Consider the following 67,058-nt stretch of genomic DNA (forward strand, 5'->3'; position numbering starts at 1 on the left):
CGGGGTCTGCCCTGACCCCTACTCTCCACCCCTCCCCTGGGGGCAGAGGCAGCCTCTGCTCCGACCTGGGCCCACAGTGGGACTCGGTCTCCTCACAGTGAGAGGGAAGCTGGGGACAGAATCTGAGCACATCCTGCACCCCTGCCCCAGGGCTGCGTGGAGGCTGCCCTCAGGACGGCTTGGGCCCCAAGGACCCTGGGAAACAGGAAATTCAGCATCAAGGTCAGTGCCTCACGGCTACCCAAACCCACTTCACAGACAAGGAAACTGAGACCTGGGGTAGGTAGCCCCAGTTACAGAGCAGAGACTGGGACCAGGCCCCTCCCAGCCCCCTCCTGGCTCCTGGGATTGGTTGGGGTGCATCCTGGAACAGCCCGGCCCGAGGTCATCAGTCCCTTCCCGGCTGATGCAAGGAGTCGTGGGTGGGGTGGTGACAGGCAGAGGCGGGAAGGGCGGGTGGTGGGCAGACTCGCCCACCCCACTGTGTCGCCCATGGGTCAGGGCCAAGGCCACTGGGTGCTCGCGTGGGTGGACAGCCAACGCCTGCCCTGGGAAGGCCATTCGCCAGGAGCAGAAGGAGAGTGGGCCCGTGGAGGAGCCTTAATGAGCAATTGAGTTTGGAGGAGCTGCGATCCCGCTAATGGCCTCAGAGCCGCTGAACTCAGAAGGGAACCATGACGGGCCTAATGAGGGGACACTGAGGGACACTCAGAGCAGTGACCCCAGGCCAGAGGTCAAGAGGATCTGAATATGAGGGCCTGGGCTGGGCGCAGGGCCTTTGGGACCTTGGGCAGCCCTGAACCTCTTGGGGCCTCAGTTTACCCATCCAGGGGTGCCCTTGGAACAGGGCTGATGAGGGAGGGGAGCGCTCCACAGCGGGGGAAGCGGAAGCCAACACCAGGACCGCATCTGTCCGCTTGTCGTGTGTGGTGACTGTCTGTCTGTGCTGAGAGACAGGGGTCCCCACCCAGCCCTCCCTGTGGGGCTGCCATCTTCTCTTCGTTCCTCCAGCTGCCACCTTTTCCTAACTTGTGTTTTGAAAAACTTTAAACCCTCACAAAAGCTGCAAGAGAAGTTTAAGTGGCCATCTGCCTGCCCAGAGCAGGAGCTGGGGGACCTCTCTGTCCCACCATCGTCTTCTGGCAGGCTGTGCAGAGACAGTACTGGCCCTGGCTAGGGCACAACATGGCTTTGAGAGCTCTGGGAGCTGTGATGACTTGGAGGAGGGGCATAATTAAGGTGGGCCTGCTTTGAGGCCAAGGTGAGGGGGCTGCAGAGTGCTGTCAGCTGGTAGTCTCACCAGGTGGGACCAGAAACCAAGACCAGAAAAAATGACTGACATGAAGGGCAGCACATTCCCAGGTCCTGCCCCTACCAGGGCTCTGGTCTTCCTGACATGCTGTCCAGGGCTGGGAGAATCCAGAAACTCAGGGCAGCCAGTACCAGGCCTCCTTTGCCTGGAATTGCCCTATTCCTCTCCCTCAGGTGAAGGTTTCATGAGACTGCAGGCCTAGAGGATTAGGGCAGCACTGAGCAACCACTCACACTTTAGTGAGAATTGGTGGGCTGATCCAGGAGATGGCAGGGTAAGTCTGATAGCAGAGGGGTACTCCCAGGGCCCAGAGGGTCTACAGGCCATGGGAGGACCAGGGATCGGCCAATGGGGGCAGAGGATGTCCCTGCCTGCCAGCCCTGAGGCCCAGGACACCTATAGGCACAGGGCAGAGACTCATGGGCTCACTGAGGCAACACTGTAACCACTCCACTAGCACCCAAGGGAGGGAGACAGGCTCCACCCACCAGGCCCAGTGATTGGGCAAGACATCCCTCTCTGCAGGCGAGTGTGGGGTCCTCACCATCTGTGTGTGGGTAACATCCACCCCTGGGGTGCAGGCCCGGGAATTGGGCCGCTCAGGGGTCCAGAGAAACCATACGTGGCCCAGATGACTTGTCCACCCCTCCCCCACACCCCAGCACCAAGATTCCTGCAGTGTGCAGAGCATCAGAGATTTGATGGGTTTTCATTTAACTTTTTCTTTATCACAATTACTTTGAAATCTATTAATTGTAATTATTAATCATTAAGTAATTATTATCTGCTCTTATATTAATTTTCTGGTCATCGGGAGTGTCGCAAAGATTTAAGATCTTTGATTGTTAATAATATTTCCCAAACACAAGGAGGTTTAATGCACCTCGATATATTCCCCCCTGCCTGGAAGAGGCAGGGAGGGGTCCCCCCCCGGGCCGCCCTGGCAGGGTTGCTCCCCCACGCGTGTGTCCTGGGCCCCAGGCGTGACCCAGCCCGCCCAAGCTCCCCTTAGGGCCCCCGAACACCTGGACAGGAGAGTGGCCCACTCCTGGTGTCCATGCCCACCCCACACCCGCCAGCCTCTCTGAGGCCCTGGCACCAAGGTCAACCAGGAGGGTGCCCATCACAGGTCAGGTGCCACTGAGGGCCTTGCTGTCCCAGGTCAGCTCCAGTCCTGTGTGTCCCCGCAGGCCTCACTGACCACTCAGCCCCACCACCATCCAGTGTCCCTAGGAACTCTGGCTGCAGCCCTGTGACCAGCAGACCAGGGAGGAGCCACCAGCAGCCCCTCTCTCGCTGTGTGTCGGCTCTGAGGGCAGGACAGTGGTGCCGGCAGCTGACTGGTGCTGGGGATCCCAGCGGGGACAAAGCTGGCACTGTGTGGCAACATTATGTGACACCAGTGACCTAGAACCACAGTGAGTGCGAGCTCCCCGCTTACTTCCCGCTGTTCTCAGCAAGTTGACACAGTGAGGCCGCTGGCTAATGCTGGTCCACGGCCCCTCCTGCTGCCCTTCGTGGGCATCTTCCCACCCTGCCCTCATGGCCTGCTGCATAGAGGGCACTGTGTCACACCATCTCATATAAGCAAACCGAGCTCAGAGGCAGGAGACTGGTCCAGCTCTGGCTCTCTCGCCCAGGGCCACCTCTGCCCAGAGCCCGGCCCCTTGGCTCCCCAAGCACTGGCTGGGGTCTGAAGGGGAGGACAGCTGGGCATCTGGTCCAGGCCTCCTTTGCCCTGGGGAGGCCAGCCTGTGTGACATGGGTGTGGACGGACAGAAGGACTAGCAGTTCCTCTGCCCCCATGTGGCCAAAGAGAGAATGTGGGTCAGTGTTGAGACAGGAGAGGGCACTGGGAGTGTCCTTGGGCTGGGGTCCCCCAAAGCACGAGTCCTTCAAGATCTGCCAAGCCTGCCTCCCTCCCGCTCCACATGTCCCCCACAGACAGCCACATCCAACCTCCCCTCAGGTGTGATCAGAACCGCATAAAGGTGCCTGTGCTGGAGTGATTAGTGCCGACTGATGGAGGTTTGAACCCACGATCGGCTTGTCAACACGGTGCTGTGACAGTGGTGCTGATGGCACAGGCACAGTGATCGCAGTCATGGTGGAAGTGACGGTGGTGGTGGAGGTGGTGTTGGTGGAGGTGGTGTTGGTGGTGGTGGGGATGGAGGTTGTATTGGTGATGGTGGTGGTGGTGGTGGTGGTGGTGATGGTTGTGGTGGTGGTGGAGGTGTTGGTGGTGGTGGAGGTGTTGGTGGTGGTGGTTGTGGTGTTGGTATTGGTGGTGTTGGTGGTTGTGGTGGTTGTGTTGTTGTTGGTGGTGGTGGAGGTGATGGTGGTTGTAGTGGTGGCGGTTGTGGTATTGTTGGTAGTGGTGGTGGTGGAGGTGATGGTAGTGATGGTGGTGGTGGTGGTGGTGGTGGAGGTGATGGTGATTGTAGTGGTGGTGGTTGTGGTATTGTTGTTGGTAGTGGTGATGGTGGAGGTGGTGGTGGTGGTGGTGTGGTGGTGGTGGTGGAGGTGATGGTGGTTGTAGTGGTGGAGGTGAGGGTGGAGGTGATGGTGGAGGAGGTAATGGCGGCAGCTGTGGAGGTAGAGGTGATGATAATGATGGTCATGTTCATGGCGACAGCAGTGGTAATGAAAACTGGTTCTCCAGGACCCAGAGTTTCCCAGACAAACAATGTCTTGGCCACTGTCCCCACCCCAGCCACTGGCCCCATCCTTGCCTGTGGGCTGTCCCTAGAGGCAGCGGGTAAGAGAGCCTAGACCAGACCTGACAGCACAGTGGTATATCTTGAGCTGACAGACAACATTTAATCTTAGTTAAAAATAAATAAGTTCAATTATTGGAAAGGAAAAAAATAACCTAGTATTTACTGCAAGTGAATCAAAGGTAATTACTCTGGGAAAAGTCCCCTTTTTGGATTCTGGGCACCGCCCCCCCTGCTGTCAGGGTCACCACTGGCAGGTAGGGCCACCTTGTGGGCCTGGTGGGAGGGAGCCCAGACTACCCACCCCACAGGCTGGGGCCTCCTTCCAGCCCCCTCCCTGGTGTGACTGGCTGGGCCAGCCTTGCCTCCCCTCCCTGGCCCCTGGTTGGGTGAGGTCACCTCCCCAGAACTGGCACCAGGATCTGCTGAGATTAGGGGACCTGGCAGTGACCCCAGCCCCGACCACAGGCAGCGTGGGTGATGAGCCGCTGTAATTAGCGTGAAACTTGCCGCCTTTGCCAGGGAGGACAATCTCACCTCAGAAACACACGTAGGAAGCAAGTTCAATTTCACCCGAGGGGCCATAAAACCCTTTTCCAATCACCTGGAGCTGTTGGCTGCCAGCACCATTAATCCTGGGGCTGTTATTTAAAGTCAAGACATCACTGGGGGAAAATCAAGCCCAAACCCCACAAGGAGCCACTTCTGTTCCCACAGAGGCCCTGGGAGACAGACGAGGCCCGCCCAGGGGCTGGGCGGGGAGTGGGCGTCCTCGGCAGCCCTAGGATCACTTCATCTTGCTGTGGGCTGGCAGGGTCCCAGATGGGCCCATCTTGGGTGGAAGACTGAGGCCAGCAGCCCAGCCCCACTCTGCCCACCTGCCCGCAGCAGACACCATCCTTCTCCCAGTCCTCAAACCAGCGAACGCCCGGCCCGATCTTCCCCTCCAGATTCCTATCATCCCACAGACTTCCTTTAAAAATCGTTTCCTTGATTACTGAGGGTAACAGTGAAAACACGTAATTGAATCTCCAAGAAATTACCATTTTTATAACTTGCGCCCAGTTCCTGAGATAAATGAACGTCTCCCTGTATGGCGGGCGGTTCATGGCACATCAGCAAGGGGTGATCCTGCCCTTTATCACTGACGTGGGGACTTCTTAGGAAGAATGCCTCACATTGCCTCCTGGGAGGCACCTGGGCTCCACCGCACAGTCCGGAGTGGGCCAGGGTCGGCTGGGGAGGTGTGTGGGCGGTGGGTTCCTCTGCTTGGAAGCTGTGGGTGGTTGGTAGGGGACCGGAGTCGGAGAGGGTTGAGGGAAGGGCAGCAGAGAGCAGGCTTGACAACAAGGGAGGGGGATTACCCACCTGCCCCTTCCTGTTGACCAAAGCTGACCCCAGCAGCTAACTGCCTACTGGGCTGCGCTGGGCATCCAAGGGTCCTGGGGCATCTCAGGGTCAGTGCCAGAAGGGAGGGCAGAGTAGGTGACAAGTGTTCGAATGGTCAGTAAGTTTGTGAGCTGGTTAGCTGGTGGGTTTGGTGGTCACAGTTGGCTGGTGGGTGCAGAAACGTGCGTCTTGCTGGTTGGGTGGGTGGGTGGCCTTTTGGGTAGTGGGGAAGCTGAGATGCCCAGACAAGAGACTGAGTTTGCTACAAGTGTTGGCCGCTGTGCTCAGCTGAACCACCTTCAGACAAAGGACCCAACAGTGAGACTATTCACAAGAGAAAGCTGGGGGGTGGGTGTTGGTCTCTGCTCTGTAGGGAGGGGAGGGGGAAGGCCCCAAATCAGTTTCCACTGTGGATGTCTGGGCAGACTCTGGCCAAGGGCTACAAGCTGGGGTTGCCAGGGGCCTGGAATACTGGCTCTGGAGGTCCGACCTTCCCCTGAAGCTGAGCCCTCTGGAGGAGCCCTGGAGGGGACCGGATGGGCAGCCAGGGAGGATGATGGAAGCCCCGTGCAGGTGGGTGGATGGGATGACTGCACCCCACAACTATGCGCCTGCCTCCTTTCCATCCCCCACCGGCTCCCCCCATCCCCACCGCTGTGGCCCTGCAGCCCAGGCTCAACTGGAGGCTCTGGTCGTATGGTCGGTGTTGAAGCCCCAAGGTCAGGTGCACAGTGTGACCTCGGTCCACTTCCCAGCTGTGTGTCCTGGGCCAGGCCAAGGGAGGCTCTGATACCCCCTCATCACATCTCCCCATTCATGCAGGAATTGTAGTTAAAGGGACAGCCTGCCTGGGAAGGAAGCCAGGCTCAGGCCCCAAAAGCCCAGGGTTGAGAGAGCCTGTGTCCCCTCCAGCCTGCATCCCCCAAACCAGGAACCCCCAACTCATGCCCCAGTACTGACCCACTTCCCTCCGACTTCTGAGGCCCACCCCCAGAGCCCAGACAGCCAACTTCACCACCCCAGCAATTGGTCCCGCACCCCAAAACCCCATCTCACCAGGACAGAGCCCAGACCCCTGACCTGGTTCCAAGAGTAGGGTGGCTGCCCAGGGGCCTGAAGGCCTTAGAAAGGGCTGGGCCCCTCAGGGCTGAGGCACAGAAGCCTTGGGGGTCCAGTCCCAAGTCCGGAGAACCTGCACTGAGAACCCATCCAAGGCCCTGTCCCCAGCATGCAAGCAAACGTCCAGTGTGTCCACCTTGATGATCTTGTGGGAGGCAGAGATGGTTCCAGGCCTGTTCTCTGTGCCAGCACCACGTGGTCACCCCAAAACAGTGGCTGTACCCTGCTGCCCGGCCAGCCCGTCACCCCAGGACAAGGCTTGGGGCGGCATCTCTGGGCACAGAGCATCAGCGTCCCCCATCCCCACGCCACCGCCACTGCTGCCTTGGGGGCTGAGGCAACAATTGGTAGTGGGGGCTCTTTCTCTCCAACCCCTCCGCCTCCTTCCTTGTCCCCCTGCACAGCTTCCCAGACACCCTGGAGACCATGCAGGTGACCACAACCTGCCCCTGCCGCACTGGCCCCCTAAGGGTGCCAGACGCCCCAGCCTGCCCCCTGCAGATGGGCTCTCACCTCCCAGCGCCTGAGCCACGTTCTAGCCAAGGCCTCACAGTCTTGAACCCGGGACCCCCCTCACCAACTCTGGCTGCCCACTGACAACCAGGCATCATGTGGCCAGCCCAGGGCTGCTAGCAAGGGTTGGGGGTGGTGTTCCCACACTGGGGAAGGCTCCCCCCATTCTGGGAGCCCAGACCCTGGGCAGGGAGCAGGCGAGGGGCCGGAAGGAGTCGGGGGTGAGTCCCAGGGTCATTTATTTCAGTGTGAACAGTGAGATGGAACCAGCAGGAGGCATTCAGACCCCCACAGAACTGCAGATCCAAGTGGGGAGGGGGTTTCTCCCCCAGCACTGCCAGAAGCTTAAGCCTCAGTGGAACCACCCCTGGCTCCTCCTCAGCCCAGGGCTGCCCCTGCCCTGGGTTTGGGGTTCCCCAAAGCCTGCAGCCCGTCTGCAGGGTTCTGGCGCCATCTGGTGGTGGATCCTGGGACCTACACAGAGCCAGCCGGGAGAGGATGGAGCGTCCTTCAGAGGGAGGGAGCACCTGCCACCGAGGTCTCCGTCCCTCACCTTACCCCCAGTCTCACTCCACCCCTTTGGGCCCATTGCCTGGACTCAGGGATGGACCCAGTAGCTCACGGCCCAGCAAGAGCTGGCTAGGGGCAGAGGGTGGAGAGCGGGGTGGGCAGATGTCCTGGATTCTGGCCGCGGTATGGACTTAGTGAGGTGAGTCCAGCATTGACCATCAGGTGCTCTGGCCATGCTGGCTTCCCGGGCACCACTGTCGGGCTAGCAGGGGCAGATGGGCATGGCGGTATCGAAAAGGGGGTGAACCTAGCTGGGTGAGACCCTCTTGGGGGGCATCTCTGGGCTTAGGCAGGCTAAGCACACCCAGTTCACCCACCCTGAGGTGCAGGAGGCCCTGCAGCCACAGCACAGCCACCTCCCCAGGCTTCAGCCCTCAGCACCCTGGCTGATGGTAATTTATAGAGAGTATTTTCCTTGACATTATCTCATCTGATTTTTTTTTTTCCTGCACCAATGATCCATGGGTCTGATCACTGATTGAACCAAAACAGTCTTTCCTAATTTACAGATAAAAGTTAGGCTCATGGAGAGCATTGCCTTAGTTTGAAATAATTTTCTCATAAATTTTGCTTAAATCTGTAGTATCAATTATTGATTTTCTGCTTGACAAAATAAGTGAACAAGTAACAAGCATTATTGCTGGAAAAAAATTTAAAGCTCCAATCATACTTAGATTTAGGCATAGTTTTCCAAAGTAACAGTTTCCATGGTTGTGATTTTACATTACACATATACGGTATCATAGATTTGTCAGAAAATTATTAGTAGATCTTATGATAAAAAACATTTTGACACTATCTCGTGGTGAATCTCAAATGTACAGTCTCCTCTGATTCTTAAATAGAAAATGTGAGCCGCAGCTGTCCAAAGAGTCACCGAGGGAGGGGAGACAAATGGCCTGCCAAGCCCATGCCCCGGGAGCTGCTCAGCCACAGCCTCTGAAATAGAACCACTGTGGGAGGACCCCATGGGCCCACCCCCAGCACCTCCTCTCACCTTCACCTTCACCCATTCCCAGGGCCCACCCCCAGCCTGTTTTCCATCCCGAAGGGCTTCCCCACAGGCTGGGGAGGGGAGGGAGCTGCCCAGATGCCTGTGACCACTCACCTGCAGTGTGCCTGCGCTCTGGCCCTGGGCTGGGGCTGTCACTCCCCAGGCCACCCACCCTCATGCAGTCACACCCAGTGGACCTGTCCTCCTGGTTATGGGCCTAACCACCCCTTTGTGCCCCAAGAGGGCACAAGACCACCCTCAGAGCCCCATGGGTCCCAGCCTCAGGCCATCTGTGTCTGCTACAAACTCAGAGCACAGGAGAACTGGGAGGCCCTGGGAGAACCGCCAGGCCCTGGGAGGAGGTGAGATCCCAAGAGTGACCTGAAGCCCCAGAGAAGGGGGTGATCCCCAGCCTGGGGCTGCTCCAGGAAGCCTGCAGGGCCTGAGGGTCTGAGGGCTGGAGGGGGGTTCTGGACCAGGGCCCTGGTTAGGGGATACAGAGATGGGGCTCATCCTGAGGGGCTGTGGCTGGTCCAGGGACCCCAAGTTCCAGGTCTGTTTCCCAGCTTTGGAAATAAGCGTGGGGCCTTGAATGTCGAGGCCACGGTAAGTCCTGGCAGGAGCAGGAAGGGCGCGGGCCTCCACACCTCCTCTCCCTCCGAAGCCCAACCCCTGCTCACAGGCTCAGGCTCCCTGAGGCTATTGGGCGTCATGGCAACTTGGGCAGGAAGCGGCTGCCATGGCAACTGGTGTCCAGGGAGGTGCACACTGCATGACAAGGAGGGCCTTGGCCTGGCTCTTTCCACGACGCACTTGAGCCTCGCTTCCTGCCATGGCAAGGAAATCTGACGACGCAGACTCTCCCCGACCCCATCCTGGAGCCCTGACTCAATTCAGACCCTCACCCCAATCAACAAGGATTTGCAGGGTGCCCCGCATACATTACCTTACCTGTCCCCATTTGTGGAAATGCCACCAAAGCTGAGGTTCCCTCTGAGAGCCCCCCACCCTCTGGGCCATTCTCAAGCTCAGGGGCACTTCACAAGGACCACAGGGAGGGTGTGAGGAAGGTTTCAGGGTGTTGGGTTCTTCAGGGCTGGGCTGTGAGCCACCAGCAAACTTCCCAGATGGGGCGCAGCCAGGGTAAAGGTTGCATCCAGGAACATGGGGTTCCAGGCCGGGACACGGTGGGTGGGGCCGAGGCTCCTGTGTCATGGGGTGTCCCAAGCACCCCCTCCTGCAGCCCCACCTGGGTGCCCTGCCTGGCTCCTGAGACTTGAGGCCTCTGCTAGCAGTTCCCGGGTTGCAGCCACTGCCCTTGCTGTTATTACAGGGGATCCCCAGTCTCCATGAGGAGATCCCCTCTCCCCATTTAACGTTCCCAGGCACCTGCTGGCACCTGACAGGGCGCCGCTCCCCGCCCCACCCCAGAGGCCCCCTGTTCCCCTGGTGGCTAAGCAGAGTCTGCTCGGGGGAGAGTTCAGGGGACCGCTGATGCCTGAGTGGGGCTCCAGGCCCATCTTTCCCAGCCCATCCCCAGCCAGAGCCTGTTGCTAATGCTTCACAGATGCAACCCTAGAAACAGAGTGACCTCCTGGGGCTGGGCCACCTGTGTCCAGGTAGACACAGCCTGTGAGCTGTGCATGCCCCCTCCTCTGTGGGTGGCCCCCGTCCAGCAGCCCCTGTAGTGTATCTGTCCTACAAAGAGGACAGGAGTGAGACCATCAGCAGATAAGGGATTTTGACAGACTTTTTCAGACAGGAAGCGGGAAGCGGGGGCTGACATAGCAGGACAGGGGCTGACATCACCTGCGTGTGGACGAGGCAGGGCATAAAAACTGGGCTGGCTAGGAGACGGCTTGGGGTGGCCTCCAGCACGTGTGAGGGACGGCAGGTGACACGGGGACTGCCAGGCAAACTCCCCAAGCTGTCCCCTTCTCCAGACGTCTGCCCAGAGGCAGGAGGCCTTCCTTCCAGGGGACTGACTTTGGGACACCCCGGCTGCTAACGGGGAGAGAAACTCCTCAGCTCCATCCTGCCTCCCTATGCACAGGAGTAGAAAAGCCAGACATTTGAGGACAGGGACTAATAGGAAGTCCTACCAAACAGAAAAAAAGAACCACAAAGAGAAAAAGCAGGAAGCAAAAGTTCCCCTCCCTGCAAAATCCACGTTATCCCTAAAACAGAACAGGAAGCTCTGAAAAAAGAATAAGGGCACACAACGAACAATGGAGATGTCTTGAAATTTTAAAGCACGATTGCAGCACGGCCTGTGGGCAGCAGCTCCAGGGACTGTGGAGCCCCTGAATTCCTGTGGGAAAATGCCCTCCGAGCTGACTCTGCCCAAACTCAGCCAACAAGCGTGAGGTCAGAGTAAGATGCTTTCAGACTTGTGAGGTGTCTCATGATCTAGTCACAAGGGGCAGATGGCTCCCAATCTCAGAGGCTAAAACAAGCACAAGTCAGTCGGGCCTCGGCGACTTGGCTGGCCCCACGTGGTGGGTCTCTGTGGTCTCACTGGGCTCTTCAACCTAGCTCCTGGCAGCTGGGGACCCGCTGGGATGACCAGAGCCTCCCTCCCCACAACCTGGTATCTGAGAGCAAGGTCGTGCCCCCCTCCCACCACAGAGGGTCCCCAGAGCAGCAAGACAGTCACAGCCCAACACACAAGCACTGTTCAGGTCTCTGCTGGTAAGACTCCACTGGCCCTAGCGAACCCCCAGGCTAGCCCAGAGCCCAGGGTCACATCGCAGAGGGCCAAGGACCCGGGGACAGGAGGGATTTGCGGCTGTTTCCACCACACAGGCACTCGGGTTTCCACCAACCCACCTTTCTGAGGACGCTGCTTGAGGATGTGCTTCCACAGAACAAGGGAGGGAACTGAGAAAGAGGAGGATGTGAGGCAGGGGCTCCAGGAGCAGCAGGGGTGCAGTGGGACAGATAGCACCACACAATGTTGTAGGAAGGGAGGAGAAACCATTGTGGGGCGGGGGCTGGATCTGTTTCCGCATGGGAGGCACACTCTGCTGTCACTGAAAAGACCCCTAAAGTGGTGAAGAGCAGGCTGGACTCTGGTCCCATCACTGAATAGGCCATGGCCTCAGGCAAGTGTCTTCACGCCTCAGTCCCCCGCCTACAGGGAGAGGATAATAATAGTCCTTGCAGGACCATCGAATGTTCAATAAATGATTTTTTTAAAAAAACTTGGAGATACGTTAGGTGAAAAGGCCAGGCTGTAGGATGATCTCTTCTGTGTGAAGAGAGACCATGAGACATGCGGCCACCTCCAGAAAGGTCTCAGCCACGGGGATCACAGGCTGGGAGCAGGGTCACACTGGACACTTCCTGTTGTTTGACTTTGTTCTAACCATGTGTCTGCATGATCTGCTGTACATTTTAAGAAAATAGCTGAGGTGGGTGTGGTGGGGACGATGCAGAGGGGGTGACCCCCTGAGGTTACTTGAGGAACAGGGACATGGTGGGAGGGGCCCTGCCAGCCCTGCTCTGACCACCACCCCAGCCCATTATGACCTCCCTGGCCATGCCCAGGCCTTTGTGACAGGTGCCCCTGAGGCACCTGTGAGCCATGACACCCAGAGGGCCCTCAGACTTGTGAGGCGTCTCATGATCTAGTCCCAAGGGGCAGATGGCTCACAGGGCCATCTGTAAGAGGGTGGCAGCTCAGGCCAGGCCAAAGCCTAGGCCTGGAGTCAGGAAGGGGTCACAGGGAGGTATGGAGGGGCCGAAAACCCTGGGACCCCGTGGCCACTCCCACCCCCAGTGCCCCCAACCCCCAGCTTCGAGCAGCCATGGAGGATGCCTGGACCCACCCTGCCAGGGGTTTGTAAGGTGGCCCTGCATGGTGCCTCTCAGCTCCACCCACTCAGTGGAGTCTGCCAGGCCTTTCCCAGCCCCGGGGGCAGGGGGTGGGGGGCCCAGGGTCGGTGACGAGGTACCTGGGAACTTTATCACAGCTGAAGAGGGAGAGATGCAGCGACAGAGGCCAGGAGACCACCCGGCAGAGGTGAGACAAGGAAAAGTAGAGACGGGGCTGGGGTGGGGCTGGCCCCTGCACTCAGGCCGAGAGCAGGGGACACCCACGCAGGGGGCGGGGCTCAGCTCAGGGCCCAGACCCTGCCCTTGCCCGCCCCTGACCCCGGGGGCAGGGACCCCGGCCTCGCCCAGGGCAGCCCCCTCCCAGCTCCAGAACATGCTCCTGGGGCCTGCAGAGCAGTCCTTTCTCCAGCTGGAGCAGGAGAACCAGAATCTGGTGAGTGCGCTCCCAGCCCTCCCAGGCCCCAAGCCCTCCACCACCGCCCACTTCGACCTCCTGCCTATGAAGTGGCTGTTCCCATCTCTCTGCCCCCACCCCCAGAAAAGGCAGAACCAGGACCTGCGGGAGCAGCTGGGGGCCCTCCTGGGGCCGGGGCAGCAGTTCCTGCCCTTGTGCCCGGAGCACTTGAGCTGCACGGCCCTGACCTGGGTGAGTGCGTGGCGGGGTGCAGCCCCAGTAGGACAATGGGAGGCTCTGGGGAGCTCCCTGCCACTCCATGCGCTACCCCCACCCCACTCCTAAGCAGTCCTTGACCACGGATGCTGCTGATGGCCTTGGGGCTGAGCCGGTGGCTCCTCTGCAGCCCCTTGAGCAGGCCAGCGCCCGGCCCCTGAAGGACAGGGCCCCTCTGCAGCTGCTGCAGCAGGAGCTGTGCCGGGGGAAAGAGTCCTTCGTGCAGCAGTCCCAGGTGGGCCCTGGAGGCCGGGGGCGTGCGGGAAGGAAGGAGCTGACCACCCGCCAGCCCTCTCTCTGCCCACACTGTGCCTTCCCCCAGAACGAGCTGCAGCAGATCCGACTGTCCTTTGAGAGGAAGAAGATGGCCATCACCGAGGTGCCCACCTGCAAGGGTGGGAGGGGGCGCTGGGGCAGCCACCTGTGACGTGCATCCTGCATGGGTCCTGCTCCTTGGGGTGTGACCCAGCCTCCACCCTCCACCAGGTGTGGGACGGCGTGGCCGAAGTACACATGGCCCTGAACAACCAGGCCACCGGGCTCCTAGTAGGTTCCTAAAGGCAACACCCAGAGGATGAGGGGGCTGGGTGGGGGCAGTGGGGTTGGGGGACCAGCTTTACCCTCTCTGCCCCCCAGAACCTCAAGAAGGACATCCGGGGGGTGCTGAACCAGATGGAGGACATCCAGCTGGAGATTCTGGGGTGATGTGCAGGGTTGGGAGCCAGCGGGGCCTGGCTGAGCTGGGATGGGGGTAGGTGTCCAGGTCAGGATGGGGTGGACCAACCCGACCCCTCCCCAATTCCCCTGCACCAGACCAGGTGGTGCCAGGCTGAGGTGGGGGGTACATGTGGCGCTGACTGTGCGCTGTCCCCCCCCACCCCCGCTAGGGAACGGGCCCAGTGCCGCACCCAGGTCAGGAAGGAGCAGCAGATGGCGTGCATAGGGGTAAGTCCCCCACCCCACTCTCTCCCTGGAGGCCCCGCTTAGGGAGCTGGAGAGGACCCCTGTGACCAGAATCACCCTTGTCCTGGGGGAGAGCAGGAACTCGCTCTGACTCAGCCCCTCTCCCGCAGAAGGCACGGCCGCAGCTGGGATGTTCCGAGGGCCTCAAAGGCCAGCTCTGGTAGGTGGCCGTCCGAGCTCAGGGGCAGAGCCCCATCCCCAGGGACTGTCCCCTGGGTGCCCCCGCCCCCTGACCACAGCCGTCCACAGGCTGCTGGCCCTGAGGTTGCTGCTGGGCGCCCTGCTAGCCTGCACCGCCGCCTACGTGTACATGGTGGACCCCGCGCCCTTCGAGGGGCTGGTGCCGCCCCTGCTAAGCCGCGCCACCGTCTGGAAGCTCCGGACCCTGCTGGGCCCGTTCTTGCGCCTTGAGGTGGACGACTTCCTGCCCTTCTAGGCCAGAGGCCCAGCAGCCCCAGTGAGGAGAAAGCAAGGCGGCTGGTGTGGCCCAGGGTGCCCAGCGGCCGTGCCAGCCCCCACCCATGGCACTGCCACGCACCGTCCCAGCCCAGAGCCTTGGAGGAGGGTGGAGGTGGGGTCTGTCCTGAGGGCTGGGCCTGCAACTGGACATATAGTAGTGACACAAGGCCTGTGCACTTGTTTCCATGGAAATGGGGGCGGGGCACAGGAGGCTTTGCCGCCTTCTGAGGCGGATCTTGCAGTGAGGGTCCCTGCCTCATCCCTAGGGTCCCACTTGCAGCGGCGCCCCTGCCTCGTCCCCCAAGCCCCATCCGCTGCCAGGGCAGCCTCTCCACAGGACGCCCCCAGACCGCCCTGGCCACCAGAAGGGCTCTGAGCAGAGGGTGTGCAGAAGGGGCTCCACTGAAAGTGAGGCCCTCAGGCCTCATCCCTGGGACTGGCGGACCTCGGAGATCAGGGACCCTTCACATAAGCCTGCGGCTCTGCTGTCCCTTCACATAAGCCACATCCCTGTCTGGCTGACCAACCCCCTTCCCAAACCAGCCCAGCCACCACCCATCCCCCGGCTCCTGTTCCCTCCCCACCCCAGGGTCCCTGTCCGGTCCAGCCTCCTGGCACTTCCCAGAGGCTTGGAGGACAGGGGGACCACGCTGGTGGACAGAGCCATGGAGGTAAACACCAAAAATTTTATTTAGTGCATTAAACTGGGGCGGGGCAATACCTTTTAGAACAATAGAGAATAGCTTTGTGGCTGCTCACCCCCAAGTGGGAGAAACAGAGCCGCTGCCCAGGCAGAGGGGACGGCCAGGGCCCAGCCCTGCCCCTGGGAGCGTCCAGGCCCAGCCGGCTGGGAGCTGCAAGGCTGGGGGTGGCAGGGCCCTCTGAGCTCGCCAGGTGCAACATCTCAGAGTGAAGGAGTGAAGACCACCGGGCAGGGCCGGTAGGCTGGGGTCTCCTCCAGCTGGCAGCTCCAGGAGCTTAAGGCATCTGTTCATGTGCTGGGTGCAGGGAGGGGGGAGTGTAGCGACCTGCAGGGGCGACCTGAGACCCCCACCCAGCCCAACCCACAGAGGCCGGGGCTCCCTGGGAGGAAGTGGCGTGTAAAGTGCTTGGTCAGGCAGGGGGATCAGGTGATGGTGACACCCGGGAAGGCTGTGCTGGTCCCAGCAGCTCCAGGGCCCCCACCTAGGGTTTCGAACCCTCTGCAGCAGGTGGGGACTTCCTGAGCTGGGAGGGCACAGGGTCACGGGCCCTGGTGGGCTCGGGGTCAGTCAAGGTGCAGCTGGTGGAGAGGGGACGCCCAGCCCACACCCTAGGGTCCGCGGCAGCCTGGCCTCTTGGGCCCCGGAGTCTCCTACTTGGTGTCCCGCTCGGGCCCTGAGAGGCTGGGGAAGAGGCTGGAGGCGGCCAAGTGTAGACGGCACACGGCCCCACGGGGGGGCACCCCAGTGGCCGGGCTCCAGGGGACCCGCAGTGACGGGCGGTCCACTGGGAGGCCGAGGTGGCACAGGTGCAGGCCGGGGGGCACCCTGGGCTGGCCACGCCGCCCCCATCCACGGCTGCAGGTACCGATCCGCCCCCTGCGGGTTGCAGCGTCCCGTGAGAGAGAAGCAGAAAGGCGGAGGTCAGCAAGGGGCAGAGCTGCCCGGTTCAGGGTCTGAGGACCCACTGGCCTCCCACGCATGGCCAGCCCCTGCCCCGGTCCCCCAGCCCCTGAAAAGCTGTGGATTCCCGACGCCCCCACCCCGGACACTTGCAGGGGGGACGGGAGATGAGTTCCAGGCCGCGCAGCTGCAGGACAGGCGGGCACTCCCTGCTCCTGGGATCCCGGGGCCCCTGGGGCAGCTGCAGTCCCAGCTTCTCTCCAAACGTCCTGTTACTGCCAGGGATGACGCAGACCCAGGGAAACCTCACGCTGGTCAGCCAAAGAACCACCGGCCAGCCCCCACCCCCCAGGCCTCCAACTTGGCTTAAGTCCACGGAAACGCCCACGCAGAACGTCCACGCCCAGACTATCTGCCACCACCTCTCCCGGAGCCTGACCCCCTCTGCCCCCACCCAGAGCCCCTGGCCTTGCTCAAGGAAAGGATCGAAATGACTCTTTTTCTTTTTTTAATAAAATTATAGATATATAGATGTAGATATAAAAACATAAAACAGACACAACGCAAGCGGACGCTGCCGTGTGCTTACTCTCGGGTCCCTGGCGCCAGACAAAACTCCGACCCCTCCCCGATGTGCTTTCCACGTGGGCGCCCAGGCTCCAGCAGGGCCTGGACTTTGCATGCCTCGGGTGGGGGTCTCCAGTTTGCAGGGAGGGGACTCGGGGTCGCGTGGGCCCCCTGTGGTGGCATCCGGCCTCCTGTGCCCACTCCCCCTGCCCCCGTCACCTCCCACAAGAGCATAAAGCAAAGATTAAGGCTTCAATTAAAGCGAGTTTCCGGGCAGTGGGGGCAGCGGGGGCCCGAGCGTGAACACATGGGACGTGGCATGGCAGCTCAGCGCACAGACACGGGGACGCGCCCACCAGCTGGGCGAGACGAGACACACGGAGCCAGGACCCCACCCACAGCTGGCTGTCCGTCCGTCTGTCCATTTGTGCACCTGTCCGTCAGAACCCAGAGCAGTCCCGAAGCTGGGTGCCTGTGGGCCGGGCCTGGACTCCCTGCAGAAGAGTGGGCCTTGCCAAGCTACAAGCTTCCAGCGGGTCCCTGAAAGGCAATGGTTAGGAGCAGCTGGGCGGTGGGGCCCTCGGTCTGGGAGGACGGCCAGGGGCCCAGGCCTCTCTGTCCATCTCTGGGCCACAGTGACCCATGTATAAGGGAAGTGGGTAGGGACTGGCCTGGTGACAACCTGTGCAGTCCACGCCCCCTTGCTGCCCCAGCTCGCGGGAGCAGGGCCACCAACACGCAGATCCTGCAGCCTCATGGCCCTTGGCCCAGCCGTGCCCTGGTGAGCAGATGAGTGGATGCACGGGCTGAGGACGAGGGATAGGCCCGTGGAGGCGTAGTTCTCCTCCCGCTGATGCGTCCACACCAAGCCTGGGCCTCCTCTCCCGGGGTAGAGAAGTTGGGAGGGGGGGCAGCCGCTGTGTGGGGGGGGGGTCCTGGCTCCCATGGCACCACGGCGACAGGTGGCAGTCAGTCCTCACACCGAGATCTCGTATGTGGTCCCACCCACGCCGGACACCTTCTTAACGAGCGTGTGCCGGGCGGGGCTGGCGGAGGGCCCTGGGGGGCCGGTGGTAGGCCCCAAGCGGGCCAGGCCCGGGGACTGCCCATTAAGCTTACTTGGGGGGGTCTTCAGCTGAGGGTGGTCCCTGCATCAAAACAAGCACACACACGCACACACACGGTGAACACGGGACCATGGCAGGACAGGGGCCAGCGGAGGCAAGAGGACAGAGGACACAGACACAGACGGAGCACTGGGCAGCCCCTGCCTCTGACCCTGGACGGTCCCACACGGAAATGGGTGGGGGAGCAGAACCTGCCAGGGGAGGGCCGTGCTGTCACAGGACAGACAGATTTCAGAATGGCTGCCATCCCCTCCCAGGCCTCTCAGCACAGACCACAGAACACAGGGAGGCCAGGTGGATGCTGGCCAGGCGAGTCCCTAGACCCTGCCCTGTCCTGGTGCCCTGAGCTGGGAAGCCCAGCAGTGACGATGTGGCCTCTTCCCTGCTCCCTCCAAGGGAAACGAGGGGCTGCCCTTCTGCCCTCCAGCCTGCCCAGCACTGACCAGTAGCATGGACCTCGCTGCCCAGCATTCATGCGGGCAGGAGCCCCTCCCTCCCTGGGCTGCCTCACAGCTGCCCCCTCTGGGCCTGTCACACGCACAACAGGAACCTCCTCATCAACTGAGCCTGTGCTCACGGCAGCCAGGTGAAGCCCTGGTGAGCAAACGTGCCCAGCAGGTGCTCAGCTCTTGTACTTGGGCCTGGGACCAGCCTGCCCTTCTGAGACTCAGTTTGCCCATCTCTGAGCACGGAAGCTCTTGCTTCCTGGGGCTGTGTGCCCCCCGAGGGCCAGGACCGTGGTGCCCAGAGTGGCATGTTTTGCTGTGGGAGGAGGGTCACCCAGACTTGGCCTTCTGGACATGGACAGTGGCACCGTCTCTAGAGGAAGAACCCTAGGGTCCCCCACATGCTGGGTCTGTGCCAGCCAGGGGAGAGTGTGGGTGTTGGGCTCAAGATGCAAATTCTCCTGCCCCTGGTCCCAGGACATGCCAAGGCGCCCTTGGAGCCGGGCTACCCTCACACTGGCCGCCAGGATCCTCCAAGGTGGGTGAGGCCCACCCCCCTAGGTAGCCTCAGGCCTCCTGGGCAGCCCCCACGTGCTTGACCAAGAGGCCTTGCAGGCAGCCAGACACCTGCCCTGTGCCCAGCAGCTGACCGCACCCTGAGCACCCACCTCTGCACAGACAGCGAGGGCGGCGGTTCTGGGAGCTCCGCTTGGATGAAGGCGACGGCTTTGGGGCCCACGTAGGAGGGCGAGCGGGGAGTGCTAGGTGGGGACGGAGGGACCTGGCGCACGGGCGACCTGTGTGAGCCGCTGGCAGGCCGGGCCCCCGGGGCGCCACTGTTGGCCAGGTCTGCCTGCAGGGAGGAAGAGGAGGTCCGCGGCGCTCGGCTCACGGTGCTGGACAGCGAGGACAGCGACGCCTGCAGCGCAGGGTTGCGGGCGCCCCCGAAGCCGGGCCCGGCCACCAGGTCGTCCCTGGAGCTGCAGCGCAGCGCGGGGCCACGGGGGCCCTCGGACAGCACGCTGGCCTGCTGCAGGCTATAGGAGCTGGGTGCGTCGTAGACGCCCGAGTCGCCAAAGAGCGAGTCAGCCTGAGAGCGCAGCAGCCGCTCACGCTCCTCCCTGTCCTTGCGCTCCTGGATGGAGGCCATGATGGTCCTGGACAGGTTGTCGTAGCGCACAGGCGAGGGCTCCCGAGGCCGCAGGCCCAGCACGGGGCTGAAGCTGCGGGGCGGGGGCCGTGGTGGGTCGCCCGCTGCCCCCGCGTGCAGGTAGGGCGAGCGGTAGCTAGCTGTGCCAGCTGAGGGGTGGGCCGGGCACGTGTGGCCCCCAGGAGAGCCAGGGTTCAGCAGGCTGTCGTAGGACAGGCTGCCGTTGCGGTTGGGCAGTGCGTGGGGGGCAAAGAGGCCACGGTGGGGTGTGGGGGGCCCACCCTCAGAACGCAGGGGCTGCAGGGCCACGTGGTCCCCGCCCCGCCGGCTGGCGGCTTTGAGGCTCAGGGAGCGCAAGGCGCCTGAGAAGGTGTCAGCAGCACTGAGTGGTGGGGATGGCGGGTAGGCCGCATGCAGGCCACTGGGCGGGTAGTCAGGGACGTCCAGGCTGGGCTCGGATGCAAAGTCCAGGCTGTGGATGCTGTCCTCCCCCAGTGTCAGGGAGTCAGTGCCCGTGACCTGCAGGGGGAGATGGCGCACATCCATCTTGGCCCACCCACCGTGCCCTGCCCGCTCACCAGGTGCTCTGTGCCCACTAGGAAGTTGCAATCCCGGTGGCATCAGGGATGGCGGCAGGTGCAACCGACAAGCTGTTCCCAGAAGCTCTCTATCCCCTGCGCCCCACGGAGGGAAGCGGGGACAGGGTGGAGCAGAGTGGGGGGCCCCAATATCTCTCCAGGGAAGGCTGTGCATCTGCTCCAGCCCAACTCCCCAGGGAGAGGAAGGGGCCTTGGGGCAGCCTTGGGATCAGGACCTCAAAGAGTCTTAATAACCACACAGTGACCCAGGGCCTCTCCCAGGCAGCCCACAGCTGAGGGTCTGGGCGGGTAGTGCAAAGCAGACAGCAGGGCAGTGCCCTCAGAGCCCAGCAGCCCAGGGGGTAGCCACAGTGACAGAGAGGAGCCTTTTTGATTCTCTGTGATTCCAGGCACACAGACTTGGACTGGGACAAGAGCCTGCAGAACCTCAAAACCCAGAAGGCGCATGGATGGGGACAAATGTGGCCTCAGGGCACTTGGCCAACCAGCCGGACCCTTCATGGGATCCAGGACAATCCCAGGAAGGAGGCAACCCACCTAAGCCCCCTCATTCCAAGAAGGGCCACCGGACACTGGCCAGGGAGGCCCAGACTCACTGCCCTGACCAGCAGGCCCCAGAGGCAGGGTCAGGAAGGATATCAGTCCTGGAGGGAGTTCCCTGGGAGAGAGGGGCTGGTCCAAGTGTGCTGGCTCAGCCATGGGCCTGCCCTCTGGTGGCACGAAGGAGGCAGGCAGCCTGGGAACCTCAGGGGTCTGGGTGTCTGCTCAGGCCTTCCGCTGCTCCACGTGAACGCAGAGAATAAATGTGCTTCCTCAAACAATCTCAAATTCCTCTGAAGCCTTCCCGAGGGCCCTGAGGACCTTACAGAGTGACTAATTGTGGAATTCCAGGCATCCTGGCACACAGTGCCCCCGGGGGCAGCGCCTAGAGCCAGCAGGCAACACTGGCCAAGGGCCGGGTGGCTAGGACTGCCTGCGCCAGCCCCTCCCAGGACACCTGGCCCTGCTCCCCTCTACCAGCCCCAGCTGGGATGCCCACACCCTCTGCGACCCAGGCGGGTCTTTCAGGGGTGAGACCTGGGGAGTGGCCTCTGATAGGATTCCTTGGGAAGTGGCCTCCAGGGTGTGGCGAAGTCTGGGGGCGGGGCTCTGGAGCTTCCCAGGCGGGGCCTCTTGGGTGGAGCCTGCGGGGCGGGACCTCGGGACCCTCTGGGTAGGGCCAGGCCTCCTCACCTGCTCGCCCGGCCCACAGAAGGGCGCCTTGGTACCCGTGGGAAAGGCGGGCCGGAACTTGTACATGGCGGGTGTCGGGGGGCTGGTCCTCTGCGCCGACAGGGCGCTCTCTGGGGAAGATGGACCACTGTCAGACTGGGATCAGACTGTGCCCCTCCCTCCGTTTGGCCGCCCCCGCCTCACCAGCACTGCCGGGGCGTGGGGTCTGCAGGTCGCTGCCAAATGTGCCAGCCTCCGCCTTGGGGGGCAGCGGCGGCCCCAGGTCCAGCGGCTTCTCATCCAGCCGGTCCAGGCTGCCCTTGGACTGGGAGGGGGCGCGGTCAGTGGTGTGTAGGGTACAGGCCACGGGCAGGGCTTAACTGGGAACTCCATCCTGAGGCCTGGGACCTAGACCCCTCCCCCATTCCACCCAGTCCTTCCCCCTTCTACTCTTAGGCCCCTCCAACCTGACCACTTCCCACCTCACCCCATCCCTTACCCCACCCCTGGGCCCCCACCTTGCTGTGGCCCAGGCCAGCCTTCAGCCCGTTGTCACTAAGCTTGACCTTGAGTGGTGCGGCTCGCTCCAGGAGCTCCGGCCGAAGGAAGGGCGGCTTCAGGCGAGCAGCGAGCGGCAGCCGGGGCGGCTCCACCACATACCTGCACCAGGGCCAGAGGGGTCAGTGGCCAGGGCAACCTGGCCTGAATGCATGCCAAGGGCAGGACCCCACTTGCCAAAAGCAGAAGTGGATCAGGCTGAGGGCCCATGGCTGCCCACCCCAAACCCGGAGGAGGCCCACTGGACACCCGCCGGGCCTCACCGGGGCGCCAGGGGGCTGCACAGCACGTGCTCCACGTTCCCATAGCAGCCGCGGGTGAAGGGGTTCACACCCCCACGGAACTTCCCCGTCACCTGTGGACATGGGACCCCTCAGCCAGCCTGGCCAGCCAGGGTCTGGCCAAGGAGGGCAGGGGGACAGGCAGGGACAGCAGGGGTTCCACAGAGGTGAGTTAGGCAGGGTTAGCCCAGGGGTGCCCCCAACCCAGGTCACCAGGGTCTGCCCCTGCTGTGGAATTTCTGGTCTCTGATTCACTGGTGGCTGCAGTGCCCACAGATGGGGGCAAGGAGGGGGACAGGGCAGGTGAGACCCCACATGCCAAACCCCACCTGGGGTCTCCAGAGCCAGAGCTTCCCCTACCCATCAGCTGAGGGCCCCGGCCCTGCCCTGCCCCACCCCACCCCAGTCCCTGTGCAGCCCTGGCTCCTCGCTCAGCCCATCGGGGACCCTCCCATGCCCAACCCCATCACTGCATGGCCCCACCCAGGGTCTGCACCTGCTCATTGGTGGTGCGGCCCCGAGTGACCAGCACCACGTGGAAGCCAGTGAGGCCGATGACAGGGATGAAGAAGAGGCCGGCCACACACATGACGGCCATGCTGGCCCGTTAAGGCCAACGGCCGTGGGTGAGGATGGAGCAGGCACCTGTGGACAGACTACCCGCCCCTCCCCACCGCCCACTCAGGGAAGGAGACCCACTCCCTGGGGACTTCTGGGCTGCCGACCCACCCCTCCAAGCCTCGACTTCCCCTGTGAGAAGCGTCCCCGGTCCACACCGCCTTTGTGGTCAGGCCAAGGATACGTGATGGTGGTGTGCGCGGCGCCCAGCCCCTCGGCGTGGTTCAGCACGTAGACCAGGCCGAAGGCTACGACGCCCACCATGTGCGCACTGAGCGACAGCAGGAACAGGAAGAAGTAGCGGTAGTTGCGGCGCCCAATGCAATTGTTGACCCAGGGGCAGTGGTGGTCGAAGTCCTGGGCAGGAACAGCACGTCAGGGCACACGGCGGGCAGGGGAGGAGGGCGTGGGCTGGGGGCAGGGCAGGCGGTCACCTCCACGCAGTTGTCGCAGACGCTGCAGTGGGAGCAGCGCGGCGGGCGGTAGAAGTGGCAGGTGGCGCACCATTTCATACGGACCTGGATGCCCCGCACATCCACGTTCTTGTACAGCGGGGCCCGGAAGTCATCCTCCTTATCCTCGTCCTCATCCGCTGTGGGCCGGGGGCAGCACGAAAGTGACTTCCCTGACAGGAGAACCCCTCTCCAGCCAGCCCTTCCCACCCACCCCCGACACCGCCCCCAGCCAGGCTCTCTTTTGTCAGTCACTCACACTCTAGCAAAAGTCAGCCAGATGAGCTGCCCCAGCACAGGGCCCTACCTCGGGGGAAGACGCCAGGGTCCATGAAGGTGGCCATGCTGAAGTTGGCCAGCACAAAGAGGAAGAGGATGCCATTGTAGACAGGAACGGCTGGGGACACAGCTCGTGTCAACCATGGGCACCTGTGTTGGACAGCAGTGCAGAGCTGGGTCTGGGGGTGTGGCAGGTGTGTGGGGAGGGGACGCGGGGCAGAGGAATTAGGCTTGGCCACACGCGTGCAGCGCTCAGCATGGCAGTCAGGGAGACCACTGTTGCCACGGGCCCACTGCTTCTCTGCTCAACCCTCAGGGGCTGTGCACAGGCTCCGTGTGTGCCAGCCCTGACCCAGACACCCCTGAGTGCCTGTTAGGAGCTCAACCCCCAGTTGAGCAGACTGAGACTCAGAGAGGCCCATAGGCCAGAGCCAAGCCGCGTCCTCCTGCCCCAGCTGGGAATCGTTCCGGGTCCCCTGCCCTCGATGGGGAGATACAGACAGGAGGTGGGAGCCCAGGATGGGAAAGGAGCTGGCTCTGCCCATGTGCTCTGATGGGTAGAGGCCAGTGACCTGCCGGGCAGCTCAGGCCAGTCCTGGGCCTCACCCAGACCTGTCCCCAGCTTGGCAGGGTCCTGTTGCCAGGGAGATTCTGGGGTGTGGTGTGGGGAGCCCCAATCCTCGGTCGGTAAATGCATGGGGGGTTCTTCCCTGCTCTTCCCTGAGGGGTGCAGTCTCAGGGCCTGGGCCCCGGGTGCATCCCCACCCAGGCTGCCTCTTCTTTTTAGTTTGTCACCTTACTCTCTATAGGGCAGTGCAGAATACTTGGAGACTCTAAAAGCATGGCGACTCCCACCCCTCCGCCATCTCTCATCACCCCTCGCCACTTGGCTCCAAGGCTGCCCCCTCTTCCATGAAGCCTTCTCAGACTGATGGCTCCCTGCAAAGGTCTCACACGCCTCCCTGGTGGACACTCTGGCACAGACAGCATCTTCCTCAGGCCTCACAGGACCTGACCAGAGTGCCCCCTCACTGGAGACTCGCCAGTCCTCAGGCACATGGCCTGTGACCCCCTGCCCCAACTCTGTGGTGGGTCTCTGCCCACTAGGCCACTACGAAGCCCCTCTGGCTTCAGGCTCACCATCTCTCCCATGGCTGCTGTGATAAGCAGGGGCACCCAGTGGGTCTGCTTCCCTCCCCGCACTCAGGCCCTCTGTGTAGCTGGGGGGCCGGTGGGGATCCCCTACACCAGACTTGACCATGTGGACAGGGCATTGTGGCCACCTGCAGAGTGAGTCGTGCCCGTGGCCCTGCCCGCCCCCATGGCATACGCCGGCCACACTGGTGCCCACGCCTGCCTTGGCCAGGAGCCAGCCCTGCCACCCCAGCAACCACCTCCATGGTAGCGGAACTTCTCTATTTTTAGTGGAAAGCAAGAGGCTATTTAAAGATTCCGCTCCCACGGCAGGCAGCACACTCGGCAGGCTTGGAGCCGTGAGTTGCCCCTACCTCTTCTCCAGAACCCACCGTGGAAGTGATGCATAGTCTGAGGACACGGGGTCCTCTGCTGCCAGGAGGCCTTCCTCCACCACCCCTGCCCAGGCGGCCCAGAACAGATACCTTCCATACTCCCCACCCCTGCACGCTGGAGCCTGGCGTGCAGACAGCGCTCAATGTATGTTTGTGACCTCCGATCCAATGTCATTTGGCAGGATGACGGTGGGTCGCTGAGGCATGGTCTGCCCAAATGGGTGGGAGGGGGCTAGGAGCCCAGATGCTGGTTAAGACAGGTGAGAGAGAGCCAGGCACAGCCAGAACCTGGGAGAGGTGGGCACCGCGGACCCACCCTGGTGCTGCAAGCCAGCTCCCCACGCGCCTGCTGGGAGGGCTGACCATGTAGTCTATGCAAAAGGAAAACGTGGCTCTCAGGCACCTGCACTGTCGCACACTGGGGAGCCAGCCTGCTCTCGAGAGGAAGGAACCGGCCGAGAACGGACAGACATGCAGACACGAAGTGCAGCAGGCAGGCGGGCGCTGAAGGCGGGAGGACGTGGGACGGGGGCCGAGTGCGGCCCTTCATCATTGCCCTCCAAGTTTTACCGGCAGATGTTGAGAGCCCACTGCCCACCGGCCTGCTCAGTGAACCATGCATCCCACCCTTCAGGCTGGGGGGCGGCGCTTCTGTCATCCCCATTTTACAATCAGGGGTATCTGAGGGCTTGTCACCCAAGGCAGGGACTGAACCCCCGCCCCGGAGGCCCACATTGTTTTGTCCTCCCTGGGCCTTGATGACCCTGAGTGACACGGTTGGGGCTGGAGAGAGCAGCAGCTGCAAGGTGATGGAGTAACGCTTGCAATGAGGCTCTAGACGGCCTCTACCCAGGGTGGACACCACGCACCCACTGCATGCGTGGGCAGCACATACCGGGGAGGGCAGGGTGGGGCTTTAGCCGGTGCTGGGCAAGTCTGGGAGGGCATGGGTTCTCTGACTGGGACCTGAGCCACTGCACCCTCCACTCACCACCTCCAGCCCCCCAGGCTTCACTCAGACCCAGGATCAGGCACTGGCACGCATTCTGTCCCCCCATCCTCGCCCCAGGGGCCTCTACCCCCAGGCTGTGCCATAAGAGGGGCTGAGGCCTGGGTCATGCCCAACAAGGACTGGCTCACTAGCCAATGCTGCCAGGGCCCAGGAACGGCTAAGTAGGGGAGAAGACAAAAGAACACACGCACATCCACATGAACATGCAGGGACCCATGCATGCACACGTGTGTAGCACACATGCAGACACACACAAGGCTCCAGGAGTACATGTGTGGATACTGCACAAGCATGCATACACACACGCACATGTGATCAACACAAAAGGCACGTGTGTGCTGACGTGTGTATGGATATGCACACTCGTGCACACAATGGCACATTTGTACCCTCATTCATACACAAACACAGATGCAGACTTGCCCCTCCTCCACTGACCCACACACCCCAGCCCTCTCTGGACATCTCTCAGCTCCCTGTGGGCTGGGTAAGTGTGAGGATGTGTGAGGACACACGAGCTCCGTGGGCGAGGCCTGGCAGGCAGCACTGCTCCGGCCACCTGAGTCTGTGCCAGGCTCCAGGAGCACCTCTCTGCCCTCAGGGATGACACCCCACTCCCCTCCCAGGGAATGGTGTGCTCCAGGCTCGCCCTGCCAGGCAGGGGTTGTACACTGCCCACTGGTGGCAGACACACTGCAGGCCCCTCCCCCGGGCCGGCCCCCCTCCTGAGCCCCCACCACGGCCCCACCTGGGCCGGTGGGAGACACCGCCCAGCAGGATGGGGTTCTGCAGCGTACCATGCCGCCTCGGCTAAATGCAGAATGGAAAATTTTAACTCAGACGTTTTCACTTAAATCAGGTTCTTCATTAACATTGACTAATGAAGCTCACACACGGGACACCCGGAACCAGAGGGTCTGCGGCTACTCTGCCTGGTCCAGCCAGGCAGGGCCTCTGGCCACATGCACCCACCCTACAGACACTCAAGCGGATGGGGAAACTGAAGCTCAGGGGACCAGGGGTACACACAGCAAGTCCTGGCAGGGGGCTAACACCAAGTGTCCCCCTCCCCATATGGTCCCTGCCAGCGGCTCCATCCACCTAGGCCCGCCGCAGGCTGGCTTGGTCTTGGACTGGAACTCTCACTGTCCTAGGCTGGGCCTTCTGGCTGACTGGGCCTCTAAGCATAGGGAGGGCTCAGGCCCATCCTGGGGACCTGCCATGACATCCCAGAAGTCAGCCCACTGGCCCCAGACAGAGACAAGACAGCCCAGTGTGGGCACCAGGCATGGGTATCCCACCAAGCAGCCCTGGCCCTCTGATGTTCACAGGGTCCCTGTCGTTCTGTAAGGTGGCTCCAGGAGGAGGAAGGGGAAGGGGCAGAGACCTGGCCTCGGCACTCTCAGACACCTCCCAGCACCTGACCCGGCCTGACGCTGAGCCTTCTGGGGTCCAGGGGGACAGAACTGTACCAAGAACCCAGGAAGGCTTCCTGGAGGAGGAGGGCCACCAGGAACCTACCCTGAGGCATGCTACCCATCCTCGTGGGGGGACACCCCCAGCTCTGGGCCTCCTCCCCACACCCCAGCCTTTCCTGGTGACATGTCTGAATGTCCTGCTGGCCAAGCCCCTCAGAGAGCTGGCCCAAGGGAGGGGTCTTTGGTCCTCTAGGCCTGGGCTCCCCACCCTGAGTGACACCCGGAGCTGCTGCCTACGTGGACCTGTCTCAAAGGGGCAACATATTTACTGAGTATAGAGCGGGGGCCGGGGACCACTCAGCTTCCAGTGAAGTCCAAGGAGCAGAGCAGACAGAATCCTGTGGGGCCCCGAGGGCAGGGTAGGAAGGGCCCAGGAGCAGGTGTCTGAGTCTGCAGTGGGCCTGGGATCAGAAACAGGGCAGAGGTGTGGGTACCGGGGTGACGAGAGGCCTGTCCCAAGAAGGGGACTGCTTGGCCCCTGCTTACCCGGAATCAGCCCACTGAGGGTGGTGTCATTGGGCCTGGGCTACCCAGCAGACCCCCTCAGGAACTACAACGCCAGCAGAACTGGGCTGGGCGCCAGCCAGGGTCCTCAATGGCCATTCAGCCAAGGAATGTGGCCATGGGGTGCAGGGATCCCTGTTCCAGGGGGCGAGTGAGGGTCCCTTGGCAAGATGATTGCTGCACCTGGACGCCGGCTAGCACCCCTGCACCTCCATCTTCCGCATGGTCTCTCAGGCAGAGTGAGTCACTCAGGGCAGGATGCAGGGCACACCTGTGCTGCCCTGAGGCAACCCCGAACCTCTCAGCGCTGGATCACTGAACCCAGAACCCAGAACCCCAGCAGTGAGAGCAGAGGGAGGGTAGGCAGCCTCCATGCCCAGCCCCTGGGGCAGGTCGAGTTCACAGCACAGTAAGGACCCTCTGAGATCAAGGGAAGGCTCAGGACAAGCACCCTTCAGGGGGCCTGTGTGCACCTAAGGGGAGAGGAGGTGGGTGAGCTCCCTGGGGTGGGGCTGATCTCAGTTGCTTGTTGAACTTTTTCCCAGCGTTTCACAAGTTCTCATCAGAGAACACATATTCCTTTTAAAGTCAGGACAAATGCTGAATTGCATTTGGGGAGTGAGAAACCAGAACCAGCACGTGGAGGCCAGGCTGCAGGGAAGCAGGGCCCAGACTCCCGCAAGACCCCTGCCCAGGCCCCACCCTCCAGAAGCCTCAGCAGGACGCATCCCACCTCGGCCCGCGCCCGCTGCCCACAGCCTCATAGCCAGCAGCATCTGAGTGACAAGAACAAGTCTGCTCGCCAAAGCCAGAAATAAGCCTGTCCACACAGGCCTTTTTTAAACACGCTGTTGGCAGCCTGTGGTGCCCACCCAGCCCAGCCTCCAGGTCGGGGCTCGCCTACCTCCAAGGTGCCCAATGCAGCCTTCCATCCTTGTGCTGCTGCCCTTGCCCCGGCTAAGGTGAAAGGGTACCCGGCTGGCTTCTGCCCACCCCTGCCTTGGAACAGATGCCCCACTGGCTGCGGCCACCCCAAGCCTCAGGTCCCCAGGAAGGCTAGAGTGGTTGTTACTCTGGTGACCTGGCTGTGTCCCAGCCTGGGACTTGTGGCAGGAGGTGGTAGCAGACCTGCATGGCTGAAGCCTGGGGTCCCCAACCCTTCCCTGTGCCTGAGGAGCCCTGGGGAGGGGGGTGGCACAACAATGCAGAGGGAACTGTGGTCAGCGCCTGCCCTGGTCTGCATGGGCCCGGGACCTACCTGCCCTCTGCCTCAAGGGTCCCACTGAGGCCAGTGTCCCTGGGTGTGGCCTGACCTGGGCCCTCCAGCTGTGACCACTGGACCTTCCTGAGAAGGAGGTCAAGAGAAGGCAGAGGGCACTGCCAGGTCAGCGTCGGCGGTGGCCATGGGGCAGGCACGTGGCAGCCGGGCCAGGCCACACCTACGCGGGAACTTGGCTCTGGCCTGGGGCCGGACGGCTGGGAGGGCACTTGAGAGTCGTCCTTGGCTCCTAGCAAGGAGGGCTGGTGGCTCTGGGCAGCCCCCCTCCCCTCGTGGGGAGGGCAGGGCTGCAGCCACACCCTGGGCAGCCCCCGCACGCACTCCCTTGCCCGGGCCGGCGCCTCGCACCCAGGGCCTGCCTGGTATGCTCACAGGGTGGCCATCGCCAGTGTCCTCACACCCAGGTCTCACCTGTCCCTGACACCCCAGGAAGGGCACACTCGTGGCATCATCCTTGGCCCAGAGTGGGGTCTCACATTGCCCACGGCCCTGGTGCCCCCACCCAGCCCAGCCCGCCAGCCCAACCCCGGCCCTGGTCCCGCCAGGCCGCATCCACCGCTGTGCGCAGCCCTGCCCCTTCTGGCCCCAGCGCCGCGGCCGACTCACGTGAACACGAAGAACAGGGTGCTGGAGCCGACCAGCAGTGCGGCCGCCGTGGCCACCGGGATGTACTTGGCGGGTTTGAGGCGCGTCCCGGGGCTGCGGGGCATCCTGGGCACCGCGCCGCCGCATCCCTCCCCGGGGCCGGGCGGGCGGGGCCGGCTGGACGGGCAGGACCCAGGCAGCAGCGGTGGCAGCAGAGGAAATCCCACCTCCCGGTCGGCGGCGGAGACAGCGTGCTGATGTCAGCGCGCCCCTTAAGGTGGACCAGCGGTGAGGGGCCGTGGGGCCGGGCGGGGCCCCCTCGCGACAGCCGGCCCCTCCCACCTGCCCGGCCTGCAACCTCCCTCCTCCTCCTCCTCCTCCCTCTGAGCTCGGGGCAGAGCCGGCGGCGGACCTTCCCGCAGCGGGGCCTCTCCTCCAACTCCAGGCTGGGAGCCCGTGACCCTCAGAGGCCATGCGGCCGCCGCACACCTGAGGTCTTGCCCACCGGGGTACACACGGCGACAGCCAGGCCTCCTGTCCCCAGCCCAGAGGCCGCGGCGCTGGAGCATGTAGGTCCCTTCCGGGTCCCTGTTTGCACAGATCTTTCCCTAAACACCTCGGAGCTCTTCCTGGAGGGCCAGGCCCCTCCCATCTGGAGCAACACCCCGCCTGCCCCACCCCACCCGCAGCATTTATGAGGGTGGGGGATTGTGACACTGCAGGGGCACCTTGGTTGTTCATCCCCTGCCCACCTCACAGCCCTTGAGCCACAGGGCCAGCAGGCAGGGTAAGGAGGGCAGGTCTGCTGGTCCCTCTGCATCCCAGCCCAGGCTGCAGGCCTCCCAGGACAGAAAGGAGTGCCCCTCAGGAAGGGCCGGGCACCCTGCCCGTGCCTGGGATAGGCCGGCGGGCGGGCCCACCTCCTGCAGGAAATCCCACCCCGCCAGCACCGCCACTGCTGTCGCTTAAGGTGGACCAGCAGCCTCGCAGTGCTGGGCCGCGCGTGGGCGGGCCACAGCCTCCACAGTGAGGACGGGTCCCTGGGTCCTCTGTTCTGAAACCAAGACCCATCTGCCCCCTCCCCAGGTCAGAATCCATGTGGGGCCCTCGCCCTCCCTGGCCCTGGTCATCTGCTTCTCTACAGCCAGAACCCCGTGCAGGCCAGCGGCCACCTCCTCGGGCCACCTCCTTGGGCCACACTGCACAGGCCCTGGGACTCCTCAGACTGGAAGACCCCACCTCGCCTTAAGGTCTTAGCCCAGCAGGCAGGGCCGTGAGCTGTTAGAAAGGAAACTGGGCTTGGGGGCCAGAACAGAGGCATTAATGCAGCTGCTGGACAGCAGAGGTGGTAATGGGCTTCCTCCCACCACCCCAGTTACAGCCTCTGCCCATCGGGGAGCCCACCCACCCCAGGAGGCCCAGGGCCCAGAGGTGAGCGGAGAGCAGACACCTTGCTCTGCCCGGGCTGCCTCAGCCTCTGGTGGCCTCAGGGCCTGAGGACACACTGTAGCCCTCCGCCACCCCCTGGGCCTGGCTGGCCCTGGCTCCGGCTCTTCTGTGGCCCACACACGGAGGCCCCCAGAGGGCCTCCAGGTCTGTGAGGGGTGAGAGCTGTGCAGTGAGCACCTGTCGCTGGGCGTGGGCAGGAAGGGCACGTGTCCCCCTTGAAGAGGTCCCTGCCGACTGCCTGGGCAGAGGGGTCCCGGGTGGGGTGGACCCAGTGAGGCCATGGCCCAGGTGTCCTCTCCTGAGCACAGCAGAGTGCCTGAGCTGCAGGCCAGGGGACTGACCTGGAACAGAGTGGCCATTTCGCGCCCCACCCCCACCCCATCACACACCCTAGCCTCAGGGAGTCCACCTGGACATACACTGGCTGGGGGCTCAGAGGAGCCCCCACAGTGTCCCTAATCGTCCTGGCTGTCACACCTTGCAGTGCAGCCTGGTCACAGCGCGGCTGTGCCCCAGCCACCCTGAGGGGCCGCCCCGCTCAGGGTTCCCCCCTTGGAGACACATCTCCTCACCCAAGAGGAGGGAAGTCAGTCTGGTGTTTTACAGCAAGTGGGATTCACCATGTACTACAGCCCAAAGCAGAGATGTTCCACGTCCCTTCTGTGCTGGCAGGGGTGTCTGACCACCCTTCCCTGGAGGACCACGGCCCAGCACCAGCCTTTCCGGTCAATGCATCGTGACCTCCACCAGCATCACGACTGAAATGGGGAAGTGCAAAAGCTTCCACGTCCCTCCCTGGGCCTCCCTGGGAGGCAAGGACCACCACAGGTGCCTGGCGAGCAAGCGAGGGCTTGGGATGCCAGCACGTGACCAAGGCCAGTGAGGTCTTCAGTTTGGCTTCCTTTGGAGGTGCCTCCACCAGAGGTGCCAAGGAAGTGAGGTTTAAATGGGACACAGGACACAGGGAAGACAGACCAGGGCCGGGCCATGATGGAAGCCTCTGATAGATGCTCCAGGGTCGGCTCCTGCTAGGCTCCTTCCCCTCCCCTGTGGGAGCTCCTCTGAGCCCGGGTGGTCTCGCGGGACACAGGCCATTAGACCGTGTGCTTGGAGAACCTCTCTGCTGCTTAGGCCTACCTGCCTTACAGGACAAACTCCAAATGGCACTAACCCGCTTGCATCCCTGAAGTCCTCCCTTACTGAAAGCTCCCGCAGATGTCCCCAGCCTCCACCCAGACGGAGGGCCAGGAGCACGCAGACAGGTCTTCTCCGAGGATGGCTGTGGGGCTGAGCCCCGCCTGCACCCAGCACCAGGCCAGATGTGCGAGCTGTGGACAGGTGGCTCTGCCAGGACTGAGGGCCAACGAAAGATGCCCAGCCGAAGGCAGGGGACCCACTAGGTCTCTTTGTGCCGCAGCCAAGGGGACCTGGTGGGCTTCCTCTCTCCCCCAAAGGCCAGGAAAAAACCTCCCTGCTCCTGGCCATGGGGCAAAGCAGGGCTGTTTAGGTCTCTAGGACAGCACTGGCTTCCCCCAGGCCACCTGCCGCACCAGCACCAGCTCAGACGCACCGCGGCCCAAAGGCCACACAGCAGAGCGTGTGTGACAGCCAACGGGGCAGGAACCCACTGTCCCAGGATGGGGCCGACGCACACATGGTCCTGCCTCCATGCAAGTTTCAAACGTGTTGTTTATTTGCTATTTTGATGACTATAAATAAGTGTTTCCACTATGGAAAAGAAAGTTAGCACAGTACATTCTCACGACTGGGTAATGGATTTTCTGAAGTCGTCTTCATTAGGGCAAAAACTTAGAAAAAAACAACCTGAATGTTGGAAGTCAGTTCTTTATATAAAGTCCCTTGTAAAAACAAAACAGAATAAAAACAAACCAAAAAGAAGGGTGCAGGGCAAAATTTAAAAAAAGAAAAAGGGAAAAGACAGGGAGAAAGAACACAACGGGAGCCGACTCATTGCTCCTCCTCAGCCACCTCCTTGGTCTCGTTCTCAGGCTCCTTGCCCTCTTTCACCGAAAGAGCTTCTAGCTTCTCAGCTACTTTCTCAGCACTATCATTTTTGCCAGATCCTGCCAAGACACAGGAATGCAGTAAGAAAGAATCACCGCTCTGCCCAGCCCCGTGGCAGCGGACAGACCACTTCCCTGTGTGCCTCCAGGTAAACACGTGCTCACGCCTGGGACCCCGCTCAGGATGCTTGGCGACCAGCATGGGGCCCTGAGTAAGCAGGTGACCACGAGGACCTCTCCAAGCCTCTGCAGCCCCTGGGAGACTCCAGGAGACGTCATGACTTGGCTGCTAGGCCAGGCCAGAAAGCACATGCACGGGGCCCCAGTGGCTGGCTTGCCCCTCAGAAAGCACCCGTGTACCGGGGTGGCTGCATTGCCCTTAACAGGTCAAAGTGGTCACAGCCTCCCGGAATGCTGCTGTGGCAGACAGAAAAAGCACCCGCCTGGGGCTGCAGTCAGGTGCAGAGTGAGTCTGCAGAGCCCCCCCGGGCGCCCGCCACCCCATGGGCATCTGGCACCTTTCTTTTCTCTCTCTTCAATCTCTTTCCTGCATTCTTCAAACTTCGTTTTGAATTTCTGTGCATCTGCAGAGGTGAGAAAAGATACCCCCTTAAGGTCCCTGAGCAGTGAGGAGTACGTGTCCTGGTGGGTCTGAAACTCCAAGATTCATAAGGCCTGTCCCAGGCTGCCCCAACCCTCCACCTCCCTGCCTGACTTGGCACCCATCTGGGCAGGGCAGGTAGCCTTGCTCCTGCCAGGCGCTCTGCTCTCTGCTCCTGCAGGCCCCATTCCCAGAGGAGAGGCGAGGTCCACTCAACACTGGATGTTCAGTTACTGGGGTGCTGAGCCCCAGCGCCCAACCAACCCCCCAGGGCCCACTGGGTGCTGCTTTTGACAACCCGAGCTGGAAAGATGTCCCAGCAGGGGAGAGGTCTGCCTGGGCACTGCCCTTGCTGGCACTCAGGCCATGGTGAGAGAACAGGTCGGCCCTGGGCAGACTGCCAGCACAGGCCCCTGTGAACTCAGCAAAGGAACCACACTGTCATGGACTCAAGAGTCTGGGCAAGACCTCGAGGGCACCAAGATCCCTTCCCCGAGGGCCCATCAGGCAGGGCAGGAACAGTCCCCACCACACGCTTCCCAGCTGCCGTCAACTCTCCCAGGAAAGCAACAGCACTGGCGTCTGCAACCAAACCACTACACCGTTAAGCAGCAGCGGCAGGCTGGCCCAGGCCTGCTTACTCTCGGCGTTAAGGAAGCGGATGGCCAGCAACTCCTGCTTGGGGCACTCGTCAGCGAAGTCTGCGTGGGTATTCCAGACCCAGGCACGGTCACTGCCTGCATTCGGCTTCAGCTCCATCATTGGCGTGACTGGAGAGAGAAGCCCCATGAGGATGGTGCAGCCGTCAAGCTGGCCCACCCACCCTGACCCCTGAAGACCCGAATTGGGGCAAAACAGGCCTGGTTTGGGGTTTGCCAACCAGGTTCAGACAAAGTCCTGTGGGGTCTGGATTTTACCCAAACCTCTGAAAACATCCTATGTTCACTTAAAACCAGGACCGCCCCGAATCTGGGAACAGGGTGGCCCATTCCCTGACCACGAGGACACCTCAGCGAGGGTTTCCAATCCCAACTCAGCCAAGGCCTCCAATGCCACCATGGTTGCTCACGCCCAGCCCCACGGCCCTGCCCCTGTCTGAGCAGCCCCCAGACCCAGCGCAGACATGGGCCACAAGGCCTGGTGCGCCCAGCCCTTCCAGTGAAGGGCACCCACCACGTGGCTGTGTCCATGCTTGGCCACTCCATCTGGGACCTGGCCCACAGAAAGTGGGGAGCGGCAGAGGAGCTGAAGCCAGGAAGTGGAGTGATCACTCAGGAAGGCCATGGTCAGACCAGGGCAACCACTCTCAGCCTTGCACTGTCCAGGGACACCACGGGGAACGAGGCCACCAGAAGTGGACACTGAGGGCCTCGTGACCTGCTCGTACGTCACAGAAGGTTGAGCCACGGCCGGGAATAAGCACAGTTGTCCATCTCCTCAGACCTTGCACAGACTCAAGGGGGACGAGCTCCCCAAGAAACAGGAGCACCCCAGAGCCACGCTCACCCCACGGCCCTGGCAGAAGCCTCCTGAGATACAGGACATGCCCAGCCCCAGGAATACGTCACGTTCTAAACCGAGCGCGTCATCCCAGCCCACAGACACCCAGTGATCCCGCATTCCTACAGGGCACCAGGCCTGGGACCCACCTGCAGCTCACAGCAAACAACCCAGTGACTGGCCTGGCTCTGGGAAAAGCAGGGGGTCAGGGAAAACCCCCGGGGAAACACCTCAAATTGGGTTGGAAGACAAGGACCAGGCCAGAGCCGATGGCCTGGGCAGGGTGGGAGGACCATTGGGCAGGGACATGGAGTCTGGCCCGTGAAGGCCGGGGGACTGTGCTGCCAGGAGGCCCCTCCCTGCTCATCTGGCCACATCACCCTCCAGGGCTGCTCCCTCTGGTTCCTGCCAGGGTCACCTGTGTGCTCAGAGGAGGGGCCCTGCCCCGCCGGACACTTCTGCTTCCAGACACACACTCGCGGCTCCAGAGCAGCCCAGTAACCAAGGGACTGAAATGGGGGGAATCTTACTGTCACCCCTTCGCCAGCCAAGCTGCAGGTGGCTTTCCCTGGACGCCCCACACTGTGCCCGGGGCCACCTACTGTAGTGGTTGGCGCAGATCTTGAGGGTCTTGTCCCTGCGCATGAGGAGGCGGATGGTCCCCTTCTCCTTGTGCTTCAGCAGTTTGACGTCCCCGGTGCCCCGCTCCTTCCACTCCGGGAGGTCGTTCTCTGAAGCGAACCGGAACAGCTTGGCCCGCCTTTGAGGAAAGCCATTGAGCGAGGGGTTAGGCAAGCACGGAAGGGGACGAATGAGCCTGCGCCTGCGGCGTCACGAGACACCCTTGCCTTTCTTTTTACTCCCAGAACCACAAGTCAAGACGTCAACAAAAGAGTGAGGCGGCTCAACAAACTCCAGGTTTTTACTTCACAATAAAAAAAGGAAAAAATTTCCTAGAAGTTGCAACGTATTCCAACAGAAAGACCTGACCTCTCAGAGAGCCCACCACGTCCTGGGCAAGGCTGCAATCACGGGACGGGGGGCTCCCTGGCGTCCCCGGCGCCACAAGGGCAGCACGGAAGTAGGCAGGAGCCGAGAAGCCTTCCCTCTGCTGGGAAGATGGGGCTGCAGGCCTCTGCTCAGGCCTCCAGGCTCTGGCCCAACAGCCCGCCTTCCTGTCCAGAGCAGCCCTGCCCTTTGCTTCCCCACAGGACCCCAGCTCAGCCGGTCCCTTTCCTATGGAAGACTCTGCTCTCCGAACTCAACTCTGTCAAGGGAGATGCATCCTCAGGAAGAAGTCCCAGGCCCATCATGAGGGCCCCACCCCCCTCAGGATGCCAGGAGGTGCAGCAGCATTTCTATGCAGATCAGAGACCCAGAAAACCAGTATCTTTATGGAGCCGCCCAGCACCCTCTGAGACCCAAGGGGTGCAGACAGCTTCTCCTTCCCCAGACCCTTGGGAGTGGTGGGGAGGGGCTGGTCTCTCCAGCCTCCCTGCCTTAGAGGGAGGAGTCGCAGTGCTGGGATCCCCTCTGCTTCCCTCCCCTGACCCACAGCAAAGCACTCAAACCATAACCTGGCATCTTGGACAGAATTTGAATGGGTGGAGAGTTTGCTTCCCCCTGATTTCCACTAACTTGTAGCTACATTAGCGTCTCCTGCGATCCTGCGTGTCCGCGCGGTGCCGTCACTTTGTTGCACACATCTGGATGCACGGCTTCTGTGACCACTGCTTCAAAGTGACACGGCCACCGTAGCTTCTTGTTGAAAGCACCAAGAATCACGTATGATTTTTAAAGAGTAACTTTAATGACTATAGCACCGCCCACTCTCATTTGTAATTCCAGGCATTGTTTTGTATACTAAAAGTATTGAATTGGAAATTCATAAACTTCAAAGTACCCCCACACTTAAGGAAAAAAGATAATAGTAAAGACCCAATGCTCAACCAGCGGCAGGGGGCTGAGAGAGTCTTAGAGGCAAGGGTGGCAAGGACAGGGGTCTTGGGGAGATGTCCCTTGTGGACAGAGCAGTGGTAACATGACACCTGGGAGTGCCCATGCCCTCCCCAGGACTGGCCTCAGGGCCGCAGGGACACCCAGGACCTAGGAATGAGTTGATTCTAACAACAGCCTTGATTTCCACGTGGGAGTAGCCATCACAAAACTCTCCGTGTGGTTAAAGGTCAAGCCAAGACCTTGACACCCGTAAAAACCAGTTACTATCTTATACTAAAAATGCCTACTTCTGAAAAGACACCAACTTACTTACATTTTAAAAAGCTCCTCTTCATCTTCTTCCAGCGTTTTAATTTCTTGCTCAGGAAGAGAAACTATTGGTTCAAACTGGGGGTCATGGTTGGACTCGTCGGCATTCTCGGTGGAGGTGTCGTGGTCCTCGTGAGTGTCCTGTGGAGGAGGGTGGAGATATGACCCTACTGGCCACGCCAGAGCTCACCAGTGGCCACAGCCATCATCCCTACTAGTGAAGGGCCTCACCACAAAGCAAGGGATTAAAAAAGCCTTTCAACCCAAAGCTTTTCTCCGGGATCTGCAGTGAGACACCGGACTCCGACACCCTCCCCCAGATGCAACAACCACACCTGCACAGACTGACTGATCTCCCTAAACCCTGAAACTCCCAGTGCCGGGGAGAAACTGCCCCAGGCTCCTCATCTGCAAGATGCAGATGCTGGTACTGCCACGCACAGACTAAGGACACGATGATGGAGAAAAGAGGGCCTAGAAAGAAACACTACCGTTAAAACAAGGCAACCCTTTGAGTTTTTACTGATTGAGAAAAATCTGTGTTCTTGCTTAAGAGGAAAAAAAGTTGTGATGGGTCTGCTAGCGTTTATACAGGACTCACATTTCTGCCGGCAGTTATACCTAGGTTGGGAAAATTACGTTTAAAATTCAAAAGAATTCACACAAGAGCCACAGAATTCTAATCCAGTACAAAGAACTAACTGTAGAGCACAAAGGATCATGTTTTAGGTTGTCTCACGGAGCACGTGGCTTGGCAATCCATAGCCCGGGAGGATAAGACACCCAGACTTAGCTCCCGGGCTCTGCCCAGAAACGCAGGCCTTCGCCGACTCCTCGGCCGGATCGCACCGGGCCGCACGGCCACCCCCGGGCCCCCGCTGCCACAGGCCACCCGACGGGCCGCGCGGGAGCGGAGGCCGGTGGCGGCTCGGGGACCAGCACCGGATGAATGGGGCTTTGCGCGGGCCGCGAGCGGGCGGGGGCCGTCTCGGTGCGGGGCCCTCGGGGATCGAGCGGGAGGCCTGCGCCTGCCCGCGGCCCGGCGGCCAGGAGTGAGAGCGAGGCCCGGCCGCCCCAAGGTCACGCGGCCCCGCGCCTGAGCCCGCTGGCCGGCGGGGGTTGGCGGTGGCACGGGCCTCCCACGTGGCCGCCGGCAGCGGCCCCGGCCCGCCCGGCCCCCGGCCCAGCCCACCCAGCCTGGCCCACCTTGGCGGCCGCCATGGGCGCGGCGGCGGCGGCGGCGGCTCGGCTGGCTCGGTCGTCGCGGGCTCCGCGGCCTCTCGGCGACTGGTCGCAGCTCCTTCCTCCGCGTCTGGCGCCGGCACCTCCCGCCCGCCCTCTCTTCCCTCCGCCCCGCGACCCGAACCCCGACCCCTGACCCCGGCGGCGGGAAACGCGCCGCGATTCAAAACCAGCGCAGCTTTATTGGCTCAGGCGGCGGACACTCTCATTGTCCAGCCCGCCCCGCGCTTCCCGCCAAAACGCCCGCAGCGCATGCCCGGCCCGCCCGGAGGCCGGGGAGCGCGCACTCCCGGCGGCCCTCGCGCGCACTTCCGTTCGCGGCCGCGCGCGCCCCTAGAGCTCGCGGACAGTGCTGGGGGTCCTAGCGGCGCGTGGCGATGACGTCGCCGGAAGCGGGGACGATAGAGACGCGCCGCCTCAGCTGCGCGCGCCGGCTGACGAGAGAGCGGCAGGCAAGGAGAGCGGCGGGCGCGGGACCCTGCCTGGCTGGCTGCGCAGCCCGTGCCTGAGACCCGGACCTGAGCGCAGAGGGTACGAGTCCCGCCCCTGCCCGGGCCGGAGCAGGGCCGGCCTCACCGAGTCGCAGCCGCTCTCCGCGCGCCGCCCGTGTGCCAGGCCCCGGGCGAGGCGGCAGACGGAGCGGACGATGGGTGACGAGCTCGACGGCGAAGTACGGTGAAGGGAGACCCTGGTGGAGCCGGGGGCGGGTGGTGAGATGGGACGGGGAGGGAGAGGCTCGGAGCGCGCGGGCCCCAGCCAGCCCGCCTGTCTGCTGTCTCCACGCAGGGCCGGGCGTGCGTGGGGGGCCCCGGCCAGGACGGCCCCAGCGCGCCGGGCAGCCCCGCGGCCCCGGGCCCCCATCAGGGGGAGGAGCAGGCCACGGGGGCCGGGGCCGCGGGACCGGGTGCTCAGCCGGGGCCCTACGGCTACATCCGGGCTGGCCTGTTCACCTCGGAGATCTTCAAGCTGGAGCTTCAGAACGTGCCGCGCCACGCCAGCTTTAGCGATGTCCGGCGCTTCCTGGGCCGCTTCGGGCTGCAGCCCCACAAGACGAAGCTGTTCGGGCAGCCTCCCTGCGCCTTCGTGACCTTTCGCAGCGCCGCCGAGCGCGACAAAGCCCTGTGTGTGCTGCACGGCGCCCTGTGGAAGGGCCGGCCGCTCAGCGTGCGCCTGGCCAGGCCCAAGGCTGACCCCTTGGCCCGGAAGAGGCAACGGGAGGACCAAGGGGAGCCACCTGCCATGCCCGCCACGTGCATTGCTGATGTGGTGACCCCTCTTTGGACGATGCCCTACGCGGAGCAGCTTGAACGGAAGCGGTTGGAGTGTGAACAGGTGCTGCAGAAGCTTGCCAAGTGAGTGTGGGTGCAGGAACTCCTGGGCAGAGCGCCCATCGGCGGCTCCCTGTGCGCTCAGCCTGCTCAGATACCCCTCTGGGGAGCCAACCAATAAAAACCCTGTGTTACTGGTCGGGACAGTGAGGTCCCAAAAAGGGGCCCAGGTGCTTGGGCAATTGGAGCCTGACTTCTGCCCCTCCTTTGCCCCGCAGGGAAATCGGGAGCACCAACCGCGCCCTGCTCCCTTGGCTGCTCTTACAAAGGCACAAACACAACAAGGCCTGCTGCCCACTGGAGGGGGTCCGGCCATCACCTCAGCAGGTCAGGGCCTCTGCTCTCACAGAAGCTCGTCCTTCCTGGCTCTTCCATCTCTCTTCTTGCTGCGTATCTGCTTATGGTTCTCATCAAGTGCATGTTAGTTGTCAGCCTTTTACCCTGGGCTGCCAGGGCCTGCGGGGAACCAGGGCCTTGGTCACTGCTGTCTTGCTGTGCACCCTCCATGCACGAGTGCTGGACCGCTGGGGTAAGGGTGGGCATCTCTGTTTCCTTCTACTCTCCTTGCAGACCGAGTATCGGAACAAATGTGAGTTTCTTGTTGGTGTTGGGGTGGATGGGGAAGACAACACAGTCGGCTGCCGGCTTGGCAAGTACAAGGGCGGGACGTGTGCTGTGGCAGCCCCCTTCGACACCGTGCATATCCCTGGGGCCACCAAGCAGGTGGTGAAGGCTTTCCAGGAGTTCATCCGGTGAGGACACGTGGCTGGGCTGGTGGCTCCGGGACATCCCGAGGCAGTCTGGGAGCAGAAGACCTGGGTCCTATCTGGGGGGTCTGGTGGGTGTGGCTGGAGGAGAGAGCAGGGACGCTGCTCACCCTATCTTGGTCGGCAGATGTCAGGGACTTAGGGCCATCTGTGGCTCCCACAGGTCCACTCCCTACTCGGCGTATGACCCGGAGACATACTCGGGTCACTGGAAGCAGCTGACCGTGCGCATCAGCCGCCGTGGCCAAGCCATGGCCATTGCCTACTTCCACCCTCAGGTCTCAAGCGGGTGGCTTGCTGGGGGAGGGGTATCTGGGCCAGAGCAGACTTCGACACAGTCTCATGGGCTTTTTCTATTGCCTGCTCCAGAATCTGAGCCCTGAGGAGCTGGAGGGGCTGAAGGCTTCTTTGGCACAGCACTTCATGGAGGGGTCAGGCAAGACCAGCGGGGTGACTTGCCTCTACTTCGTGGAGGAGGGACAGCGGTTAGTAGTCCAGGTGGGGCTGGGCGGGTTTCTCCAAGGACTGGTGACACCGATAGACCCACCTTCCCGCCCACAGAAAGACCCCCAGCCAAGAGGGCCTGCCTCTGGAGCACGTGGCCGGGGACGAGTGCATCCGCGAGGACCTGCTGGGGCTGACCTTCCGGATTTCCCCTCACGCCTTCTTCCAGGTGACCAGATCCCTGGGCTCCGGGCTGGTGCAGCAGAGAGGGGAGAGCATCCAGGCAGGGAGCTGCCAGGGCTGTGAGGTCGGCCACCTGGAAGCTGGGCTACTAACCGTGGCCACTCGCTAGACCCTGGTGACCACCCTGTGGGAGGGTGGCTTGTGGGCACAACACCAGGCTCTGGCACTGGTGGGGTCTGATATCTGGTGCTGCAGGGGTCTCATGGGTCCAGCTTTCGAGGAGGTGGGAGGGGGGCAGCATTGAGTTGCTTTCTTGGGCCGGGAGACTGGGTGTGGACGGAGGGGCCCTGGGGCCCTCAAGCAGTTAGAGGTGGAGAAGGGAGTGGGGGGGGGGGCGACCAAGAGCACAAGCACCTGGGGATGCAGACACTGGGGGGCTGGTGGGCAGCGGATAGGCTGCTCTGATGCGTAACCCACGCCCAGGTGAACACCCCCGCGGCTGAGGTGCTCTACACACTCATCCAGGACTGGGCCCAGCTGGACACAGGGAGCACGGTGCTGGACGTGTGCTGCGGCACCGGCACCATCGGCCTGGCTCTGGCCCGGGTGAGCCCTCCTACCCCGGTCAAGAGCATGCTCTCCCCCACCCCACCCTTGTGTCATCACCCGTCCTGTCTGTCATGACCCCCCTAAGATAACTTCAGACTGTTCCAGGTCCTCTTCCGCTGCCCCCCAGAAGGTCCAGGGGTGGGGAGGGGTGCCATCAGTCTGCCCTGTTTTTGCTCCAGAAGGTAAAGAGAGTCGTGGGGATCGAGCTGTGCCAGGAGGCTGTGGAGGACGCCCGGGTGAATGCCCTGGACAACGGTGAGAGCTAGCGGGCCTCACAGTGGGTGGCAGGCCCTGTGTGTCCCTCCACAGGGCACCTGGGACCCACCCAGTGGCTCCTAGGGCTCATGGGGTGGGGGCAGAAAGGGCCCCTACTGTGCAGACCTATTGGGCGCCCACGATGCCTGGGGCTGCCCCGCAGGGAAGGGTTTTCTTGAGGTATCTTCTGGGGGCTTCTGAACATGGCCGGGCAGATCTCTGGGGGGTGTCCCGGGCCTCACGGCAGGGCTGCTGCTCTGTCACCTCCAGAGTTGAGCAACGTTGAGTTCCATTGCGGGAGGGCCGAGGACCTGGTGCCTGCACTGGTGAGCAGACTGGCATCCCAGCAGCTCATGGCCATCCTGGACCCACCCCGCGCCGGTCTACGTGAGTGGTGTCCACCTGAGGGGTGGTGTGGGGAGGCAGAGGGTGGCCCACTAGGCTGCCTGGTCTCGGGCCCCTGTCTGCTCCTTGAGGGGGAGCCATTGGGGACTCTCCCTTGAGGGGTCTGTGCCTCCCCAGATTCCAAAGTGATCCTGGCTGTCCGCAGAGCTGAGAACCTCAAGCGACTCCTGTATGTCTCCTGCAACCCCCGGGCAGCCATGGGCAACTTTGTGGAGTGAGTGTGGGGCATGGGTGGACGGGGCCTCACCCCAGGAGACCCTGCTGTACCCACACAGTTGACCATGGCACTCCCTCCCATACAGCCTCTGCAGGGCCCCGTCGAACCGGGTGAAGGGCAGTCCCTTCCGGCCAGTTAAGGCTGTGGCCGTGGACCTGTTCCCGCAGACCCCACACTGTGAGATGCTCATCCTGTTTGAGAGAGTGGAGCACCCCAATGGTATGGGGGCCCTGGAGCCCCAGGATCCTCCAGTCCAGCCCCCACCAGGGCCCCCAGGTGACACCCCACCAGAAACTAGGGCCTCCCCTGCTTCTTAGTCCTCTGGGGCAGCAGAAACCAGCCTTTCCAGAACAGCACCCAGACTGCATCATGGGCAGAATCCTGGGGCTTCCCAAGTCCTTGCCCTGCCCGGCCTGGCATACTCAGGCAGTAGCCACAGAGGGTACAAGACCCCTGTCCCCGTGGGCTCCTGTGGCCTGCTCTCCCCTCACCCCCAAAATGGGCTGCAAGGGCTGGAATAAACAAGTGCTGAACTACCAATGTTTGTGATAAGAACTCAGAGCCTGGCACACAGGGACTCTCCTCTACCCTCACCACAGGTGCAATGGGGCAGGGCCAGAAGCGCTCATAAGAATTGGCCCAGTTGGAACAGTTCTCCCAGTTCTTCGCGTGGCCAAAAGTCCCGGTGTCCCAGCAGAGAGCCTGCTGTCTGACAAGGGACACAGGCCTTGTGGCCAAGGGCCAACTGTACACATGGCATGGGGAGCACAGAGGGAGATGCTGCCCTACTCCCCTTCCCCACCCTCATTGCAGTCCCATCCCCAAAGGGACATACCTCCTAGTGACCACAAGAGCTAGGGGTGGGGTTGGGACACCGCTCAGCTGCTCTGGCCTTCAGGGCAGCTCTGGCCAATTAAGGACCACCCCATGGCCAGAAGAAAGACACACCAGCCATTTCCTTTTGGACATTTTGCTTTATGCGTTCAGACAATCAAGGCTCACCCCTAGAGCCATGGCCCAGCTGCCACCTGGGAGGTACACAAAGGGTGGTGGCCACCCAGAAGTGGCCTCAGCATAGGCTCCCCCTGCCCTCTGCCCCCTCAGTACGGCTGTGTTCACAGGATACTTGCACCCATACACGGGACAGAGGAAGGACTCGGGGAGGCCTCAGTGAGGCTCACCTGCCTCCAGTGTGCACAAAGCTTTGGTTCGAGGTGGTGCATCTGACTGTTTTAAGGGCAAACAGTTATAGTCAAATGGTTATTCACAACTGCAGACAGGGCAGGACAGAAGCAAGTGTGTAATTATAGCAACTCGATTTGCAGACTCTCTCTTACAAAGGTCGGCACAGGCGCCAACCTCAGTCACGGGGGGTGGCAGGGCATAGAGAATACTGTCTCCTGTAAAACCACCACCCACAGGGGAGGTGTCAAGCACTGTGCCATGAGCACACGGTGCCCTGAACAGGTGCCAGGGGTGGGGAGCCAACAGCTCACAACCAACTTGGACTGCTGGGACTCAGTGGGAACAAATCTACCCCACACCTGTCCATAGGGGCCACCTAGTCACCTGGCTGCACCAGACAGCTGCTCTCAAAACCCAGTGCCGCCCCAACATGCTCGCACCAGCTCTGGACAGGAGCACCAGCATGTGAACACACTGCACTGAGGGTCCTCGTTTCCTCTCAAGTCCACGAGCTAAAATGCATTAACTGTTCCCATCTGCTACGTGATTCCAAATCTATCTTCTACTCTCACTGTAAAAGTTTCTTTCCAAACGCTAAAATATCATAAAAGCTTTAAAAATTGATGGGTGGACAGACTTGACTGTGCAAAAATTTAGTAAAAAATTGCCAGAGGCCAGCGTAGGTGAGGGGCCTCAGTGTCTACGAAGGCATGTTTTGGGGGCATTAAGACTTACTCAGAAGAATGGACTGCACCCCCCAGCCCAGGCAGGGGCAGCAAGCTGGGCAGGGACAGGTGCCTTCATCCACGTCATGGGCAATGCATTTCAAGGCAAAGAATGATCACCTTGGTGGTTTGCCTACAGCCTTTGAAAAATAGTTCTGATACTAAGTTGTGTTTATTTTAAACCAAAGAGGTCTGAAATACTCCTTCCTAACTATAACTTTTTTGGAGAAAAAAGGAAAACCCAGGAGGCGGGGAAGGGGACGGGGTGCCAGCGTGCATCTTCTGGCCAGGTCCCTACGGTGCCTGCGGGAGCACCAGGCGCAGGGCTTTCTCATTTCATGTCATCCAACTATCATTTCTTGTCAGCGCCTGTTACATACTAAAATTCATGAAAACCTTCATAACACCAGTCTGCAGCATGTCCACACAAGCAGAGGTCCATGGCAACCTCCCACCTTTCTGTGTCCACCTGTGTGGCAGGCTGAGTCGATGCTTTAACATGGCCACCCAGACCTGTGGGTGGCCCCCAAGGAAGAGCTGCGTGGACCTGGCTGTCAAGACACGCAGTGGCAGGGGACCGTGGACTGGAGACCCGGGGCTGCAGAGTGAGGGCAGGTCTCCCCCGCAGCAGAGCTGGCAGCCCCTGAGCCCAGACCACCAGTCATCACACGTCCACAGTGCACAGGGGCTCGCCACCAGGCTGTGCAGATGCCACAATGGACATCTTGGGCTTCTTCCGCGTCTCCTCCTGGAAGAACAGCCAAGGTCAAGGATGTAGGCGACATGGGAACCTGCAGCCCAACCTCGGTGAAAGGCCGGTGGCGGGGCTGCAGAATGTGCGCGATCGCAAGGCACCACGTGCTGGCACTTCTGTGGGCATCAAGACGCGTGCCCGGGAGTGGAGGGTCAAGGAGGTCACAGCCACCAGGGGTTTGAAGCTGCCCCGACAAGCCCTACAGGGACCCCACATCAGTGCACAGGTGGCCAGGGCCACCAGCTCCCCAGCACTGCCACAGCCTGAGGGCATGCGGACAGGCCTCACCCTCTCCTCCGCCAGCCTCCGCATCTCCTCCTGCAGTTTGCTCAGGATGTGCAGGTTGGGCTTGTTCTTCCGGGCAAACTGCTGCAGCTCGATCACACTCTTGTCCGACGTCTCCTGGGGAGCAGAGCCCGCTCGCAGGACCGTCTGGGGTCACCCCTCCCTTGACCCGCCTGGCTGGCTGCCTGCCAGCTGTTCCCCACTTCTGCCACTGCCTCCTACGCGGGGTGCTCCCCCGGCCCCCTTGGCCTCTGACATAGCCACTGGCCAGGCACTTGACATGCCCAGAGCCCTCAGGCAGGAGCAACCAGGACACAGCCTCAGCCAGGTGGACAGCACACTGCAGGACAGGACTCGCCCCGGCACTGCGGCCCCTGGGAGCCTGTGGGGCCCAGACACTGAGTTCCCTGCAGGCCCGTCCAGGGTGAAGAAGCCATATCTGAGGATGCCTGCTGGCCGTGGGTGCCACACTCCCTTGCCTCTGGATGGACCCCTCGCCTGCCAGCTCCAGGGGAGGGGGCTCCCACCACGGGCCCAAGCAGGCTTTCTCCCCTCACTCACAGCCCAGCACAATGCACAGAAGTAGAGCACAGACACGAAGGCAGAGGCTCAGCAACACAGGGCCAAGCACCTCGGGGCCCAGTGTCCCCTCCTCTCACCCACCCTGTCAGGCCGAGAGCAAGGAGCTCTTCACAGACGGCCTGGGGGTCACCACCCACAGTCCCCACCCTCCACACCCACCACTCACAGGGGTGCTGGTGACCCAGACCGTTTCTGTAAACGTCAGGGAAAAAGTCAACATAAACCTCGCTTCCCTGTACTTCTCTCCACCCCAAACACAAAAACCTAAGGGTATTGGCTAAAATCTTGAGATCTTGGCCCAAAGAGCAGAAACAAAACAGATGACACACATGGGCTGTTGAAAGTTGGTGGCCAGGGAGAGCTGTCTGTGTGTGGTCTGCTCGCTCTCCCTCTAGCCCTGGCCCACACCCCATCCCCTCCCCATGCAGCCAGAGCCTGACTCTGCCCCCGGCCCCCTGTGCCAGCGGGGGACCCCATTACCTGTTTGACCATCTTGCTGCTTTCACGGCCATACATGCGCAGCAAGGACCCCCAGTTCTTGACGTGTGGGTGCAGCAGCTGAAGGATCTTCTGAGAAGCTAACTGTTTCCCAACTCGCTTATTCTTGCCTGAGAGGAAATGTAGAGAGGGAGTCACAGATACCAGCCATCCACAAGGCCACCTCGTCCAGACAGGGGTACTCCCGACGGGAGGGGGCAGAAGGCGCAGCCGCCAGTGCCTCAGCCCTGCCCATCCTGCAGAACAGCCGATCAGAAGCTCGGGGAGGTCAGGACACACCCAAGGCCATAGCTTATGAGGCCTCCCGGTCCCCAGCCCACATCTGCCGACACAGAGGACGCACCTGCAGGGCAGACACAGGGGTGGGGGAGCATCCAGAGGGCATCCTGTGCTGGGGACGTTTCTAGATGGAGAGAAGGTGGGGCCAGGGTGCAGAACAGGCCTGGAGAGCAGCAAGGGCCTCTGGCTCAGATGGGGGAATCTATCCTATGCCCTGCCCACCTGCTCAGGGCTGGCCTCAGCAAGGAATGGTGTCTGCAGGGCACAGGGCACACCCAGGGCCTGCTTGGTCATGACCTTCTCACTTACCCAGTGCTGGTCTGTGTTTACAGTAGTTACACAAAGTTTCTTTTCAAGTAAGGTTATATCCAAACACCAGATTAGGTGAAGAGCACAGCTGGTGCCCAGCAACAGCAGAGGGCCCTGCAGGGGGCTCTGCTGCTGTCTTAGGAGGCTCCTGCTCCCTTTACAGGGACCGAGGGCTGGACAGGGGCAGTGGTGGCAGCCACAGGGGAGCAACACAGCCCAGCCAAAATGACCAGCCCGGGGACGGGACACCCACAGCTGCACTCAGGTCAGCTGTGACTCAGACGTGGACATGGGATGCTGTGGGCACAACCGTGGGCAGTCAGCATACAACTGAGGCTCGGCTGATGCCAGAGCAGTGGTCCTCGGGATCACTGAAAGCCTGTGTGTGGGTGTATTGGGAGAGGGGTGTGTGTCTTACACCAGCCGCGCACTGTGTGCTTGCCACATGCCATGACATATTCACTCTTCTGGTTTTTACCAGGAACCACTTCAAACTTGATGGAGGTGTCCCCCATCCCATGGTTTCTGTAGGAGAAAACAGACAGTAGGTGACATCAACTGAGAGGGAGGAAATGGCTGCTTCCAGAAAGCCCTCCAAGGGCCCATCAAGACAGAACCAACCCTTCTCCCCAAACCGCTGCTCCAAGGAGGGACTCTCCCACCACATGCCATCCGGCCCCTTGGGTGGAAGGGTGCTGGGCACCCAAGAGAGGCTCCCATGCCCGATGGCCAGGGAAGCACCCCCCTCCCCTTACCTTTTAAGGCACTCATGGAGGATCTGGTAGGGAGATAGCAGTCCAGCCTTGCTGGTCAGCTCGTAGACTCGCGAGTCCTCGATACTGATGTGGTTAAAATACTACAAAATGAAGCAGCCGGTCATAGTGCTGGCCACTCCCGCGGCCCCGTGAAGAGGCTCCCGTGCTGCTGCCTCCCCTGGGGCCTCCTGCCCCCACCACTACCTCTCGGAGACATTGCATCCCACATCCCACACCTCCCCACCCAGATGCCCGAGACACAAACGAGGAATGGCAAGGGCCAGGCTGCCTGCCGCTGGCCTGGGGAGCCCATCCTGAATCAGAGGCTGATCAGACGACCGGTCAGAAGTCTAAAGACACACAACCTTCGGAAAAAAAGCTTGAAAACCATCATAAGTGAGGTTATAGAAGAGAGAAAGTGACCAGACACGGCAGAACAGAAACGTGACCAAGGTTCTTAAGAGGCGACGCCCAACTGGTTCAGGGAAGAAAAAGGAAGCTGGTGACAGGGGCATTGCCAGCCCAGAGGTGGCTCTGACCCCATGGCCCCCGGCTCCCACTCAGGAGTGTGGGCCCCCTCCCGGGTTGGCCATAACGGAGAGCCACATGCTCCTTTGAGGCCTCTCAGAGAGGTCCCTTCCCAGACTGTCCAGCTTCTAGGGCCCCTCGGCTTGTAGCAGCATCAACCCCAGCCCTGCCCTCTTCATATAGAAGCCTTGGAACCTGCCGCTCTGGCAGAGAGGGGGCTTCCTCCTCACCCAGCATCAGGAGGAGGCCCTGGTTCCAGCAAGCAGGAAATCATCCCCCTCTAAGCACAACCCCCCCCCCCCCAGCACCTCAATGGGTCCGCCAGCCAGAGGCACCCCGAGCCCCTTAGTCAGGGTGTCTGCAGAGGCATCGCTGTGTGAGCCAGGCTGCTCAGACCCCTGGCCACGAGGGATGAACCCAACCCCCAGCACCACCCCTCCCCGGGCACTGGGGGAGGCAGAGGACAAGGCTGGAAGTCCAACCTCCGACTACATGATGGTTCCCCTGGCAACCAACCCCCATCCTCGGGGCTTCCAAAATTCACCTCCTGAACATGAACTCAGGCGTAGTTGAAGGGGTTAGAATAGAACGTTCCCAGGGCTTCCCTGGTGGTGCAGTGGTTGAGAGTCCGCCTGCCGATGCAGGGGACACGGGTTCGTGCCCCAGTCCGGGAAGATCCCACATGCCGCGGAGCAGCTAGGCCCGTGAGCCATGGCTGCTCAGCCTATGCATCCGGAGCCTGTGCTCCGCAACGGGAGAGGCCACAGCAGTGAGAGGCCCGCATAACGCTTAAAAAAAAAAAAAAAAAAAAAGAATAGAACGTTCCCTTCACTTTTATCAACTGGAACTATTTCAGGAACTGGAGACAAAAACCAAACGTTAATTTATTTACTACGTTAGAAGGTCCCACCAGGAACCAAGGACAAAGACCAAACGTGTATTTTATATCACAGTATCACAAACACACACACACCTAACAGCCCCAAAATACATGAAACAAAACCTGACAAGTGAAGGGAGCAATAAACAATTCAACAGTAATAGATGGGGACTCAACACCAGTCCAGACAGAAGACCCACCAAGAACGAGAACAGCAAACCCCACACCAGCTCAACCCACAGACGCCTGTTCACTCCACTCAGAAACACACAATGCACATCCTCTCAGGCGGTCACAACACAAGCCTCAATAAACTTAGAAGGACTGACTGAAATTACAAAAACTATGTTTTTGAACCACAATGGAATTAAGTTAGAAATCAATAACCAAAGGAAACTTGGGAGATTCACAAATATATGAAAAGTAAATGCTCCTAAAATAACCGCTAGTTTAAAGAAAAAAATTACAAGAGAAATCAGGTACCTTGAGACAAATGACAAAAGAAACACAACACATATTAAAGCAAAATTATGGGATGCAAAATAGTACACAGAAGAAAATTTATAGCTGTAAACTCCATATTTAAAAAGAAGACCCCAAATCAATACCTTAATCTTAAGACACTAGAAAAAGAAGAACAAACTAAACCCAAGGCTGGCAGAAAAAAAGAATAATAAAGGCAAGAGCAGAAATAAATAGAGAATAAAAAACCAATAGGAAAAAATCAACAAAACCAGAAGTTGGATATTTGAAAAGACGAACAACATTGACAAACCTTTAGTCAGACCGACCAAGAGAAAGGAAAGACTCAAACTGCTAAAAATCAGGAATAAGGGACTTCCCTGGTGGCGCAGTGGTTAAGAATCCACCTGCTAATGCAGGAGACGCGGGTTCGAGCCCTGGTCCGGGGAGATCCCACATGCCGCGGAGCAACTAAGCCCATGTGCCACAACTACTGAGCCTGTGATCTAGAGCCCATGAGCCACAACTACTGAGCCTGCGTGCCACAACTACTGAAGCCCACGTGCCTAGAGCCCATGCTCTGCAACAAGAGAAGCCACCACAATGAGAAACTTGCGCACCCCAATGAAGAGCAGCCCCTGCTGGCTGCAACTAGAGAAAGCCTGCGTGCAGCAATGAAGACACAATGCAGCCAAAAATAAAAATAAATTAAATAAATTTATTTTTAAAAAGTTTAAACAAAAGGATCATAACGGAATATTATGAATGTGTATTTGCCAAGAAATTAGATAACCTAGATCAAGTGGGAAAACTCCGAGAGAGACACAAAATCCTAAAAGTGTCTCAAGGAGTAGAAAAATCTGAAGATGTATAACAAGCAAAAACATTGAATCAGTAAATAAATAACTTCAAAACCAAGCAAAGTCTAGGCTTGGACTGTTTCACTGGTAAATTCTACCAAGTGTTTAAAAAATTAATACCGGGACTTGCCAGGTGGTCCAGTAGTTAAGTATCTGCCTTCCAATGCAGGGGACATGTGTTTGATCCCTGGTCAGGGAACTAAGATCCCACATGCCGCGGAGCAACTAAGACCGTGTGCTGAAACCTCAGAGCCTGCACGCCACAACTAGAGAAGCCTGTGTGCTGCAACGAAGACCCAGTGCAGCCAATAAATAAATAAATAAATGAAGGAATAAATATTGTGCTTGCGTGGTATATCTTTTTTATTTTTGGCTGTGTTGGGTCTTCGTTGCTGCGTGCGGGCTTTCTCTAGTTGTGGCAAGCGGGGGCTACTCTTCATTGCAGTGTGCGGGCTTCTCATTGAGGTGGCTTCTCTCGTGGTGGAGCACGGGCTCTAGGCTCACAGGCTTCAGTAGTTGTGGCACACAGGCTCAGTGGTTGTGGCGCAGGGCTTAGTTGCTCCACAGTATGTGGGATCTTCCTGGACCAGGGCTTGAACCCATGTCCCCTGCATTGGCAGGCAGATTCTTAACCACTGTACCACCAAGGAAGCGTGTGGTTTATCTTTAAAAAAAAAAAAATTAAGGGCTTCCCTGGTGGCGCAGTGGTTGGGAGTCCGCCTGCCGATGCAGGGAACATGGGTTCGTGCCCCGGTCCGGGAGGGTCCCGCATGCCGCGGGGCGGCTGGGCCCGTGAGCCGTGGCCGCTGGGCCTGTGCGTCTGGAGCCTGTGCTCTGCAACAGGAGAGGCCACAACAGTGAGAGGCCCGCGTACCGTAAAGAAAAAAAAAAAAATTAATACAAATCCTTCGCAAACTATTCCACACAATGAAAGAGGAAGCAACACCTTCCAACTCATCCTATGAGGCAAGTATTACGCTGATACCAACACCAAAGACATCATGAGAAAAGAAAATACAGAACCGTACCCCTTATAAGTACAGCTGCAAAAATCCTTAACAAATACCAGTGAGCCAAACCTATCAATGCATAAAAATGATTATACACCACGACTGAGTGGAATTTATCCCAGGAATGCAAGGTGTGTTTACCATTCAAAAGTCAATGAAACCACCCCCCCACATCAGTAAAGTCAAAGACAAAAACCACGAGATCATCTCAACAGAAAACAGAAAAAACAAAATCCAACACCCATTCTTAACAAAAACTGTCAATAAACCAGGAGTGGAAGAAACGTCCTCAATCTGATAATACTCACAGCTCACACAGCACGTGAAGTGGAAGAGGCCAGTCGCAAAGGAACATACATCGTATGATTCCACTGACAGAAGACGTCAGAATTGGCAAATCCAGGGACAGAAAGTAAATGAGTGGCTGCTGGGGGTTGAGGGGCTGGGAATGGGGAGAATGGGGGTGGCTGCTAATGGGGACAAAGTTTTTTTTTGGAGTGATGAAAATATTCTGAATGTACAAAAATCCACTGTACTGTGTAGTTTAAAAGGGAAAAATTTATGGTGTTATAAAAAAGAATGCATTCTTCAGAGTGAGAAGCCCTTGCTACAAATAACCATAGGACCATATTTACCCAAAAAACTTTACAAATAGTTTTAAATGGTTCTTAACATAAAGAACAATCTAGGTTTTGCAGCCTCTGCCTCAAAGGCTCACTCCACTTTGGATCTGCTGTCAGCGGAGTATGGCTTCCTTCCGAAACATTTACCTGCAGCTTCTCACGACCCTCGGCAAGACACAAGGACAGAAATCTCTGACAAGAACATTTCCTCTGCTTGCAAAGACAAGCAGGTCTCCTCTTTGATGAAATACAAGAGACGGAGCACCTGGCACCTGGGCGATTAAACCCAAGCACAGCCTGACACCAGGGTGGGCTCACGACCCTCACCTCCAGCTCCTCGCTGTCTTTGGGCTTCTCCTCAGAGGTCTGTTTAACAAAGTCTGGGATGAGGATTTCCAGCGTGGCCCGGGCTGTGGAAAGAGGAACACTGAGGGTGAGGGTGGGGTCCCCACGGCCGAGGGAGCCTGGGCCCCGGGGACAGAGCCCCAAGGGCCTGCACGTGAGGCACAGGCAAAGGGTGTGGTGGGGAGCAGCAGCTGGGCCAAAAGGACACTCTGGGGAGGCGCCTGCAGGCCCGAGCGTAGGGGTGGCGAGAAGCCGAGTGCAGGCACCCCATGAACACGGGTGCAAAACGAAGAGCACATGGGGAGGAGCATGGGGTGGGGGTGGGAGGCGAGGCGCCAGCACTATGAGGATGGCCCCACCCACTATGGGACCCTCACAGGCTTCTGCTCTGAGACCCCAGGAACACCCCACTTGTGAAGCAGAAGAGCCTTTGGAGAGAATTTCTCTAAAATTGACAGGAGACCTCCTGGGGACCGGGCAGAGCTTGTGAACCCAGCACAACTTCACACGGGGTCAGCCAGACAGTAAGGTGGGGTCCCATCACCCTCGGCATTCACCACCAGAAGAGAGCAAGGCCCAGGGGCATTCTGAGCCCCAGAGCACAGACACTCCACCAACCCGAGACTCGGTGAGACTGCAATAAACGCTCCGCACTCTGTAAGAGGCAGAGCTGCTCTGAAGACAATGCGGCGATGGGGGTGCCAGGGCCCGGGGTGCATCAATCACGTGCCTGCGATGTGGTCCACTCCCCAGAAGAGGCCAAATAACCCTGGTGCTGGGGCTAAGCGGCTTCTGGAAAAGCACGCCAACAACAAGGAGTGCCGGGAATATAGCCAGCAGCAGGCCACGGGCAGGAGGAGCATCAGACTTCCACCAAAAACCACCAGCTTTCCCAAGGACCTGCTTGGCTGTGTTCCAGGAGTGGCAGTCCCAAGTCTGGAGCTGGAAGGACTTGGAAAATGGTCCTCGTGGACATCAAAACCACCTGAGGAAGATGCCACCTGTTCTCCTTCTCAGCACACCCCTGCCTTGCTGGGTTTAAACAGACGGTGCCCTGGGCTCAGGCAGCACAGAGCAACCAGCATCTGTGAGCGCTGGGGACGGGGCGGGAGGCGCTGGCCCAGCCATGTGAGTGGAAACGGGCCTTCTACTTTCATTTCTCATGTTTTACTTTTTCTATTTGAATCTTTTCCAGTGAGTACATAATTTAAAAAGATCGAAGTAGATGATTACATAAATAAAACAGACTTGCCCCATCCACAGCCTTCCCTAGCCATTGGTGGGCCAACACGGGTCTGACACCAAGCAGGCACATTACCAGCTTTATTCTTCGCGAGTTTTTTGCTGCTTGCCGTTCCAGATCCATAGGTCACACCATCGATGGTCACCGAGGCACCAAAAGGCTCACTTGGGTTCTCTTAAAATTAAAATTACCATTTTAAAACACACTTGCCAAGACGTTAAAAGCATACGTGCACACACACAATCTGCTCGCGCCGACAGACAGACGAGGTGGGGGTAGGGCTGCTGCTGAAGGCAGAGGCCTGCGGGGGGGTCCCTGAGGCACTGGGGTGGGGCTGAGGGACAGTCAGCAGGCAGAGAGCATGGCCAGGAAGTCGAGGGGGACAGGGACCAACGTCTGAGAAAGATGGACGGAGGAGTGCAAGGGGTGGGATGCAGACATTGTGAGCCAGAGAAGCAGGAAGACAATAGCGGACGCTGAGCTTCTGGTTTTCACTAAGGAGTGATGCGGGCGGCCAGAGGACAGCTTGTGGCCATTGCAGGGCTGCAGCCCCTCCACCCTCGGAGGCGCAGTGGGAAGGGGGTGCGGGGAGGTGACCATCTGATCCCCCTCGACCTCCCCTCTCGTTCCTACCCAGCAGAGGGGAATGACAGTCAGCTCCCACCTCCCCAGCAGTGACCCCAGTGACGTGCTTGATGCTTTAGGAGTGAGATGGGGAAGATCACACTCACCACATTCAAAGAAGTTGTACACAGGGCGGACCTTGAGGACACGCTGCATGTACTCGTGCAGGATGCAGACCTCCGACTTCCCATTGGGGTTGATGACAAACTCTATGACAAGAGGGGCCGTCTCAGCAACAGCGGGGGCTGCAGCGACCACACCCCAGCCCGCGGGGAGAGGACCTCTGCGCCACAGGGCAGACACAGGCCGGTGCAGCACCCTTGGAACACACATCCCAGGAACATCAGACCTGCGAGTCCCGTTCACCTTTCTTCGTGGGCGCATCCTGCACAGACAGAGTGATGAGCTTCTGATTGGCCGGCAGGATGGGCCTCTCTGACTCAGCCTGTTTTCGCTTCATTTCTCGGTTGAACTGCCGACGCTCAGCCCATGTCCTGAACTTCTTCACGGTAACTTGCTCGAAGTCAAAGCGCTTCTCCAGGTAGTTCCGAAACTCCTCGAGGTCTATACGGGATTCACCAGAGACCCAAGTCACGGGTGGAGGTCACGCCCTCCACCCGGTGAGCAGGACAGGTCCCAGACACACGATACCGCCTTCCCCTTTCCTCTCCAAGGGCAAGGGAAGTAAAGAATCACATCCCTTCATTCTGCCAGCTCAAATTACCCTGCCAGGTCCCCTAGGGACAAATTTCTGGCATGTCCTTTAGTTTATTTAGAACAAGAATAAGAATACAAAAATAAAAAAACAAAAACGAATCTTAAAAAAAAAAAAGCCAACCGCAACCAGCCTTTGGGACCTTTCTCCCCATATGGAAACAGGTGCTGGACGGCCAGCAGCAGCCGAGGCACCACGTGCCCACCATGGCCGCCCCCACGCCCTGCAGCAAGTAGGCAGCTCAGGGCCATGGCACTTGTTCCACCTCTCCCCCAGGACCCCAGGGCTTCCCATCAGTCTTGCTGGCGTCCTGCCTGCACCCCTCCTCCCACCAGGCAGATGCCTGAGATTCCACGTGAGCTACAAAACAACGTGCTTGCACACTTAGTGACAAACCAAAACCACATAGTTCTTTACACATGAGTGCAGAGAAGCAAGTCTGGAAACAAGCGCCATGAGGTCAGAGGTGGGAGGCAGTTGTTTTCAAAAAAACAGGAGCACACTCAGGTGTGTCCTGCACGTGCGCAAGGACGGTGTGAAGAGGCAGACTGTCAAGTTAGAGTCTTATAGGGAGGGCTCCCTTCCAGCTGTGTCCCAAGAACAGCCCACCCGCTGACAGAGCCAGCCGGGACGGGGAGCCAGACACCACTGTCCCCCTCCTCAGCAGCAGCCCCAGCCCCTCACATGCAGGAGTTCCCAGACAGGCCGGGCAGTAGCACAGAGTGAGAGACCCCGAAAACGCATGGGGGCTAAGACAGCCTGCCACCATGGAAGAGATACAGGAGGGACAGGGAGGAACGCCCCACACCTGAGAGCAACTGAGGGTCTGAGAAGGGGGCAGCATCCACACCACGTGGTGGAGACGCCCACTCTGCGCACTGGTACACCAGGACTCCATGCGAGCATGTCCCATTTTCATGAAAAGCAAGACTTGAGGAAAGATCGCGAACATGACCAAAGAAAAAGGCCATCTGCAGGGCAGCACCAGTGCGCGGGTCGGGAGCAAGAGGTCAGCAGGCAGAATCTCCTAAGCTCAGGGAGACGGCCTCTCCAGCCATGCGGGAGTGGACAGGCAAGCACGGACAAGTCCCTTCCTCCTCAGGGACCAAGTTCACTCTGGAAACTTACCAACTGATTCATCTTTGCACACTTCCACCTTGGCTTTCACTTGCCCCAGGGCCCCGGGGGCGGCCTCGGCCGCCAGTGGATCCTTCTCATCTGGGGGCCCCATGTCAGCCCCCAAGGAGTCGGGCTCTTCCAGGGGGAGCTCCAGCTCTGCAGATCGGCTCAGGGGCTTGGCGGGAGACACCTCCCCACAGGGGGTGAGCTCGCTGTTTTGCTCCCTTTCCTCATTGTCTTTCATTTTCTTGTAATGCAGACAGGGGATGCTACTCAGAGGAGGGTCATGTTTCTGTGGACAGTGAAATTGCAACACAGATTACAAGGATGGCCCCAAACATCTGAACGTCCGATGCCTTTCACCTGCCTGTCTGGCTGTAATGCAACGTGGGCAGACACGCATGCTCCTCCTGCAACTTACGAGACTAAATTCATGACTGATGTGTCCCCTACCCGTATGCTTCCCGTTCCCAAGAAGTATGGCCTGGACCAGGTGACCACCCGAGACTCTCGGTGCAGGTACACGGGGACTCCGGAGTTATGGAACGTCATGATCCACCCGTCCGGCAGTGGTTCTGTAGGTGGACGGCCACGACCTGCACAGAAGACAAGAACACCCTGCAATCACTTAAAGACACTTGTAACTGAGTAAGAACTGTCAGGACGTTTCCAAAGTTACAACCCGTGTCAGAAACAACAGCAAGGTGGACCCAACGTTACAGAGAACCTCTAAAAAGTAGGAGGGGGAACACCCCGCCCTCCACTAGAGAAAGCCCCACCCAGCCCCACCTGCAAAACTCTGCTCTCCCTCTGCTGCTGTGCCTGTCCCTCTGGGTGTGACCCACAGGCTCCAAGTCCCTCCGTGCAGCAGGAAGCTGTCCACCCTGCTCACTGCTATACTCCCCAGCCTAGAACGGCACAGGCACGCCACGGAGCCTAGAGCAGGGTTCTGCAAGACACAGGGCCTCGCCACAGCTCTGCCTCCACGGCTGGCAAGCACCGTGGACACTGACTCCCCGCCCGCCTCCCACAGGTGTGGCCAGAGGCACCGCAGGGCCTGGGTAGGCTTCGCTAGTAACTGCACATCTGTGGATCACTGCTCCCTGTGACCAGGTGACAAGCCTGTGCTGTTCAAGCTGCTACTGACAGCCCTGGCTGCTGAAAAAAGCACATGGCAAAGACTTAAGTAAAACTTATTTTTCTTACGGGTATTGGGAACAAGTTAAAAATTCAGAAATGGAAGTGAAAAACCAAGTGAAATCTAAAAAGACACATACGAGTTGAAAACAGCACCAGCTATTCTCACAGAAAAGGGAATGACAGCCTTGTGCCAGGTCTGACACCCACACGTGGCCAACACCAGCAGACACCTGTGTCAGGACAGCCCTGGGAGGGAATGTGAGGTTGGACACGCACAGACCCCGTCAGGCACCCCCATGCCCACCACGGGCTGGGCTGGGAGCTGTCTGCAACCAGCTATGGGCTAAGTAAGGAGAAGGAGGCACTCACACAGCTCAAGCTGAGCACATCATGGGACAAGGCATGTCTGCGATAGTGAGCTGTCACAGAGTTGGCCCAGCTGCCCGAAGAGCTCGCGTGCATCTCATAGTCTGTTACTGTTCCTGTTGCGGCCCACTTGGCAGACGCGCGGCCCAGCACTGCCAACATGTCCGCTCCGCAGCCAGGAGACTGTACGTCGGCCACCCTCGGTTTCCTCCCATCACGCTGGCCACCTGCGCTGGTGCTCAGCAGAAGATGTAACCTGTGTGCCTGAGTCCTGTGTCCCTCCAGCCCCTTTCCACCGCCCACCTGACACCTCCACCTAGACACTGAGAGGCGCCTCCAGGCCAAGACAGAAACAGACACGGAGACCCCTCAGACCTCTCCGCATCAGCAGCGGGGCTGCACGGGCCAGCTCTGGGCACCCCCTGACCGCTCCCCACCGCGTCTCCGACCCCTCCACCTCTGCCCACTCAAAGTGCAGGAGTCACACGTGCACCGCGAGCTGTGCTTTCAGACCAGACCGTGGAACAAGTCCTGCTTGCTTCCAGTGGCTCCCCCAACACTTGGCACAGAATCTAGAACCCGGACTGCAACCATCACCAGCCACCATGCCGAGCAACTGCCTCTGGGCCCAGCATCCATACCCCTGGATGCCCCCTCCCCAGGGATCTGCCCAAGCCCCCTCAGAAGGCCTCTCCCCACCACGCCGCACAAGCCCAGCTGCTCTGGTTTCCGCAGCACCTGCACCACCTGCAGCTGGGCCATCATGCATCTGGGTGTGTCCTCACATCTTGTCTGTTTCCTATCACCAGACAGGGCCCTCCTGGCCTCAGACACACACCTGCTGCCTGACACCGAGGGCTCTCATGCCCATACATGCAAAGCCCCGTGAACACTCGCTACTTCCTGGCCCGACTTACTTTTGAGCACTGTTTTAATCTTGGTCATCATTGGCTGCACACTTGTCTCTCCGTCTGATGGGTGGTCGCTGTCTCCTCCATACTTCTCCTCCATCCGCCTCTTTTTGGGAGCACAGAGGCCCTCTTCCAGCAGAGCATCAACATCGTTGTCAAAATCATCCTGCAAAATATGCTGTTCAGACACCACAGCCCCCCGGTGCCCTCCAGGCAAGTGTCATAGTGTCACTGACAACGACACAGAAAGGAGGCGCTCTCGGGGGCCTAGGTGTGCCTCTATGTTGCGTGATCATCTGAAAAACAAATGGAATGAAACCGCCAGCTGAAGCACACGCTCAGGCAGGTGTGCGTGCCACCAGGGAGCGTGGCCAGCAGCTCCTTCCAACTCAGTTGGGACAAGGGTACGAGGCAGACCTGTCAGCCAAACTTTTCATTAGCAAAGTTTGAAAACCTGGACTCCTGACGGCTTTCTCTTTTCACATTTACGTTTCCACCTCCTGTGGGTGTTCTTTCCTCTGCAACATCAGCTTTACAGAGATGCTGCGATTCCCAAACACCTCTCTTTGGGTTTTGCTAAGAGTGCTCCAAAGGAGGGGACACCGACATACCTCGTAGGAGAACTTCAAGGCCTCTTCGTCCACTCTGTCTCTCTGCACGATCGCTTTAGCCGTGAGCCCGCCTGCTCCTTCTTCATCTAGCTCCAAATTGTCAGTAAAATCTTCTAACTCATCCAGCACTGCGTACTCCACTCTCTTTTCCTGATCCAGCTCATTCTCCTCATCCTTCTTATCCGCACTCTCACCCCCTACGCCTACCCCGTTACCAACACTCCCGCCAAAGGGACAAGCATGCACGTCTCCACTGACAGGGCTAAGGGCCAGACCGCACTCTGCCCGCGCGTCGCGCTCCGCTCCCGTGTACAGCACCTTCCTGTCCTTACTCCTGCAGCTCTCGGTAAAGCTCACGCTAATCTTTACATCCTTAAGCAACTTAAGGTCAGGGGAGAACTTCCGGACCGCAGGTGCGTGCCGGGCGGTGCGCGGGCTGTGGCCACTACAGTTCGGGTCTACGAGGAGGCGGGCCTTAGAGAAGGATCCTTTGGAGAGAAGAGAAGCTCCGTAGAAGTTGAGTGGGTCCTCAGCAGGGGGTTCGGCCTGTCCATCACCACCAGAGCCAACGTCCATTACCTCTGCATCACTGGACGTTTGCAGGGGAGGTGGTGGAGACTGTCCACGGGGCAGCGCTCGGAGGGGGCAAGCTTGGTTCTCCATCACCGCTCCTCCTGCGGGCTCACGCGGGAGAGGAGAGGGGCTCTCACATGTCTCCATAGTAAAAGTGATTAAGACTATTTTAAAAGACCAGAGTTTTAAAAAACCTTACATAAATCTATACAGCTAACATGCACAAGTCCGTCGAGACCCGGGTGCCGTCCTGCCCGCGCTGCACACGCTGGCGGCTTAGTCAAGCTGGCCACATTGCTCTTTTCATTAATGTAGACAGCTTTTAGAACCACTGCCTCAATTATTGGAAATCACAATGCACTCAGCTTAAATGACTGACGACTAAGCGAGTCTGTCCTCAAGCCGGAGGGGCACCCGTCTTCCTCCACCTGCAAAGAGACGTAAAGGCGCCGTCACAACGCAACAGAGCCCTCCGCGTCCTGGTACCAAGAGCCCAGTGCTATTGACAGAGCAGTGAAAACTTAAAAGAATGCTGCCCAAAAAGAGAACCTTCTATGCTTCAAAACAATCGAACTTTACTTTTTTCTTCAGAACCTAAATTGTACCTTAAGTCCCAAATTAAATACTTTATTAATTGTCCACTGTAATTCCAACTTGAGAAACACAAAAACCATATTATGTTTAGGCTCAAAAAGGATTAAAAAAAAAAATCCTCCACTAAACTTCACCGCAGCACCCCCTAACTCAGTTTACAAGGCAAGCCAGCATGCAATGCAAGGCTGCCCTTTCCAGAACACACAGAAGGTGTGCGGCTTCCCTCCAGCACCAGAGCGACATGGATCCACTCACCTGCGAGGGCCGGGTCAGTCAGAGGGCAAGCGGGAGACCCTCGGCTCAACTCTGCGGCACTAGGGCCAGGGGTTCTGTCACCCGGGACCCTGGGGCACGTGGATGGGGACAGTGATGCAGCGGACTGGGGGAGCCAGAGGTGGCGTGGTTCTGTTCCCGGGAGAGGTAGGGGTGGTGGCCGCAGGGAAGGGAGCCCAGCCAGGGTGGGTCGGGGGAGCCGCAGGAGACAGCTGGAGCCAAGGCACGGGGAGTCCTGGGAGCCGCCCGGAGCCTGGCTCCATCCTGGGGGGCAACAAGAAGCCACCGGGAGTGAAGGGACCCTCAGGCCACAATTCAGTCCCTACTTGAGAAGGGAGGCCAACAGCTGCGCCAGGCATGGTGCCCGTGCCCTCGAGAACAGCAGAGACACAGAGTTGACCGCACTGCTGAGTGGGCAGAGGTGGAGAGCTGGGACAAGGGGGCCCTGACGACCAACGAGGCCTCTCCCCGGAGGGACAGTCAAGCAGCGCCTGCAGAGGAGGGCGCCCCGAGCCTCTGGGCAGACCTGGCCAACGGGGCTGAGGCCGCCAGGACACATCAGCCAGGCGGTCACCCAAACCGCAGGAGAGGCCGCCCAGAGAGGGAATGCAGACCGAGAAGAGGGCTGAGGATGCAACTCTGGAGAAGCACAACGGAAGGAAGACACAAGGCTGAGAAGGCAGGGCAGGGGGCCATCCAAACACAGGGGCCTGCAGGAGGGAGGGCACCCACCAGAGCAGAAGCACGTGCAGAAACGCACGCATGTGCTCACATGTACACCCCCACACCGTGCAGACACACGCACAAACATGCCATATGCACGCGGATGCAGACACATGTGTGTGCCCACGCCCACCCGGGGCAGCTTGCTGGTTGCAGACAGAACAGTAAACAGCAGACACCACATGTTTAAGAAGTTTACAGTGAAGGGACAGAGTGTGGTGGTTGAACTTTGAAGGGGACATAACATAAAAACCAGAGACTTGTTTAGATTTGATTAATTCATCCAACAACTACCCAAAGACTACCTACTCTGATGGGGGCACTACCATGAACTACAGGGCAACGACCACTGACTGTCAATCTATTTCCTAGACTCTAAGATGTCTTCACATTTCTGATTTCAGTGGGAATTTAACATAATACCTCCCCCACAGGTATGTCTGTCAAAGGTGCTAAGGACCAAGGAAACATAGCACACAAATGATGACAGACTCAGAACCGCAGTGATCGCTGAGGAGGCTGTAGCCAGACACACACGAGGAACACTGAGTGGAGTAGGGCCAGTCTCCTGGCACCAAGAAAGATCATTTCAGAGAAGGACAGAAGGTCAGCATACCCAGTGCTACAGAACACAGATGTGACCAGGACCAAATCCCTTGGCACCAGGCAGGTCTGCAGAGACCCTAGCAAGAGCCAACTCGTGATTCTGGGGCTAAAAAGGCTAACATGAAGAGATGTGAGGAGACGGGGGGCACCGAAGACACACTCGGCACAGGACAGGGACACCTGCTACCACGTTCAAAGGCTAAGAGCAGCACGAAGCCAGGATGAGAATGATAAAAACTGAAGAATGGAAGCCTTGAAGAGCTGCACCGAGTGGAGTCTCCAAGAAGCCGTGGAAAGTGTGGTCCTTGGAGCTCAGGGAAGCTGCCCAGCCCCAGGGGCAGCAGCTCATTCTGAGGGCTCCACAGCAGGCCATCCTAAGCAAGCTCCTTACCATCCCTGTTGCCTGTCGGTACCTATCAATACCTTCCAGGTGGCACACACATACCATTTTAGATGCTGAGGGCATGAGACAGACAAAAACCCCTGGCCACAGAGCTCACGTTTTAGCAGAGAGACTGACAAGTAACAACTAAGAAAAATTGAGAACCATTCAAGAAAAAACAAAGCAAGGAGTTGGGGAAGGGGAGGCAGCTTCAAAATGGGTGGGCAGCAAAGGCCTCACAGCCAACGTCCACCTGAAGGTAGAGGAGTGGGCCGGGTGGGTAGCTGGGGTGGGAGGAGGGGACATTTCAGGCAACAGCGAGAAGAGCAAAGGCCTCCGGGTAGGAGCGTGGGGTGGCAGGTGACAGCAGTATGCCCAGTGGGGAGAGAGGAGGCCAGATCAATGAGGGCGAGGGAAAGCAGGACTCTGGCTCTTATCTTGAGAGATGGGCCACTGGACAGGAGGGTCCAAGCGGTGAGGTCACATGATCCAAGGTCAGCAGTGGCAACCAACCCTCAGGCAAGCCCTGTTCTAAGCACTTTAGGTACTGTCACTCACCAGCTCTCACACAGCACTGTGAGAAAAAGTTAAGGATAGAGAAGTGAAGCAACTTGCTCGAGGTCACACAGCTAGAAAGTGGTGGAGCTGCTTTACCACCCAGGTAAGCTGGCTCCAGTCTGTACTGCCTCGGGATTACAGTCTTGCAGTTTAAAAGAAACACTGTAGGTCCAGAAAAACCCCAGGTGGGTGGACAGTAGGAGGAGCAGGGGTGAGAGCAAAGAAAAGAATAAAGAGGCTCACCGGGAGCTTGGACCAGCATGTCACGCTGGAGGTGGTGAGAAACTGTCCTGAGGGTTGCATGGACGCCTAGGAGTGACTCCATACTCAAGGACAGAGATGTCACGTGCAGAGGTGGTGAAGGCAGCATGGGGAGTGTTTGGGGTGAGTGAAGATCACAGTTTAGGTTTACACATGGGTACTTGGCATCAAAGTAATGCGGGGGGATGTGGAAGAGGCAGCCACAGGCATAAGGCTGCAGCTCAGAAGGGAGGTGAGGGCTGGAAATGGAGATGCAGATGTCAAGGAGAGACGGCATTAAAGCCAGGAGACTGGACGAGATCACCAAGGAGTAGAGGGCAGCTCCAACCTGAAGCCAAGACTGGGCAAACCAGTCAGACTCACTTTCGTACCCCCAAGGTCACGGTTAGATTATAAAACCCCTGGGAAGTGCCCTGCACAGTGGCTGGCCACAAAGGGCTCAAAGGGTGGCTCTCCTGACATCGGCCTCACTACTGCTTCAGCTGACTGCACACACGGATGCAAACCTTGCTTGCCAAGTGGACCATAAGCCAGCAGCAGACTTGCAGCAGGCTCCCCTGGATCCCGACACAGGGTAAAACCGAGACGCTTGGACAGTGCCCTTCACTGGAGTCCGCTTGCTGGGCTGGCATGGAGGTGCCGTCTGTGATGGTCCAGCGCTGTGGCTGCTGCCTTTCGCTCAAGCCTCTCGGCACTGCAGCCTCCCGCCCAACCCAGCAGCAGTATGACCTCATCCCGTCCTTTTGTCATCCTCCATCGGCCTCACATCCCGCACTTACAGGCGGCACTGCCGACTGGCCATTCACTCCCTCTGGTGGGTGACCGCCTGTGGCAGGGTTTGGCCCACTCTACCGCCGCCAGGAAACAGGATCCCCGCCTAGCGGTTGGCCTGGCACAGTCCCCAGCCCCAGAATGGACTGTCGTGCACCGGGTAACAAGGTACATGCAAGCATGCAAACGACAAATCAAGTTCCTACCCTGAGCAACCCAAGTCCATCGGACGACACCTGACAGGTACCACTGTCAACAGGTTGCCACCTTCCACTTATTTCTATCATGGTCATTGTTACGGCAAAACCACATCCTGATCACCTACGTGACACTCAGTCCGTGAGCATTTGGTGAAGACGGGCGACTTCTCAGATTTCCCAAACTGTGTTACACCCGGCAGGGTCCTGGGCGAGCACCGCCCCTGTTGGTACCTTTCCCGCCTGAAAGCCATCTACGGCTTCGGGCCCGCGGGACGAGGGGCCTCCTCACACCCCGGTGTCTGCCCGGGCGGAAAGCGACCGGCGCGGCGCCCCCCGGCCCGGGGCCCGCCCCCGCCCCCGGCTCCAGCCCAGACCCCGGCCCCCGCGGGCCCCCCGCCCGCGTTCCGAGACCCGTGGCCATGATGCTTCACAAAGGCCGGGACTCGGAGAGGCTAGGCCCGCCCGCGCCCCCCCGCCCGCTCGACCCCGGCCCGCGGCCTCGGCCCAGGAGGGAGGGAGGGGAAGGGCGCGCCTCACGCAGGCCGCAGCGCCGCCCGCCCGCCCGCCCGCCCGCTCGGCCGCGGGGCGCCCCTCGCGCCCCGCACCTACCTCCGGCGCCCGCGGCCGGCGCGAGCTGCCCGCAGCCCAACTGCAGCGGAGATCCCTACTGCCCGGCCGCCGCCGCCGCCGCCCTCCAGAAGGGCCGCGCGGGCGCTCTCCAGTCGGCGGGACCCGCCTGCCGCGCTGGGCGAGCGGAGGGCGGACCTTGGCGCGCGCGGCCAATCTTGCGCGCGGCCGCCCCGCATTGGGGGAACCGTAGAGCGGGCTGCAAAGGCAGCCAATCGGCGGCGCGCGGCGCTCCCGGCCACGGCGCGCGGCCCAATGGCGCGGCCACGTGGGCGGGACGAGGCGCTGAGGCCGCGGCCGCGCTAACGGTCGCCGCTGGGGCGGGGCTCGTGGCGCGGAGGACGGCGGCCGCGAGGGGCGCCGGGAACGGGGAGCGCGGGTGACGCCGGGAACGGGGAAGCGCGGAGGACGCCGGGAACCGGGAGTAGAGGGTGCCTCTCCTGTGTGCACGGTGAGGACGAGACCGTACACACAGAGACATCATCCGTTTTCCATTTAAAAGCATTAAACGTAACCACTAGGGGAAAAAAGACAAGTGTGCGCAAGTGTCTGGCACTTTTCCATTTGCTGATCCTGCGCGAGGAACCTTGACAAAGGTGCTGAGCCGTGGAGCAGGGACCGCTCTTGCTGAGGCGGGAATTCCCAGGAACGCCGGGAACACGCTCTCCCGTCTGCAGCCGGCACGGTGGCTGCTGCAGACAAAAGCTAGGGGTGCTAGACAGAGGGCAAAGAATGAGAAACAGATGGGGGTTGTCAGTTTGGCAGAGTTGCAGAGTTCCCACCCGCCCCAGACTCTCACTAACGGCAAAGTGAATACAGTGATTTTTCAAGAAATAACCTGGGAGACCCCTTCACCAGGTGACCGAAGGTGCACACGACCAACATCAGAGGATGCACTTGAAAGTCGTGTGTTGCTTTGTGTGTTAATGATGCCTCGATAAAAATGAAAAAAGCACCAGTAAAGGGACGTATGGACGGCTTCCTGAGAGGGACATATATCCACATTAAAGCCCCAAAGGCAAAACCTGAATGTAATCGTGAAGAAAGATCCAGCAAACCCATAGGAGGGCCCTTCTACCCAAAATACGGGCCAGTGCTTTTCAGAAAGTGTCAGGATTGTTCAAGTCAAAGACAGACTGAGGAGCTATCTTGGACTGAAGGAGAGACAACTAAGTGGGATGAGGGGTCTGAACTCAGACAAGGGTTATTAGCAGGACAGTTGGTAAAATTCAGAAAAGGTCAATGCTAATTTCATGGTTGTAATACAGTTTACTGTGGTTAGGTAAAGTTAGAGGCGGGAGGAATTGTGCAAAGGATATTGGATTCTTTGTTCTATTTTTTTCAAGTTTGTGGCAAGTTGAAATCATTTCCTACAAAAAAGCGGGGCAGGGGTGCTGCAGGTGACTAAGCTGGAGGCCTACCCAGGCCCTTCCCTCCCTGCTTGCCCCTCTGCTTCTCAGGCTGTGCCAGGGGACAGCACCAGGAACCCCAGTGGACACCGAGCCCTGTAAGGGTCTGGCTCCTGGACTCAGCCAGCTGCTGACTTTGTCCAGTGCAGTCAGAGCC

General features: G+C 60.0%; 5 protein-coding genes and 1 non-coding gene across 7 annotated transcripts; 2 read left to right on the forward strand and 4 right to left on the reverse strand.

Moving 5' to 3' along the window:
* Window positions 1-12,347: 12,347 nt before the first annotated feature.
* On the forward strand, window positions 12,348-14,520 carry CCDC188 (coiled-coil domain containing 188). Its single transcript, XM_065890561.1, has 9 exons — window positions 12,348-12,884; window positions 12,990-13,097; window positions 13,252-13,356; window positions 13,444-13,500; window positions 13,608-13,667; window positions 13,758-13,822; window positions 14,009-14,066; window positions 14,195-14,244; window positions 14,334-14,520. The coding sequence occupies exons 1-9, from the start codon at window positions 12,348-12,350 to the stop codon at window positions 14,518-14,520; spliced, it is 1,227 nt and encodes a 408-aa protein (XP_065746633.1).
* A 3,170-nt stretch (window positions 14,521-17,690) lies between these two features.
* ZDHHC8 (zinc finger DHHC-type palmitoyltransferase 8) lies at window positions 17,691-29,948 on the reverse strand. The gene is made up of 11 exons (XM_065890329.1): window positions 29,845-29,948; window positions 23,465-23,586; window positions 23,140-23,297; window positions 22,890-23,062; window positions 22,584-22,686; window positions 22,070-22,161; window positions 21,767-21,908; window positions 21,453-21,573; window positions 21,270-21,379; window positions 18,956-19,956; window positions 17,691-17,862 (listed from the first exon to the last, which is right to left on the reverse strand). Exons 1-11 carry the CDS (start codon window positions 29,946-29,948, stop codon window positions 17,691-17,693), a joined length of 2,298 nt encoding a protein of 765 aa, XP_065746401.1.
* Window positions 29,949-33,097: 3,149 nt separating this feature from the next.
* Window positions 33,098-39,147, reverse strand: RANBP1 (RAN binding protein 1). The gene is made up of 6 exons (XM_065889646.1): window positions 38,872-39,147; window positions 37,670-37,806; window positions 36,000-36,157; window positions 34,539-34,667; window positions 33,815-33,880; window positions 33,098-33,356 (listed from the first exon to the last, which is right to left on the reverse strand). The coding sequence occupies exons 1-6, from the start codon at window positions 38,884-38,886 to the stop codon at window positions 33,241-33,243; spliced, it is 621 nt and encodes a 206-aa protein (XP_065745718.1). The 5' UTR covers window positions 38,887-39,147; the 3' UTR covers window positions 33,098-33,240.
* On the reverse strand, window positions 33,647-33,772 carry LOC136133386 (small nucleolar RNA SNORA77). Its single transcript, XR_010656528.1, has one exon. It is a non-coding gene; the product is annotated as a small nucleolar RNA SNORA77 (small nucleolar RNA).
* On the forward strand, window positions 38,885-43,432 carry TRMT2A (tRNA methyltransferase 2 homolog A). Its single transcript, XM_065889481.1, has 13 exons — window positions 38,885-38,986; window positions 39,245-39,577; window positions 39,694-40,259; window positions 40,454-40,562; window positions 40,806-40,987; window positions 41,166-41,280; window positions 41,372-41,487; window positions 41,564-41,675; window positions 42,113-42,235; window positions 42,418-42,493; window positions 42,764-42,880; window positions 43,016-43,112; window positions 43,201-43,432. Exons 1-13 carry the CDS (start codon window positions 38,885-38,887, stop codon window positions 43,430-43,432), a joined length of 2,280 nt encoding a protein of 759 aa, XP_065745553.1.
* Window positions 43,433-45,689: 2,257 nt separating this feature from the next.
* On the reverse strand, window positions 45,690-60,644 carry DGCR8 (DGCR8 microprocessor complex subunit). 2 transcript variants are annotated; one of them, XM_065889735.1, is made up of 13 exons: window positions 59,925-60,644; window positions 59,320-59,479; window positions 57,350-57,492; window positions 56,906-57,188; window positions 55,429-55,626; window positions 55,170-55,271; window positions 54,514-54,612; window positions 53,178-53,260; window positions 48,488-48,588; window positions 48,151-48,257; window positions 47,127-47,254; window positions 46,068-46,181; window positions 45,690-45,773 (listed from the first exon to the last, which is right to left on the reverse strand). In XM_065889735.1, exons 1-13 carry the CDS (start codon window positions 60,642-60,644, stop codon window positions 45,690-45,692), a joined length of 2,322 nt encoding a protein of 773 aa, XP_065745807.1. The 2 variants fall into 2 exon arrangements, with proteins under 2 accessions (XP_065745807.1, XP_065745808.1); XM_065889736.1 differs by lacking the exon at window positions 54,514-54,612.
* Between the last annotated feature and the right edge of the window lie 6,414 nt (window positions 60,645-67,058).

This window comes from Phocoena phocoena, chromosome 13, assembly GCF_963924675.1.
Source record: "Phocoena phocoena chromosome 13, mPhoPho1.1, whole genome shotgun sequence".
NCBI classification, from domain to species: domain Eukaryota; kingdom Metazoa; phylum Chordata; class Mammalia; order Artiodactyla; family Phocoenidae; genus Phocoena; species Phocoena phocoena.

Excerpts from the sequence above, each read along its gene's own strand:
- ZDHHC8 (XM_065890329.1), bottom strand. The coding sequence starts at position 29,948 with ATGCCCCGCAGCCCCGGGACGCGCCTCAAACCCGCCAAGTACATCCCG. Across the intron at positions 23,298-23,464 it reads CCCTGGCGTCTTCCCCCGAG|CGGATGAGGACGAGGATAAG; the intron begins GTAGGGCCCTGT and ends CCCGGCCCACAG. Across the intron at positions 21,380-21,452 it reads CCCACGCCCCGGCAGTGCTG|AGAGCGCCCTGTCGGCGCAG; the intron begins GTGAGGCGGGGG and ends CATCTTCCCCAG.
- RANBP1 (XM_065889646.1), bottom strand. Across the intron at positions 36,158-37,669 it reads GAAGAGGAGCTTTTTAAAAT|GCGGGCCAAGCTGTTCCGGT; the intron begins GTAAGTAAGTTG and ends CTTTCCTCAAAG. Across the intron at positions 33,881-34,538 it reads CCGCTTCCTTAACGCCGAGA|ATGCACAGAAATTCAAAACG; the intron begins GTAAGCAGGCCT and ends TCACCTCTGCAG.
- TRMT2A (XM_065889481.1), top strand. The coding sequence starts at position 38,885 with ATGGGCGCGGCGGCGGCGGCGGCGGCTCGGCTGGCTCGGTCGTCGCGG. Across the intron at positions 40,563-40,805 it reads TCCGGCCATCACCTCAGCAG|ACCGAGTATCGGAACAAATG; the intron begins GTCAGGGCCTCT and ends CTCTCCTTGCAG. Across the intron at positions 42,881-43,015 it reads CCCACCCCGCGCCGGTCTAC|ATTCCAAAGTGATCCTGGCT; the intron begins GTGAGTGGTGTC and ends GTGCCTCCCCAG.
- DGCR8 (XM_065889735.1), bottom strand. The coding sequence starts at position 60,644 with ATGGAGACATGTGAGAGCCCCTCTCCTCTCCCGCGTGAGCCCGCAGGA. Across the intron at positions 59,480-59,924 it reads CCTTGAAGTTCTCCTACGAG|GATGATTTTGACAACGATGT; the intron begins GTATGTCGGTGT and ends CATATTTTGCAG. Across the intron at positions 55,627-56,905 it reads GTGCAAAGATGAATCAGTTG|ACCTCGAGGAGTTTCGGAAC; the intron begins GTAAGTTTCCAG and ends AATCCCGTATAG.
- CCDC188 (XM_065890561.1), top strand. The coding sequence starts at position 12,348 with ATGGAGGGGCCGAAAACCCTGGGACCCCGTGGCCACTCCCACCCCCAG. Across the intron at positions 14,067-14,194 it reads AGCAGATGGCGTGCATAGGG|AAGGCACGGCCGCAGCTGGG; the intron begins GTAAGTCCCCCA and ends CCTCTCCCGCAG. Across the intron at positions 14,245-14,333 it reads GGCCTCAAAGGCCAGCTCTG|GCTGCTGGCCCTGAGGTTGC; the intron begins GTAGGTGGCCGT and ends AGCCGTCCACAG.